The sequence below is a fragment of the Notolepis coatsorum genome (assembly GCF_963971535.1).
Source record: "Notolepis coatsorum genome assembly, chromosome: 1".
NCBI classification, from domain to species: domain Eukaryota; kingdom Metazoa; phylum Chordata; class Actinopteri; order Aulopiformes; family Paralepididae; genus Notolepis; species Notolepis coatsorum.
The window spans coordinates 195,578,668-195,650,756 of record NC_140165.1 but is presented as its reverse complement, the minus strand read 5'-3'; the positions used below and the strand labels follow the sequence as shown (position 1 = coordinate 195,650,756).

The following is a 72,089-nucleotide window of genomic DNA, read 5'->3' as shown; positions in this document are numbered from 1 at the left end:
TGAGAAAACAACTCTAGGTCAGACTCATAATTTCTGTAAAAATTCACTATTGTCTTTGCTTAAAGTATCCTAATTTGCTGTATTCAAATTCCTTTCTGCAGTGTGATTTCATCTTCCGCACAAGATACCGTTTTGTGTTCATCCGCACCATTGTTCTTGTATTCAGGTGAGACTCCAATTATCCTCTCTTCCCTCTGTTTCCGTAATGTAGGTTTCCCAAACATTGTATAGCGTGTGCCCTGTCATTTCATTCACATCTCTCGTCTTCCCATGACCTTCATGGCATGTTTCCTTATGAATGATTTAATGCACACACTTGTATGACTATATTATCATTTTAAACATCTGACCCTGTTTGTTATGACCACATGCAGATCTGTATACCGTTCTGGACTAAATTACACTGAAGTAGAGGTGGAGCTTGTGTTCAATAAGACAGTCTCAGCTAAGGAAATCCCTCCGGCTGATGGTGTGGTGGAAACTCTGCGAGATGCTGTGAACAACCCAAACTCTTCCTTCAACCTTACAGTTGATGCCAACTCCATCATTGTCACTCGTACGTGAAACTCAAATGGACTTACGTCAAGTATCTTCAAACCCTCACGAAAGCCATTGTGTTACTTTTATTTCAACTAATTACAGACATTGATACCATGTCGATTATGAATATTCTTAGTTGCTATGAGAGGAGAGTGCCATCCAGAGATACAGTACGAGTAAACTGATGTTTCATAAAATGATATGTTTTAAAATACAAATGTTGTCCTCACAGGAACCCCGGACGCAGCCACCACTGTTAGTTCAATAACTGCAACTCCCAGTCCGGTCGTGGCTTTGAAGGTTACATTACTACAACCGTTTATAACAGCTTACAGCATCCGTCAGAGTGCTGAATTTCAATCTCTGGAAAGAGATGTTGTCTCAGCTGTAAGTCCCGAATTTCATTTGGAGAACATTGTCATGTGAATTTTGGGTATGGTTGGTCATACATTTCTTGTCAATCCCTGTGAATGAGAAAACAACTCTAGGTCAGACTCATAATTTCTGTAAAAATTCACTATTGTCTTTGCTGAAAGTATCCTAATTTGCTGTATTCAAATTCCTTTCTGCAGTGTGATTTCATTTTCCGCACAAGATACCGTTTTGTGTTCATCCGCACCATTGTTCTTGTATTCAGGTGAGACTCCAATTATCCTCTCTTCCCTCTGTTTCCGTAATGTAGGTTTCCCAAACATTGTATAGCGTGTGCCCTTTAATTTCATTCACATCTCTCGTCTTCCCATGACCTTCATGGCATGTTTCCTTATGAATGATTTAATGAACACACTTGTATGACTATATTATCATTTTAAACATCTGACCCTGTTTCTTATGACCACATGCAGATCTGTATACCGTTCTGGATTAAATTACACTGAAGTAGAGGTGGAGCTTGTGTTCAATAAGACAGTCTCAGCTAAGGAAATCCCTCCGGCTGATGGTGTGGTGGAAACTCTGCGAGATGCTGTGAACAACCCAAACTCTTCCTTCAACCTTACAGTTGATGCCAACTCCATCATTGTCACTCGTACGTGAAACTCAAATGGACTTACGTCAAGTATCTTCAAACCCTCACGAAAGCCATTGTGTTACTTTTATTTCAACTAATTACAGACATTGATACCATGTCGATTATGAATATTCTTAGTTGCTATGAGAGGAGAGTGCCATCCAGAGATACAGTACGAGTAAACTGATGTTTCATAAAATGATATGTTTTAAAATACAAATGTTGTCCTCACAGGAACCCCGGACGCAGCCACCACTGTTAGTTCAATAACTGCAACTCCCAGTCCGGTCGTGGCTTTGAAGGTTACATTACTACAACCGTTTATAACAGCTTACAGCATCCGTCAGAGTGCTGAATTTCAATCTCTGGAAAGAGATGTTGTCTCAGCTGTAAGTCCCGAATTTCATTTGGAGAACATTGTCATGTGAATTTTGGGTATGGTTGGTCATACATTTCTTGTCAATCCCTGTGAATGAGAAAACAACTCTAGGTCAGACTCATAATTTCTGTAAAAATTCACTATTGTCTTTGCTGAAAGTATCCTAATTTGCTGTATTCAAATTCCTTTCTGCAGTGTGATTTCATTTTCCGCACAAGATACCGTTTTGTGTTCATCCGCACCATTGTTCTTGTATTCAGGTGAGACTCCAATTATCCTCTCTTCCCTCTGTTTCCGTAATGTAGGTTTCCCAAACATTGTATAGCGTGTGCCCTTTAATTTCATTCACATCTCTCGTCTTCCCATGACCTTCATGGCATGTTTCCTTATGAATGATTTAATGAACACACTTGTATGACTATATTATCATTTTAAACATCTGACCCTGTTTCTTATGACCACATGCAGATCTGTATACCGTTCTGGATTAAATTACACTGAAGTAGAGGTGGAGCTTGTGTTCAATAAGACAGTCTCAGCTAAGGAAATCCCTCCGGCTGATGGTGTGGTGGAAACTCTGCGAGATGCTGTGAACAACCCAAACTCTTCCTTCAACCTTACAGTTGATGCCAACTCCATCATTGTCACTCGTACGTGAAACTCAAATGGACTTACGTCAAGTATCTTCAAACCCTCACGAAAGCCATTGTGTTACTTTTATTTAAACTAATTACAGACATTGATACCATGTCGATTATGAATATTCTTAGTTGCTATGAGAGGAGAGTGCCATCCAGAGATACAGTACGAGTAAACTGATGTTTCATAAAATGATATGTTTTAAAATACAAATGTTGTCCTCACAGGAACCCCGGACGCAGCCACCACTGGTAGTTCAATAACTGCAACTCCCAGTCCGGTCGTGGCTTTGAAGGTTACATTACTACAACCGTTTATAACAGCTTACAGCATCCGTCAGAGTGCTGAATTTCAATCTCTGGAAAGAGATGTTGTCTCAGCTGTAAGTCCCGAATTTCATTTGGAGAACATTGTCATGTGAATTTTGGGTATGGTTGGTCATACATTTCTGGTCAATACCTGTGAATGAGAAAAAAACTCTAGGTCAGACTCATAATTTCTGTAAAAATTCACTATTGTCTTTGCTGAAAGTATCCTAATTTGCTGTATTCAAATTCCTTTCTGCAGTGTGATTTCATCTTCCGCACAAGATACCGTTTTGTGTTCATCCGCACCATTGTTCTTGTATTCAGGTGAGACTCCAATTATCCTCTCTTCCTTCTGTTTCCGTAATGTAGGTTTCCCAAACATTGTATAGCGTGTGCCCTGTAATTTCATTCACATCTCTCGTCTTCCCATGACCTTCATGGCATGTTTCCTTATGAATGATTTAATGCACACACTTGTATGACTATATTATCATTTTAAACATCTGACCCTGTTTGTTATGACCACATGCAGATCTGTATACCGTTCTGGACTAAATTACACTGAAGTAGAGGTGGAGCTTGTGTTCAATAAGACAGTCTCAGCTAAGGAAATCCCTCCGGCTGATGGTGTGGTGGAAACTCTGCGAGATGCTGTGAACAACCCAAACTCTTCCTTCAACCTTACAGTTGATGCCAACTCCATCATTGTCACTCGTACGTGAAACTCAAATGGACTTACGTCAAGTATCTTCAAACCCTCACGAAAGCCATTGTGTTACTTTTATTTAAACTAATTACAGACATTGATACCATGTTGATTATGAAAATTCTTAGTTGCTATGAGAGGAGAGTGCCACCCAGAGATACAGTACGAGTAAACTGATGTTTCATAAAATGATATGTTTTAAAATACAAATGTTGTCCTCACAGGAACCCCGGACGCAGCCACCACTGTTAGTTCAATAACTGCAACTCCCAGTCCGGTCGTGGCTTTGAAGGTTACACTACTACAACCGTTTATAACAGCTTACAGCATCCGTCAGAGTGCCGAATTTCAATCTCTGGAAAGAGATGTTGTCTCAGCGGTAAGTCCCGAATTTCATTTGGAGAACATTGTCATGTGAATTTTGGGTATGGTTGGTCATACATTTCTTGTCAATCCCTGTGAATGAGAAAACAACTCTAGGTCAGACTCATAATTTCTGTAAAAATTCACAATTGTCTTTGCTTAAAGTATCCTAATTTGCTGTATTCAAATTCCTTTCTGCAGTGTGATTTCATCTTCCGCACAAGATACCGTTTTGTGTTCATCCGCACCATTGTTCTTGTATTCAGGTGAGACTCCAATTATCCTCTCTTCCCTCTGTTTCCATAATGTAGGTTTCCCAAACATTGTATAGCGTGTGCCCTGTCATTTCATTCACATCTCTCGTCTTCCCATGACCTTCATGGCATGTTTCCTTATGAATGATTTAATGCACACACTTGTATGACTATATTATCATTTTAAACATCTGACCCTGTTTGTTATGACCACATGCAGATCTGTATACCGTTCTGGACTAAATTACACTGAAGTAGAGGTGGAGCTTGTGTTCAATAAGACAGTCTCAGCTAAGGAAATCCCTCCGGCTGATGGTGTGGTGGAAACTCTGCGAGATGCTGTGAACAACCCAAACTCTTCCTTCAACCTTACAGTTGATGCCAACTCCATCATTGTCACTCGTACGTGAAACTCAAATGGACTTACGTCAAGTATCTTCAAACCCTCACGAAAGCCATTGTGTTACTTTTATTTAAACTAATTACAGACATTGATACCATGTTGATTATGAAAATTCTTAGTTGCTATGAGAGGAGAGTGCCACCCAGAGATACAGTACGAGTAAACTGATGTTTCATAAAATGATATGTTTTAAAATACAAATGTTGTCCTCACAGGAACCCCGGACGCAGCCACCACTGTTAGTTCAATAACTGCAACTCCCAGTCCGGTCGTGGCTTTGAAGGTTACACTACTACAACCGTTTATAACAGCTTACAGCATCCGTCAGAGTGCCGAATTTCAATCTCTGGAAAGAGATGTTGTCTCAGCGGTAAGTCCCGAATTTCATTTGGAGAACATTGTCATGTGAATTTTGGGTATGGTTGGTCATACATTTCTTGTCAATCCCTGTGAATGAGAAAACAACTCTAGGTCAGACTCATAATTTCTGTAAAAATTCACAATTGTCTTTGCTTAAAGTATCCTAATTTGCTGTATTCAAATTCCTTTCTGCAGTGTGATTTCATCTTCCGCACAAGATACCGTTTTGTGTTCATCCGCACCATTGTTCTTGTATTCAGGTGAGACTCCAATTATCCTCTCTTCCCTCTGTTTCCGTAATGTAGGTTTCCCAAACATTGTATAGCGTGTGCCCTGTCATTTCATTCACATCTCTCGTCTTCCCATGACCTTCATGGCATGTTTCCTTATGAATGATTTAATGCACACACTTGTATGACTATATTATCATTTTAAACATCTGACCCTGTTTGTTATGACCACATGCAGATCTGTACACCGTTCTGGACTAAATTACACTGAAGTAGAGGTGGAGCTTGTGTTCAATAAGACAGTCTCAGCTAAGGAAATCCCTCCGGCTGATGGTGTGGTGGAAACTCTGCGAGATGCTGTGAACAACCCAAACTCTTCCTTCAACCTTACAGTTGATGCCAACTCCATCATTGTCACTCGTACGTGAAACTCAAATGGACTTACGTCAAGTATCTTCAAACCCTCACGAAAGCCATTGTGTTACTTTTATTTAAACTAATTACAGACATTGATACCATGTTGATTATGAAAATTCTTAGTTGCTATGAGAGGAGAGTGCCACCCAGAGATACAGTACGAGTAAACTGATGTTTCATAAAATGATATGTTTTAAAATACAAATGTTGTCCTCACAGGAACCCCGGACGCAGCCACCACTGTTAGTTCAATAACTGCAACTCCCAGTCCGGTCGTGGCTTTGAAGGTTACACTACTACAACCGTTTATAACAGCTTACAGCATCCGTCAGAGTGCCGAATTTCAATCTCTGGAAAGAGATGTTGTCTCAGCGGTAAGTCCCGAATTTCATTTGGAGAACATTGTCATGTGAATTTTGGGTATGGTTGGTCATACATTTCTTGTCAATCCCTGTGAATGAGAAAACAACTCTAGGTCAGACTCATAATTTCTGTAAAAATTCACAATTGTCTTTGCTTAAAGTATCCTAATTTGCTGTATTCAAATTCCTTTCTGCAGTGTGATTTCATCTTCCGCACAAGATACCGTTTTGTGTTCATCCGCACCATTGTTCTTGTATTCAGGTGAGACTCCAATTATCCTCTCTTCCCTCTGTTTCCGTAATGTAGGTTTCCCAAACATTGTATAGCGTGTGCCCTGTCATTTCATTCACATCTCTCGTCTTCCCATGACCTTCATGGCATGTTTCCTTATGAATGATTTAATGCACACACTTGTATGACTATATTATCATTTTAAACATCTGACCCTGTTTGTTATGACCACATGCAGATCTGTATACCGTTCTGGACTAAATTACACTGAAGTAGAGGTGGAGCTTGTGTTCAATAAGACAGTCTCAGCTAAGGAAATCCCTCCGGCTGATGGTGTGGTGGAAACTCTGCGATATGCTGTGAACAACCCAAACTCTTCCTTCAACCTTACAGTTGATGCCAACTCCATCATTGTCACTCGTACGTGAAACTCAAATGGACTTACGTCAAGTATCTTCAAACCCTCACGAAAGCCATTGTGTTACTTTTATTTCAACTAATTACAGACATTGATACCATGTCGATTATGAAAATTCTTAGTTGCTATGAGAGGAGAGTGCTACCCAGAGATACAGTACGAGTAAACTGATGTTTCATAAAATGATATGTTTTAAAATACAAATGTTGTCCTCACAGGAACCCCGGACGCAGCCACCACTGTTAGTTCAATAACTGCAACTCCCAGTCCGGTCGTGGCTTTGAAGGTTACACTACTACAACCGTTTATAACAGCTTACAGCATCCGTCAGAGTGCCGAATTTCAATCTCTGGAAAGAGATGTTGTCTCAGCGGTAAGTCCCGAATTTCATTTGGAGAACATTGTCATGTGAATTTTGGGTATGGTTGGTCATACATTTCTTGTCAATCCCTGTGAATGAGAAAACAACTCTAGGTCAGACTCATAATTTCTGTAAAAATTCACAATTGTCTTTGCTTAAAGTATCCTAATTTGCTGTATTCAAATTCCTTTCTGCAGTGTGATTTCATCTTCCGCACAAGATACCGTTTTGTGTTCATCCGCACCATTGTTCTTGTATTCAGGTGAGACTCCAATTATCCTCTCTTCCCTCTGTTTCCGTAATGTAGGTTTCCCAAACATTGTATAGCGTGTGCCCTGTCATTTCATTCACATCTCTCGTCTTCCCATGACCTTCATGGCATGTTTCCTTATGAATGATTTAATGCACACACTTGTATGACTATATTATCATTTTAAACATCTGACCCTGTTTGTTATGACCACATGCAGATCTGTATACCGTTCTGGACTAAATTACACTGAAGTAGAGGTGGAGCTTGTGTTCAATAAGACAGTCTCAGCTAAGGAAATCCCTCCGGCTGATGGTGTGGTGGAAACTCTGCGAGATGCTGTGAACAACCCAAACTCTTCCTTCAACCTTACAGTTGATGCCAACTCCATCATTGTCACTCGTACGTGAAACTCAAATGGACTTACGTCAAGTATCTTCAAACCCTCACGAAAGCCATTGTGTTACTTTTATTTCAACTAATTACAGACATTGATGCCATGTCGATTATGAAAATTCTTAGTTGCTATGAGAGGAGAGTGCCACCCAGAGATACAGTACAAGTAAACTCATGTTTCATACAATGATGTTTTAAAAGACAAATGTCCTCACAGGAACCCCGGACGCAGCCACCACTGTTAGTTCAATAACTGCAACTCCCAGTCCGGTCGTGGCTTTGAAGGTTACACTACTACAACCGTTTATAACAGCTTACAGCATCCGTCAGAGTGCCGAATTTCAATCTCTGGAAAGAGATGTTGTCTCAGCGGTAAGTCCCGAATTTCATTTGGAGAACATTGTCATGTGAATTTTGGGTATGGTTGGTCATACATTTCTTGTCAATCCCTGTGAATGAGAAAACAACTCTAGGTCAGACTCATAATTTCTGTAAAAATTCACAATTGTCTTTGCTTAAAGTATCCTAATTTGCTGTATTCAAATTCCTTTCTGCAGTGTGATTTCATCTTCCGCACAAGATACCGTTTTGTGTTCATCCGCACCATTGTTCTTGTATTCAGGTGAGACTCCAATTATCCTCTCTTCCCTCTGTTTCCGTAATGTAGGTTTCCCAAACATTGTATAGCGTGTGCCCTGTCATTTCATTCACATCTCTCGTCTTCCCATGACCTTCATGGCATGTTTCCTTATGAATGATTTAATGCACACACTTGTATGACTATATTATCATTTTAAACATCTGACCCTGTTTGTTATGACCACATGCAGATCTGTATACCGTTCTGGACTAAATTACACTGAAGTAGAGGTGGAGCTTGTGTTCAATAAGACAGTCTCAGCTAAGGAAATCCCTCCGGCTGATGGTGTGGTGGAAACTCTGCGATATGCTGTGAACAACCCAAACTCTTCCTTCAACCTTACAGTTGATGCCAACTCCATCATTGTCACTCGTACGTGAAACTCAAATGGACTTACGTCAAGTATCTTCAAACCCTCACGAAAGCCATTGTGTTACTTTTATTTCAACTAATTACAGACATTGATACCATGTCGATTATGAAAATTCTTAGTTGCTATGAGAGGAGAGTGCTACCCAGAGATACAGTACGAGTAAACTGATGTTTCATAAAATGATATGTTTTAAAATACAAATGTTGTCCTCACAGGAACCCCGGACGCAGCCACCACTGTTAGTTCAATAACTGCAACTCCCAGTCCGGTCGTGGCTTTGAAGGTTACACTACTACAACCGTTTATAACAGCTTACAGCATCCGTCAGAGTGCCGAATTTCAATCTCTGGAAAGAGATGTTGTCTCAGCGGTAAGTCCCGAATTTCATTTGGAGAACATTGTCATGTGAATTTTGGGTATGGTTGGTCATACATTTCTTGTCAATCCCTGTGAATGAGAAAACAACTCTAGGTCAGACTCATAATTTCTGTAAAAATTCACAATTGTCTTTGCTTAAAGTATCCTAATTTGCTGTATTCAAATTCCTTTCTGCAGTGTGATTTCATCTTCCGCACAAGATACCGTTTTGTGTTCATCCGCACCATTGTTCTTGTATTCAGGTGAGACTCCAATTATCCTCTCTTCCCTCTGTTTCCGTAATGTAGGTTTCCCAAACATTGTATAGCGTGTGCTCTGTCATTTCATTCACATCTCTCGTCTTCCCATGACCTTCATGGCATGTTTCCTTATGAATGATTTAATGCACACACTTGTATGACTATATTATCATTTTAAACATCTGACCCTGTTTGTTATGACCACATGCAGATCTGTATACCGTTCTGGACTAAATTACACTGAAGTAGAGGTGGAGCTTGTGTTCAATAAGACAGTCTCAGCTAAGGAAATCCCTCCGGCTGATGGTGTGGTGGAAACTCTGCGAGATGCTGTGAACAACCCAAACTCTTCCTTCAACCTTACAGTTGATGCCAACTCCATCATTGTCACTCGTACGTGAAACTCAAATGGACTTACGTCAAGTATCTTCAAACCCTCACGAAAGCCATTGTGTTACTTTTATTTCAACTAATTACAGACATTGATGCCATGTCGATTATGAAAATTCTTAGTTGCTATGAGAGGAGAGTGCCACCCAGAGATACAGTACAAGTAAACTCATGTTTCATACAATGATGTTTTAAAAGACAAATGTTGTCCTCACAGGAACCCCGGACGCAGCCACCACTGTTAGTTCAATAACTGCAACTCCCAGTCCGGTCGTGGCTTTGAAGGTTACACTACTACAACCGTTTATAACAGCTTACAGCATCCGTCAGAGTGCCGAATTTCAATCTCTGGAAAGAGATGTTGTATCAGCGGTAAGTCCCGAATTCATTTGGAGAACATTGTCATGTGAATTTTGGGTATGGTTGGTCATACATTTTTTGTCAATCCCTGTGAATAAGAAAACAACTCTAGGTCAGACTCATAATTTCTGTAAAAATTCACAATTGTCTTTGCTTAAAGTATCCTAATTTGCTGTATTCAAATTCCTTTCTGCAGTGTGATTTCATCTTCCGCACAAGATACCGTTTTGTGTTCATCCGCACCATTGTTCTTGTATTCAGGTGAGACTCCAATTATCCTCTCTTCCCTCTGTTTCCATAATGTAGGTTTCCCAAACATTGTATAGCGTGTGCCCTGTCATTTCATTCACATCTCTCGTCTTCCCATGACCTTCATGGCATGTTTCCTTATGAATGATTTAATGCACACACTTGTATGACTATATTATCATTTTAAACATCTGACCCTGTTTGTTATGACCACATGCAGATCTGTATACCGTTCTGGACTAAATTACACTGAAGTAGAGGTGGAGCTTGTGTTCAATAAGACAGTCTCAGCTAAGGAAATCCCTCCGGCTGATGGTGTGGTGGAAACTCTGCGAGATGCTGTGAACAACCCAAACTCTTCCTTCAACCTTACAGTTGATGCCAACTCCATCATTGTCACTCGTACGTGAAACTCAAATGGACTTACGTCAAGTATCTTCAAACCCTCACGAAAGCCATTGTGTTACTTTTATTTCAACTAATTACAGACATTGATGCCATGTCGATTATGAAAATTCTTAGTTGCTATGAGAGGAGAGTGCCACCCAGAGATACAGTACAAGTAAACTCATGTTTCATACAATGATGTTTTAAAAGACAAATGTTGTCCTCACAGGAACCCCGGACGCAGCCACCACTGTTAGTTCAATAACTGCAACTCCCAGTCCGGTCGTGGCTTTGAAGGTTACACTACTACAACCGTTTATAACAGCTTACAGCATCCGTCAGAGTGCCGAATTTCAATCTCTGGAAAGAGATGTTGTCTCAGCGGTAAGTCCCGAATTTCATTTGGAGAACATTGTCATGTGAATTTTGGGTATGGTTGGTCATACATTTTTTATCAATCCCTGTGAATGAGAAAACAACTCTAGGTCAGACTCATAATTTCTGTAAAAATTCACAATTGTCTTTGCTTAAAGTATCCTAATTTGCTGTATTCAAATTCCTTTCTGCAGTGTGATTTCATCTTCCGCACAAGATACCGTTTTGTGTTCATCCGCACCATTGTTCTTGTATTCAGGTGAGACTCCAATTATCCTCTCTTCCCTCTGTTTCCGTAATGTAGGTTTCCCAAACATTGTATAGCGTGTGCCCTGTCATTTCATTCACATCTCTCGTCTTCCCATGACCTTCATGGCATGTTTCCTTATGAATGATTTAATGCACACACTTGTATGACTATATTATCATTTTAAACATCTGACCCTGTTTGTTATGACCACATGCAGATCTGTATACCGTTCTGGACTAAATTACACTGAAGTAGAGGTGGAGCTTGTGTTCAATAAGACAGTCTCAGCTAAGGAAATCCCTCCGGCTGATGGTGTGGTGGAAACTCTGCGAGATGCTGTGAACAACCCAAACTCTTCCTTCAACCTTACAGTTGATGCCAACTCCATCATTGTCACTCGTACGTGAAACTCAAATGGACTTACGTCAAGTATCTTCAAACCCTCACGAAAGCCATTGTGTTACTTTTATTTCAACTAATTACAGACATTGATGCCATGTCGATTATGAAAATTCTTAGTTGCTATGAGAGGAGAGTGCCACCCAGAGATACAGTACAAGTAAACTCATGTGTCATACAATGATGTTTTAAAAGACAAATGTTGTCCTCACAGGAACCCCGGACGCAGCCACCACTGTTAGTTCAATAACTGCAACTCCCAGTCCGGTCGTGGCTTTGAAGGTTACACTACTACAACCGTTTATAACAGCTTACAGCATCCGTCAGAGTGCCGAATTTCAATCTCTGGAAAGAGATGTTGTCTCAGCGGTAAGTCCCGAATTTCATTTGGAGAACATTGTCATGTGAATTTTGGGTATGGTTGGTCATACATTTTTTGTCAATCCCTGTGAATGAGAAAACAACTCTAGGTCAGACTCATAATTTCTGTAAAAATTCACAATTGTCTTTGCTTAAAGTATCCTAATTTGCTGTATTCAAATTCCTTTCTGCAGTGTGATTTCATCTTCCGCACAAGATACCGTTTTGTGTTCATCCGCACCATTGTTCTTGTATTCAGGTGAGACTCCAATTATCCTCTCTTCCCTCTGTTTCCATAATGTAGGTTTCCCAAACATTGTATAGCGTGTGCCCTGTCATTTCATTCACATCTCTCGTCTTCCCATGACCTTCATGGCATGTTTCCTTATGAATGATTTAATGCACACACTTGTATGACTATATTATCATTTTAAACATCTGACCCTGTTTGTTATGACCACATGCAGATCTGTATACCGTTCTGGACTAAATTACACTGAAGTAGAGGTGGAGCTTGTGTTCAATAAGACAGTCTCAGCTAAGGAAATCCCTCCGGCTGATGGTGTGGTGGAAACTCTGCGAGATGCTGTGAACAACCCAAACTCTTCCTTCAACCTTACAGTTGATGCCAACTCCATCATTGTCACTCGTACGTGAAACTCAAATGGACTTACGTCAAGTATCTTCAAACCCTCACGAAAGCCATTGTGTTACTTTTATTTAAACTAATTACAGACATTGATACTGTAACTGAGGGGTACAATTCCCTGACTGTATTGATAAGTATGGTATCATTAAACCACTACCGCTTTATGTACTTTAATTACTGGCCATACAGTACACGATATATGAATATGATGAACACTTCCCACAATGAAATCGGTTCCAAACAAAGGTATAATCAAGTATTTAATGGAGCAAAAGGTACATAGGATACTTTACATTATTCTTTGAATGCACTTGTAAGGCAAAGGAATGTGCGTAGGCAAATCAACAATGAATGTCCATTCTCTGGTTACGCAGGAGGTAATTATACAACCTGAATCTTAGGGAATTATATCTATGGTACACTAGTAATATAGCGGGAGATACTGGAAGGGGTTCCCCCTGGTTGTAAGCCAGCAGGGGTAGAAGATCTGTCGGTAGTAGAACGTCTGGTCAACGATGACTAAGGAGACTCCAGGTACAGGAGCCGGTGCAGTAGCCTCTTGATCCACAGACGAATACAGCTTGGTTCTCCGTAGACTGTAGCTCCACAGTGAAGAAAGCTAGTCGGCCTCAGGCTCTCTGAGGCGCCGACTCGACTTGACTCCTCGCGGGGTAAATCCAACACGTGCAGGCGTCGGCGATTATCCGCTCCATAAATCACAGGACCAAAGCAAATATATTCCAGCCGCAAAGGGCTATGTAGTCGTCGGGTAGATTAATCCAGTGTACATGTCCATACGGTTCTCGTCTAGGTCTCCTCGGGTGAAAGCGCCATGTGGTCAGCCCAGCCTGGATAAGAACTCTAGCTAATACGAGGAAGCGTTGGGGATGCTGGTCACTGTAGAACTTTAACCGCACAATACACTATACACAAATAGACTATTATTGACTTAATAGAAATATGTCGCACTCGACGGTATAGCGCCAAACTCTGACAATTCAGTTATTAATTCGCACGCGGTCTCAATGCTCTATTCTGGGGCCAAACAGGCCATACTTCACCGCACGTTGTATCGTGGGTGAGGCTTCAACTTATTGGGTAACATACTAAGGCTAAGAAGGGGCTTCTATATTCACCTGCGCCGTATTTATACGCACGGTGAACAAACTAGTACCAATCTCATTTCTGTCGCGTATCCCTGGGCAAGGCCGGGCATGTCCAGACATGTATTGACGGTGACTTTGAACCTGACTCCGGAGGCCGGTCCCTGGCGCCGGTGGACCGCTGTCCAATAGGAGAATGAACTATTATGGTCTGGGCTAAAGGGATATTCCGTGTATATGTACAAGGAATATACAAGGGATATCAAACGATATACAAATACTATGCAATATATATCAATAAATAAATATATATATTCGGTTTAATCTGATCCTTTGTAACAGCCGCCCCCTAATTAGTCCCACCTAATTAGCTAAACAGAGACAGATTAACTGCACTGTCCACTACTCAATGTCTGTTGTGAGGGGTCGGTCAGTTCACAAAGTCATGGGGTCATGGTCGTCATCGATGGTATCGGGGAGCCTTGGCAGTTCTATTAGCCTCGCCACGGGTCGGGTGTAGATCCGCCCTTGGACGAGCACTTCGGCTGCTCGGACCTTTCCGTCGGCACCGGTGATCACTTTGCTTACGCGGCCAGCCGGCCACATAGCTCGGGGTAGTGACTGGTCGATAATCATGACGACTGTTCCTTCTGTCAAATTGTCTCTCTCTTTCACCCATTTCTGGCGGGTCTGTAGAGACGGTAGATAGTGGAGTAGGAAGCTGTTCCAAAACTTGTCAGCCAATACTTGACTGTACCTCCACATTCTTCGGCCGTTCGCTTCTTCAGGCCTGTACATTGTCTGTGGTAGCGCGGGGTCCAGCCGCCCCATCAAGAGTGTGTTGGGGGTGACTGGGTCGACATCTGCTACATCACTTGAGACGTAACCGAGGGGCTTTGAGTTCAATACTCCCTCGATCTCCGTGAGGACTGTCATTAGGACTTCTTCCGCCACGGTCTGGGCCCCAAGCACGGCGTACAGGGCTGTCTTTATTGAACGTACTTCTCGTTCCCAAGTTCCACCGAAGTGAGGTGCGTTCGGGGGATTAAACTGGAAGTCAATCTGGTATGGAGCGAGGTGGGTCTTAAGTTCTGGGCCCATAGCTTGGAAGCTCTCTCTCAGCTCTCTTTCTCCGCCTTTGAAGTTTGTCCCGTGATCAGACAACAATATAGACGGTTTGCCTTTCCGCGATGTGAATCTTCGGAAGGCCATAAGGAATGAGTCTGTGCTCATGGTTGGAAGGAGTTCTATATGCATCGCTCGGGTGGTCATGCATTTGAATACAATACCCCACCGCTTCTCGGTTCCTCTTCCTTTCTTTATATACAGCGGGCCGAAACAGTCCATACCGGTGGAGTGAAAAGGCTTGTCGCCGAGTCGGAGGCGACAGGGAGGTAGGTCAGCCATCCGGGGTATACTGGGCTGCGCTCGCCACTTACGACAGTCTAGACAGGTTCGCTGGAAGCGCCGCACTGCTTCTCTCCCTTGCAGTATCCAATAACGACGTCTGATCTCCGCGAAGACTCTCTCTGCCCCGGCGTGATGCACATCCTCGTCGTATTTCTTTATGATCAGCTCTGTGACCTTGTGTCGGCTGTTTAAGACTATCGGGTACTTGATGTCATCCGGTAAGTCTGGAGCTCTCCGCAGACGACCACCCACTCTGATGAGACCATGGGCGTCGCTCTCGGGGGCTAGGTGGAGCAGTCTGCTGTCTGATGGGACGGGCTTTGCTCCCTGTAGACAGTCTAGCTCATCGGGGAACGAGTCTCTCTGGGCTCGTTGTAGTAGAAGAAGTTCTGCTTCTTCGTAGTCAGCTGCAGTAATGTCAGTAGTGAGCTGAACCTCTGGGTGGTGCCACAGGAATGTCTTTAGCTGCGCACTCTCTAGGGTGAGGCAATCGTCTATGTCGGGGTCTGTGGAGACGAGTGTGTTCAATCCACAGAACATAGATTTCTTGTTTTCTGCCTCCTCTTTACTCGCTTCCCGTGGGGTGGGTGTAGGCCACTCTTCTTCCGGGAGCTTGAGGAACTCTGGCCCGTCACTGTATAGGTTGTGACGGGTGAGGTCATCCAGGGACATTCCCCGGGTGATGACGTCAGCTGGGTTGTGTTTTGTGTCCACATACCTCCAGCTTGCTACTTCTGTTAAATCTTGAATCTCTGTGACTCTGACTCCCACGAAGACCTTGTATCTGCACGAATCAGACCGGATCCATGTGAGTACTGTCGTGGAGTCTGACCACAAGATTGTTCTTTGCACCGGAATGGTGAGTTCACGTTGGATTAACGTGGCGAGTTGCGCTCCTGCTAGGGCTGCGCAGAGCTCTAGACGCGGGATAGATTGTTGCTTTCGTGGGGCTATTCTTGAGCGGGCCAGGATGAAAGCAGTATGTATTTCTCCTCCCTCCTCTCGGGCACGCAAGTAGGCCACCGAACCGTAGGCTACTTCGGAGGCGTCGCTGAAGACGTGCAGGTCCATCTGGCACGTCTCCAGCCTCACTGTGGGTGGGAAGTAGCTGCGGCGTATGTTGACACCTGGGAGTGAGCTGAGTTCCGTCTCCCACTCTCTCCATGTGGATGCAAGGTGTTCGGGTATGGGGTCGTCCCAGCCCTGGTCCTTGTCCCATAACGCTCTTACAATCATCTTTGCCCTGGTGGTGTAAGGTAGAATACATCCCAACGGGTCATATTGTCTGGCGAGTGTTCTGTATACACTCCGTCTGGTGGTCGGTAGTGCAGTCGACCTTCCCTGCTCCTTGGTCAGGGGTGTGTGTTTATAATGGAGCGAGTCTGTTTTGAAGCGCCAGACTAGTCCTAATGTCATTTCTTGGGCTTCTCCTGGGATTGTCGCCATCCAGGTCTCGCTGCTTGCTGCCTTGTCCTCGGGGGAGAGGCTGCGCAATACTTGCGGGTCGCTGCTGGCCCACTGCCTGAGATCAAAGCCGCCTTTGATCAGGGAGGTGCGGAGCTTGAGTAGAAGGGCCTCGGCTTCTTCTGGCGTCGAGACGCTTTGCAGACAGTTGTCCACGTAGAAACTATTTTCTACACTTTTTCGGACCTCTTCATCAGCTGCTGGGTCCTCTGCGACGTGTTTTTGCAGTGCAAACGTAGCACAGCATGGGCTGCATGTGGTTCCGAAAGGGAGGACTTCCCATTGATAGATGGCTGGTTGCTCATCCCCGATCCTCTCTCTCCATAGGAACCGCAGCAGGGGCTTGTCCTCTGGGGAGAGGCTGCGCAATACTGGGGGGTCGCTGCTGGCCCGCTGCCGGAGATCAAAGCCGTCTTTAATCAGGGAGGCGCGGAGCAGCGCACGACGTCGCCAGTAAATTTTCTTTATGTGTCCCGCTGTGATTCGCTTGTTGATCTCAGCGCGGTACACAGTCTCTTGAGCGGGGTCTCTGGCTAGGCGCCGCTCTGTGTTCAATAGATACCGCTCCGTCGCTTCTTTTGGGGCGTGGAAGGTAGGCATACCCTCTCGCCTCAGGAGTGGAGTTGCGTATCTCATCACTCCGTTGACTTTGACTCTCTTTGTCCCTTGCTCGAGGAGGGCTATAGCGTAAATGTCTTCCTTGGAACGAATGTCTTTCTTTTCGTTCTTAAAGGGCATTGTCTCTAGTGTCCATAGCCTCTTGACATGCTGTAGGAGGGTGGTGTCTTCTTCTGTCACTCTGGAGTGGAGGCAGCTAGTGGCTGCTGTTCGGTTAAGAGACTTAGCGAGGGGGCCTTGTAATGTCCATCCTAGGCGGGTCTCGACTGCTGCAGGACAGCCTCTGGGCCCTGTGTGGACCCGGTCTATCGGGACTATGAGGTCTGCATGGTCGGAGCCTATCAGCAGGGTCGGGGTGGCACCGTCTATGAGCGGGATAGGTAGTTGACGCAAGTGCACATATTTATCCATCAGCTTGGCGATGGGGTAGGTGTACTGCGACAGGCCTATTTCTTGGCTGGTGAAAGCATTAGTAATCCTATACCGTCTCTCTGGCTGCCCGCTTGCTGCGATAGTGAAGGAGACATTCTCGCCCTTTATCGTCTTTAGATCTCTTCTTATTGTCCGAATCGTCATCTGGTTTTCGCTCCCCCGCAGCCCCAGCTGGGCCGCAGCGGACGCGAGGAGAAGGGTCTTTTCTGACCCGTCGTCAAGGACGGCGTAAGTGTCCATGACCTTGTCTTGGTAACTCAGTGTTACGCGGACCACCTTTAAGAGCACTCGGGCGCCCCCGCGCGTGTAGCTTTATGCCAAGCAAGCAGTGCAAAAATTTACCGTAGTGGCATGCAGTAATGCGCCTTTCATTTTCGCGGAAATAGGCTGTCTATTGCCATTCTCTTTGACAAACTCTAACCTTAACCAGCTCCTTAACAACGCCTAAACTTAACCGTTCTAACCTTAACCAACTCCGAAACAATGCCTAACCTTAACCTTAACCATAGAAATTATATTGCCATTCTCTTTGACAAACTCTAACCTTAACCAGCTCCTTAACAGCGCCTAAACTTAACCGTTCTAACCTTAACCAACTCCGAAACAATGCCTAACCTTAATCGGCGAAAGAATACACGTTAAAAAAAAATCACGTTAAAAAATATTTTCGATGGGATTCGAACTCGCCAGCAAACAAGCCATAGGATCCACAGCCATGTGTCCTTGCCAATTGAGCTATTTGTTGGATACTGAATAAGGGGCGGTGACTTATATATATTGAGCTCCGCTCGTGTCGCATGCGCGGGCACCTCGCGCGAGCACGCCGGCGCACGCACGCACCTGAGCGAGCACGCCGCCGCCGGTGCACGCACGGTAGCATTTGTCTGAAAAGAAGGGCGCTTTACCGCACTAGCGTGCGGTGACGAATGCGGAAGCATTTTTGCACTGCTTGCTTGGCATTAACGTACAGGCCGCCCCCGCTGCTGGCGGGGTCAATGTACATAACACTTGCCTTTGTGCTGCTTGAGGGTGCAGGCTTTCTTCTGTTACTGTCGTGTAGGACATCTAGGTGGGCTCCGCCACACCGACTACACCTCTTCTTTAAGCAGCAGTCGGCTGCCATGTGACTGCGCGCACATCGGTAACAGCGTCGGTTGGACTTTATCCATTGACTCGCCTCGTCGGCGGTCATCTTCTTGAACGTGTCACATTGTGACAACCAGTGTTCTTTTTCGCAGTACGGGCACACCATCTTCCACTTCTCTTTCATCGAGGGGGTACTGTGGTTCTTGCTGCTCGGTACTGATTCTGATTGGTGCATGACGGTCACCAATCTTCGGCCATCGTTTGTTCTCCTAGGTCCCTCTCTGGAGCTTGGGGTGCTCCGCATGAACGTATCCAACCGTAGGCTGTTGACTTCTCTTGCCAGGAAGTCGGCTAGGTCTAGGAGGGATGGCTCGGGACCGTTAGGATCACGGTGGTCTCTTTGCCGCCTGAAGCGCTCTTGTCGGGCGGGCGGAAGCTTCTCTAAAATCCTCTCGACATTAGAGTTCGCGTACAGTTCGTGCATACCCTTTTCTCTTTGCGCCCCCAGCATCCCTACCAGGGATTGTACCTTGATAGACAGGTCATCTAGTGAGCGATTGTCTGTGGCTGGGGGTAGGCGGTCAATATGCCTTATCTCTTGTATTACGTAGTCCCATATGCGTCCATATCTTTGGTCGAGTGCTGCTAGAGCCGCTGTGTATGGGGTAGTAGAGGTGGCATAGGCCAGCGCTATATTGTGCGCTCGGGGCACCTTGAGGTGCTTCAGTAGGATAGCATACTTGTACGGTTCGTCAGCTACATCGGACATCATTGTCTCTAAGCACATTCGTAGCTCCGTGTACTGTGCTCTGTTCTCGTGGGTGAAGTCTGGAAACGTCGGTGTGCCAATGTATGATGCCATGGATGGCTGGCACATCGGTGAGCGTTGGAAGAGAGGCCTCCTAGGCGAGTCTCCTCTTACGCCTCTTGGTGGGCTGGTACCTGCTGGGTACCATGGCCCGCGTATCCAGGTGCTATTCCTCGGGGCTGGTCGTGCGTCAAGCTCACCCGTGAATTGAGTCGGGGGTCTGTAGCGCAGAGCCGCGGGGGTAGAGCCTGGGCTGTACTGGACCTCCTGGTCCTGTGGAGTTCTGTGCTGCTGTCGGGCTTGACTCTCCTCCTCTCCCTCTTCTTCTTGCTCTGGCAGGTCCTCTAGATCCTGTAGTCGTCTATTTAGCCTCTCCGCGGTGTAGACCGTTTCTTCCTTGTAGCTGGTCCTCGCGTGGACCGGTCGGGGAAGGAGTTCGGAGGGGGGTATAGGCTCTCTCTGGTGGTCGGGCTCAGGGTCGCTTGATCGGGTAGGGGAGGGTGCCCTTGACCCGTGTCTTGACGAGGCCCTGGAACCCCGTGCGGAGGGAGGGGGTGTTGCCCTGGCGATCAGCTGCTCCATTATCTGCGCTTGTAATCGGTCGCGCTCGGCTTCGCGCTTGGTGAGAGCGAGGTCGCGCTCCGCTTCGCGCTTGGTGAGAGCGAGGTCGCGCTCCGCTTCTCTTTGGGCACCGGCAGCGGCGCGCTGGGCTTCGGCGGCGGCGCGCTCTGCTTCTGCCCGGTCTCTTACCATATTCTCTTCCGCCTGAAGGCGTCTAATCTCTAGACGTATACGATCTTCGTCGCTCCGTTGCTGCGCTTGAAGGCGTTCTCTTTCCATGGAAGAATGTTCGCGCTCACTAAGCGTCTGTGCTTGGAGTCGATCGCGCTCTGTTGAGGCTGCTAGGCTGGCGAGGAATGCCTGTGCCAGCATCTTGTCCGCCTCGCTGGGGGAAGACGCTGGTTGAGGTGATCCGCTCCTGGCAGTACTCGTTGGAGATCTGTTCTCCTGTGGCGAGTCCTGGAGATCCATCTCCGGGGTGCTCTCCTCTTCTTGTAGCGGGTAGAGTTCCATCCCTGGAGAGCTGTCTTTATCCTGGAGCTCTCCGGGGACTACTTCTTCGGTCTTGGCGGGGGGTAAAGTCGTGTCAGGTCCCTCCTGGTCCCTACCGTGAGCTTGGTCAGTTACGTTAGAACCCACTAGGGCCTCTATTGGCGGGGTAGCCTGGGCGATAGGGTCGGACATAATTTTACTATCTACTTTTTCCGCGTTTACCGTCTGTAGAAGGCTAGGTAGTATATTGGCAACGTAATCCTCTAAGTACTGAGGTGTCTGCCGTCTACGCTGCGGGCAATCTACTTTAGGAGAACCGTTTTGTGGAGTGTTCATCATAGGCCATGTCAATATTAATACCGCTATATTAATATTACACTAGTTACCCTCCGGCTCGAAGGACCAATTGTAACTGAGGGGTACAATTCCCTGACTGTATTGATAAGTATGGTATCATTAAACCACTACCGCTTTATGTACTTTAATTACTGGCCATACAGTACACGATATATGAATATGATGAACACTTCCCACAATGAAATCGGTTCCAAACAAAGGTATAATCAAGTATTTAATGGAGCAAAAGGTACATAGGATACTTTACATTATTCTTTGAATGCACTTGTAAGGCAAAGGAATGTGCGTAGGCAAATCAACAATGAATGTCCATTCTCTGGTTACGCAGGAGGTAATTATACAACCTGAATCTTAGGGAATTATATCTATGGTACACTAGTAATATAGCGGGAGATACTGGAAGGGGTTCCCCCTGGTTGTAAGCCAGCAGGGGTAGAAGATCTGTCGGTAGTAGAACGTCTGGTCAACGATGACTAAGGAGACTCCAGGTACAGGAGCCGGTGCAGTAGCCTCTTGATCCACAGACGAATACAGCTTGGTTCTCCGTAGACTGTAGCTCCACAGTGAAGAAAGCTAGTCGGCCTCAGGCTCTCTGAGGCGCCGACTCGACTTGACTCCTCGCGGGGTAAATCCAACACGTGCAGGCGTCGGCGATTATCCGCTCCATAAATCACAGGACCAAAGCAAATATATTCCAGCCGCAAAGGGCTATGTAGTCGTCGGGTAGATTAATCCAGTGTACATGTCCATACGGTTCTCGTCTAGGTCTCCTCGGGTGAAAGCGCCATGTGGTCAGCCCAGCCTGGATAAGAACTCTAGCTAATACGAGGAAGCGTTGGGGATGCTGGTCACTGTAGAACTTTAACCGCACGATACACTATACACAAATAGACTATTATTGACTTAATAGAAATATGTCGCACTCGACGGTATAGCGCCAAACTCTGACAATTCAGTTATTAATTCGCACGCGGTCTCAATGCTCTATTCTGGGGCCAAACAGGCCATACTTCACCGCACGTTGTATCGTGGGTGAGGCTTCAACTTATTGGGTAACATACTAAGGCTAAGAAGGGGCTTCTATATTCACCTGCGCCGTATTTATACGCACGGTGAACAAACTAGTACCAATCTCATTTCTGTCGCGTATCCCTGGGCAAGGCCGGGCATGTCCAGACACGTCTTGACGGTGACTTTGAACCTGACTCCGGAGGCCGGTCCCTGGCGCCGGTGGACCGCTGTCCAATAGGAGAATGAACTATTATGGTCTGGGCTAAAGGGATATTCCGTGTATATGTACAAGGAATATACAAGGGATATCAAACGATATACAAATACTATGCAATATATATCAATAAATAAATATATATATTCGGTTTAATCTGATCCTTTGTAACAGATACCATGTTGATTATGAAAATTCTTAGTTGCTATGAGAGGAGAGTGCCACCCAGAGATACAGTACGAGTAAACTGATGTTTCATAAAATGATATGTTTTAAAATACAAATGTTGTCCTCACAGGAACCCCGGACGCAGCCACCACTGTTAGTTCAATAACTGCAACTCCCAGTCCGGTCGTGGCTTTGAAGGTTACACTACTACAACCGTTTATAACAGCTTACAGCATCCGTCAGAGTGCCGAATTTCAATCTCTGGAAAGAGATGTTGTCTCAGCGGTAAGTCCCGAATTTCATTTGGAGAACATTGTCATGTGAATATTGGGTATGGTTGGTCATACATTTCTTGTCAATCCCTGTGAATGAGAAAACAACTCTAGGTCAGACTCATAATTTCTGTAAAAATTCACAATTGTCTTTGCTTAAAGTATCCTAATTTGCTGTATTCAAATTCCTTTCTGCAGTGTGATTTCATCTTCCGCACAAGATACCGTTTTGTGTTCATCCGCACCATTGTTCTTGTATTCAGGTGAGACTCCAATTATCCTCTCTTCCCTCTGTTTCCGTAATGTAGGTTTCCCAAACATTGTATAGCGTGTGCCCTGTCATTTCATTCACATCTCTCGTCTTCCCATGACCTTCATGGCATGTTTCCTTATGAATGATTTAATGCACACACTTGTATGACTATATTATAATTTTAAACATCTGACCCTGTTTGTTATGACCACATGCAGATCTGTATACCGTTCTGGACTAAATTACACTGAAGTAGAGGTGGAGCTTGTGTTCAATAAGACAGTCTCAGCTAAGGAAATCCCTCCGGCTGATGGTGTGGTGGAAACTCTGCGAGATGCTGTGAACAACCCAAACTCTTCCTTCAACCTTACAGTTGATGCCAACTCCATCATTGTCACTCGTACGTGAAACTCAAATGGACTTACGTCAAGTATCTTCAAACCCTCACGAAAGCCATTGTGTTACTTTTATTTCAACTAATTACAGACATTGATGCCATGTCGATTATGAAAATTCTAGGTTGCTATGAGAGGAGAGTGCCACCCAGAGATATAGTACAAGTAAACTCATATTTCATACAATGATATGTTTTAAAAGACAAATGTTGTCCTCACAGGAACCCCGGACGCAGCCACCACTGTTAGTTCAATAACTGCAACTCCCAGTCCGGTCGTGGCTTTGAAGGTTACACTACTACAACCGTTTATAACAGCTTACAGCATCCGTCAGAGTGCTGAATTTCAATCTCTGGAAAGAGATGTTGTCTCAGCGGTAAGTCCCGAATTTCATTTGGAGAACATTGTCATGTGAATTTTGGGTATGGTTGGTCATACATTTCTTGTCAATCCCTGTGAATGAGAAAACAACTCTAGGTCAGACTCATAATTTCTGTAAAAATTCACAATTGTCTTTGCTTAAAGTATCCTAATTTGCTGTATTCAAATTCCTTTCTGCAGTGTGATTTCATCTTCCGCACAAGATACCGTTTTGTGTTCATCCGCACCATTGTTCTTGTATTCAGGTGAGACTCCAATTATCCTCTCTTCCCTCTGTTTCCGTAATGTAGGTTTCCCAAACATTGTATAGCATGTGCCCTGTCATTTCATTCACATCTCTCGTCTTCCCATGACCTTCATGGCATGTTTCCTTATGAATGATTTAATGCACACACTTGTATGACTATATTATCATTTTAAACATCTGACCCTGTTTGTTATGACCACATGCAGATCTGTATACCGTTCTGGACTAAATTACACTGAAGTAGAGTTGGAGCTTGTGTTCAATAAGACAGTCTCAGCTAAGGAAATCCCTCCGGCTGATGGTGTGGTGGAAACTCTGCAAGATGCTGTGAACAACCCAAACTCTTCCTTCAACCTTACAGTTGATGCCAACTCCATCATTGTCACTCGTACGTGAAACTCAAATGGACTTACATCAAGTATCTTCAAACCCTCACGAAAGCCATTGTGTTACTTTTATTTCAACTAATTACAGACATTGATACCATGTCGATTATGAAAATTCTTAGTTGCTATGAGAGGAGAGTGCCACCCAGAGATACAGTACGAGTAAACTGATGTTTCATAAAATGATATGTTTTAAAATACAAATGTTGTCCTCACAGGAACCCCGGACGCAGCCACCACTGTTAGTTCAATAACTGCAACTCCCAGTCCGGTCGTGGCTTTGAAGGTTACACTACTACAACCGTTTATAACAGCTTACAGCATCCGTCAGAGTGCCGAATTTCAATCTCTGGAAAGAGATGTTGTCTCAGCGGTAAGTCCCGAATTTCATTTGGAGAACGTTGTCATGTGAATTTTGGGTATGGTTGGTCATACATTTCTTGTCAATCCGTGAATGAGAAAACAACTCTAGGTCAGACTCATAATTTCTGTAAAAATTCACTATTGTCTTTGCTGAAAGTATCCTAATTTGCTGTATTCAAATTCCTTTCTGCAGTGTGATTTCATCTTCCGCACAAGATACCGTTTTGTGTTCATCCGCACCATTGTTCTTGTATTCAGGTGAGACTCCAATTATCCTCTCTTCCCTCTGTTTCCGTAATGTAGGTTTCCCAAACATTGTATAGCGTGTGCCCTGTCATTTCATTCACATCTCTTGTCTTCCCATGACCTTCATGGCATGTTTCCTTATGAATGATTTAATGCACACACTTGTATGACTATATTATCATTTTAAACATCTGACCCTGTTTGTTATGACCACATGCAGATCTGTATACCGTTCTGGACAAAATTACACTGAAGTAGAGGTGGAGCTTGTGTTCAATAAGACAGTCTCAGCTAAGGAAATCCCTCCGGCCGATGGTGTGGTGGAAACTCTGCGAGATGCTGTGAACAACCCAAACTCTTCCTTCAACCTTACAGTTGATGCCAACTCCATCATTGTCACTCGTACGTGAAACTCAAATGGACTTACATCAAGTATCTTCAAACCCTCACGAAAGCCATTGTGTTACTTTTATTTCAACTAATTACAGACATTGATACCATGTCGAGAGGAGAGTGCCACCCAGAGATACAGTACGAGTAAACTGATGTTTCATACAATGAGATGTTTTAAAAGACAAATGTTGTCCTCACAGGAATCCCGGATGCAGCCACCAACCAGCCAACCAAAGCTGTCGCAACCTCAAGATCAGCTGCAACCACCACAACAGCCAAAACCATGTTGGCACTCACCAACAAGCAGGTTGTTTTCAGATCTGCAGGAGAAACATTCACGAGTGAACTGTTGAATGCATCATCTACAGCATTTAAAACAAGAGCTGCACTTATAGAATCAGAGGTAGGTTTCTCTAGAGTAAGACCATTGTATTAAGGCTTTATCCTATTCATCCTAACCTATTTTGATGTCTTCTATCCGCTGTCATTAACTGGATGAAAACCGGATAGCCGTTATTTCTCTCTCTTTGAATTAACGTAATCTGCCCCTCTCTCTCTCTCTCTCTCTCTCTCTCTCTCTCTCTCTCTCTCTCTCTCTCTCTCTCTCTCTCTCTCTCTCTCTCTCTCTCTCTCTCTCTCTCTCTCTCTCTCTCTCTCTCTCTCTCTCTCCTCTCTCTCTCTCTCTCTTCTCTCTCTCTCTCTCTCTCTCTCTCTCTCTCTCTCTCTCTCTCTCTCTCTCTCTCTCTCTCTCTCTCTCTCTCTCTCTCTCTCTCTCTCTCTCTCTCTCTTCCTCTCTATCTTTTTTCTCTCTCTCAATAATTTCACCACAGCACGAACACTATGCTCATTGTAAATCATCCTTATTGATCATCAATACTACTCAGAGAATGGCAATACAAATTCACCCTATAAAATGAATACAAAACTAATATATAAAAAATGCAAATTAACCATTTAACCGTTAAGATAATCTGGTAAATTTAAAATGACTGGTTAACTGGATATCCTTGCACATCCCTAAGTAATACCATTCTGTTAAGGCTTTATCCTAAATTGTTAATAAGTCATTAGTCAACAGGTAGCCTAAAGAGACATAAGTGCTCACAAAATATTTGTTTATGATAGCAGATGACATGATGATGATAGGATCCTTAACATATATTAAATATATGTATTAAGTGGTCAAGGGGAATGCCACCCATTAAATCCATCATGGTTCAGCATCAATGTAGATGACTTGGGTTGAGGGCTAATTGACATCTCTCATTTTCAATTTACAGTTTTGGCTCTTTTTTCTTGATGTGGACTGCCTTCCTTTTTGTTAGTTGCTTGGGGTGGCCTCTGTGCAAGAAATCTGTCCATTCTGGCATCACAAAATAGAAGGAGTCATTCATAAGATTTAGCTATACGCTGGTGCGAATCGTGATATTTAATGTGTAGCTAAATAATTATTTGCCCTCCTGTTACCAAACATTGTAACTTGGGTTGGGTTATAGACCCAGGGAGTTCCACTGTGATTTTACTATTTTCGTTTTTAACGTTGTCCTCTCAGCCACGCAGTGATTACTCGAGAGTAGGCTTGTAGTGTAAGATGGAAATTGTAGTACTTGCGCATTTGGCACCAAAAGGTACACAGTCTTGTACCCATGAGGTACTTTTTCCCTCCGATAAAAATGTTATCTAATTTAGTTAAGTTTACCTCAGCTCCTGACACATTTCAGACCAATTTAATATGTGAAACCATATAAACCCAGTTACATTGAGAAACTCCTAGTAGTAGAGACCAGAGGCAAAACCCGTCCAGGATCAGGCTGGTCTTAGAACTATCACGTGACTCCCCAGGTCTATACCCTATATATGTATATGTAAGTATCTTTTATTTTAAATTTTTCAATTCAAATGATGATTAAAAAAAACATACGGTTATCCTATAACCATAGTTATATGAGTATAGCGAGCGCTCTGCGCTCTTAGTGGAACTATCCCTTTATCCAATCTAGCACTGAATAATTTTTCTCCACATGTACACACCCATCCGCCTGGCCACACCCACATCCGCTACTCTACATAAGCAGGGTCGTGGCCATACTAACAGCTCCTTCCCAAGTCTTTCACCACCGAAGGCGAAGACCACAGGGTCCTCAGTGAGTCAGCGCAGAGCGCTCGCTATACTCATATAACTATGGTTATAGGATAACCGTATGTTATATATCGTATAGCTTACGCTCTGCGCTCTTAGTAGAACACAGGAGCTGAGCAGAGCGGAAGCTCGACAAATGTACCCGCTGAGGCCCCGCACAACCATCAGAACCGGGGAGGACCCGAGCCCCCGGACCCCCCTAGAGGGGGACGGGAGGGAATTGGATCCGACTGTGCGAAGAGGGTTTAGTAACTTAACGCACAGGGTGAGCAGATCGTGGGACTTACCTTCACACAGAAGGACCCACGACTACGCAGGCGCGCATCCCACATGCCACTAGGGAACGAACAGGAAGAAAAAATAAACGTTACAGCCCCTAACATCACAGGGTCAAAGGTCAAGAACCCAACCCCATGGCAAGGCCGTAGCAGCGGAGCACGAAGGAGGACCCAGCCCCAGGAACAGCCTGAGGGCCAGGACCCCCCAGAAAAGGGGGCCTGGTGAGGCCAACGATGCCACAGCATCGAGACCCCACCAGACAGCCACTAGTGACACCACCCCCCACATCGCCAGCGTATCGGACAGGGCCCAATCCTAGAGCAGGCCCTTCCCCCCTACAGCACGCCGCCCTGAAGCACTCCACAGAGGCTACACCCCCACAACACTGTGGGGCCAGTCGGCGCACCGGGGAGACAACCCCCAAATAGGTTGATCCCTCAATCCTGGCAACAGGTCAAAAGCGTAACTCGACCTGTGCCCGGAGCACTGCGGACTAGACAGGCGCCTAAGGGGTCTACTGAGAACAGCACCCCAGTGGAAGGGGCGTTCAGTATGCTGTGCACCATGTCGCAGCCTCCACAAAAACCCGACCCCCTAGAGCAGGGGTCTCAAACTCAATTTACCTGGGGGCCGCTGGAGGTAGAGTCTGGGTGAGGCTGGGCCGCATCAAATATTCCACAAAAAAGGGTTTCAAGTATTCAAAAAAAAAGTACAACTGATCCAATCTTCTCAATCTTTAGCAATAACATTTCAGAACATGAACAGTTCTTCAGAACATGAACGGTTCTTCAGGCTTCTCAGTGGTGTCAGTGGACTCATCCACAGCTATAGAAATTGTTATGGTTTGTAACCGACCCCAATCGCACAACACAAGACAGGTATGATGGTTTGCCAAGAAACAGATATTTATTGAACAACAGGGAAATACAGGGAAAAGGGCACTGTCCCTTTAAGGGAGAATCACAAATACAGGAATATAATATGAGGGGAAGGAAAGGTGCCTTTAAGAGGCGGGCAGGAAAAAGGGAACACTAAGGGAAAGTAAGGGAACGCCTAAGGGAAGGTTAAGGGAACGCCTTGGGACAGAGGAACTAGAGACTAGGTAAACCAGGGACAAGGAGAACTAGGGAGAGAGGACTAGGGACTAGGAGAGCTAGGGAACAGGAGAAACGGGGACTAGGGGAACTAGGGACAAGGAACTAGGTGGAACTAGAAGGGGAGAACTTGGGACCAGGAACTAGGTGGAACTAGAAGGGGAGAACTTGGGACCAGGAACTAGGTGGAACTAGAAAAGGGGAGAACTAGGGCACAGAGGGGACTGAGGCCCGCGGAGGCGGGCTGGGAAACAGGGAGGAACTGGGAGGACTGGTGGAAATCATCTGGGCCGCTCTGCAGGACAGAGGAGATAGTTAATGCACAAAAGGGGAAAAAACAGAGCAGGTGCAGAACAGTCCAAATAACAAAGTGAACAAAGTAATAATATCTTCGTGTGACAAACACACAGGGGGAGATGTAAAGTCCAAAAATACTATTCTAAGTGAGAACCAAAAACAGAGGCATTACGCTGGGAGATGAAATGTCCAAACTAACTAACAGAGGCAATACGCTGGGAGATGAAATGTCCAAACTAACTAACAGAGGCAATACGCTGGGAGAGTGACATCACAATCAAAACTCACCCAGGCGTATGCGTAAAGGTACAGGAACAGCAGCGGGAAACGGGGGCAAGGACACTACGCTGAGTGAGTGACATCACAATCAAAACTCACCCAGGCGTATGCGTAAAGGTACAGGGACAGCAGCGGGAACGGGGGCAAGGGGCATTACGCTGAGTGAGTGACATCACAATCAAAACTCACCCAGGCGTATGCGTAAAGGTACAGGGACAGCAACGGGGCGAGGGCATCGCCACCGGGTGGCTGGCTGTCCGAGCCGAGGAACAGAGTGCTGGAACAGCGGCGGTGACGAGGATGTCGTCCACCGGGTAGCCGCTGTCGGAGCCGAGGAACAGGGTGCTGGAACAGCGGCGGTGACGAGGATGTCGTCCACCGGGTAGCCGCTGTCGGAGCCGAGGAACAGAGTGCGCGCCACACCTTGGTGTGCGCGTCGGAACAGTGGCGGTGGCGAGGGCATCGTCCACCGGGTAGCCGCTGTTGGAGCCGAGGAACAGAGTGCGCGCCACACCTTGGTGTGCGCGTCGGAACAGTGGCGGTGGCGAGGGCATCGTCCACCGGGTAGCCGCTGTTGGAGCCGAGGAACAGAGTGCGCGCCACACCTTGGTGTGCGCGTCGGAACAGTGGCGGTGGCGAGGGCATCGTCCACCGGGTAGCCGCTGTTGGAGCCGAGGAACAGAGTGCGCGCCACACCTTGGTGTGCGCGTCGGAACAGTGGCGGTGGCGAGGGCATCGTCCACCGGGTAGCCGCTGTTGGAGCCGAGGAACAGAGTGCGCGCCACACCTTGGTGTGCGCGTCGGAACAGTGGCGGTGGCGAGGGCATCGTCCACCGGGTAGCCGCTGTTGGAGCCGAGGAACAGAGTGCGCGCCACACCTTGGTGTGCGCGTCGGAACAGAGAGACGCCTCGGGGTGCGTCTGCGAGGAGGAGTGTGCCAAACTCGAAGGTCTGGAAGATGCGCGTCTGTGCGCTGGTACGGAGGAGCGTGCCAAGCTCGAAGGTCTGGAAGATGCGCGTCAGTGCGCTGGTACGGAGGAGCGTGCCAAGCTCGAAGGTCTGGAAGATGCGCGTCAGTGCGCTGGTACGGAGGAGCGTGCCAAGCTCGAAGGTTCTTGGAAGATGCGCGTTGCGCGCTGGTCTGGAGAGCGTGCCAAGCTCGAGCGTCCTTGGAAAATGCGCGTTGCGCGCTGAGGACTGGAGAGCGTCTGCGCTGGTCTGGATGTGCGTCAGGACGAACAGCTGCGCGGGGGTCTGTAGTGGAACGCTGGGGTGCCTCCCGTGGAAGTACAGGGAGCGCAGACCAGTCTCCCCCACAGGCAACGGCGACAGCTGGCGAAGGCTGGAGCAAACATCTCGACGCCGGAGAATGGAACAGAATAGGCAGACAGAGGATCTCCCGAAAGAGTCTAGATGTTTAGAGAATATGACTCGGCAAGTATACAACACGACCCCACGCCAAAACGAGGGGAAGCGCCCTGGTATTTAAAGCCCACAGGGGGACTAATTAGCCTGCCACCACAGGTGCGAGAGATAATAGAATATCAAACAGGTGTGGCCACTAAGGGTAAGGAACGAGAGGGTGGGGGCTAGAGAGAGTGAGTAGGGAATTCCTAACAGTAGGCTTAAAGAAGACAGAGAATAGGGAATTCCTAACAGTAGGCTTAAAGAAGACAGAGAAAAGGTAGTGAGCAGCGGGCAAAACCTCACAGTATCCCCCCCTCCAACGGGAGCCACCCGGCGACCCAAAACAAATACAGACAGAGTGGCAGGGGGCAAAACAAGAGGTACTGGCCAAGCCAGCAGGGGAAGCCACCACAAGAGTGGGGCTAGCAAAAGAAACAGGGTCGCCGAGGGGTAACTGGGGGAACTGGTCTAGAGGAACTGGTCTAGAGGAACTGGGTCTAGAGAACTAGTCTAGAGGAACTGGTCTAGAGAACTGGTCTAGAGAACTGGTCTAGAGAACTGGGCTAGAGAACTGGTCTAGAGAACTGGTTTAGAGAACTGGTCTAGAGAACTGGTCTAGAGGAACTGGTCTAGAGGAACTGGGTCTAGAGAACTGGTCTAGAGCAACTGGTCTAGAGGAACTGAGGGGCAAGCAGGGTAGCAAAGGGGTAACCATGGTAGCACCGGGAAAGGGCTAGCAGAGGGAAGGTTGCTGCCAGGGCACTGATAGCTACAGGGCCTATGCTAGCTGTACTGCTACATCAACATAGAGGCTGCGCAAGCTGCCGGAGCCAGGCTAGCAGAGGGAAAGGGTAGCTGCCAGGGCACTGATAGCTACAGGGCCTATGCTAGCTGTACTGCTACATCAACATAGAGGCTGCGCTAGCTGCCGAGCTAGGCTAGCAGAGGGAAAGGGTAGCTGCCAAGGCACTGATAGCTACAGGGCCTATGCTAGCTGTACTGCTACATCTACATAGAGGCTGCGCTAGCTGCCGGAGCTAGGCTGGCAGACAGGGCTGAACCAGCATGAGAGAACAAGCTAGCTGGAAGGACAGTCCTAGCTGTGGGAATACTGACCTTGCCAGCTGAAGGGCAGTCCTAGCAGTGGGAGAAACTACACAAAAAAGTGGAGGCCATGCAGAGGGACCGGGTTAGCTGCTTGGGCCTGGCTAGCTACAGGGCCTATGCCAGCTGCAAGGCTGCATTAACATAGAGGCTGTGCTAACAGCCGGGGCCAAGCTAGCAGACCGGGGCCATGCAGAGGGAAACTGGGTTAGCTGCCAGGGCATGGCTAGCTACAGGGCCCATGCCAGCAGCAAGGGCTGCATAAACATAGAGGCTGTGCTAGCAGCCGGGGCAAGACTAGCAGACAGGGGCTCTGCTGAGGGACTGGGTTAGCCGCCAGGGCATGGCTAGCTACAGGGGGGTCAAACAGGGCAAAACGGGAAGCAAACAGGGGAGCTAACCGGGGAGACTAACAAGCTAAACAGGGAAGCTAAACTGGGCTAAACAGGGGAGTAACAGGCTAACAAGGGAGCTAAACAGGACTAACAAGGAAGCTAAACAGGACTAACAAGGAAGCTAAACTGGGCTAACAGGGAAGCTAACAGGGCTAACAGGGGAGCTAGAGGGGACAAGAAAAAAAAAGGCAAACTCAACATACACAGTCTGTGCTGGCTGGGGTCGTAGACTTGGTGGGGTCGTACTGTTATGGTTTGTAACCGACCCCAATCGCACAACACAAGACAGGTATGATGGTTTGCCAAGAAACAGATATTTATTGAACAACAGGGAAATACAGGGAAAAGGGCACTGTCCCTTTAAGGGAGAATCACAAATACAGGAATATAATATGAGGGGAAGGAAAGGTGCCTTTAAGAGGCGGGCAGGAAAAAGGGAACACTAAGGGAAAGTAAGGGAACGCCTAAGGGAAGGTTAAGGGAACGCCTTGGGACAGAGGAACTAGAGACTAGGTAAACCAGGGACAAGGAGAACTAGGGAGAGAGGACTAGGGACTAGGAGAGCTAGGGAACAGGAGAAACGGGGACTAGGGGAACTAGGGACAAGGAACTAGGTGGAACTAGAAGGGGAGAACTTGGGACCAGGAACTAGGTGGAACTAGAAAAGGGGAGAACTAGGGCACAGAGGGGACTGAGGCCCGCGGAGGCGGGCTGGGAAACAGGGAGGAACTGGGAGGACTGGTGGAAATCATCTGGGCCGCTCTGCAGGACAGAGGAGATAGTTAATGCACAAAAGGGGAAAAAACAGAGCAGGTGCAGAACAGTCCAAATAACAAAGTGAACAAAGTAATAATATCTTCGTGTGACAAACACACAGGGGGAGATGTAAAGTCCAAAAATACTATTCTAAGTGAGAACCAAAAACAGAGGCATTACGCTGGGAGATGAAATGTCCAAACTAACTAACAGAGGCAATACGCTGGGAGATGAAATGTCCAAACTAACTAACAGAGGCAATACGCTGGGAGAGTGACATCACAATCAAAACTCACCCAGGCGTATGCGTAAAGGTACAGGAACAGCAGCGGGAAACGGGGGCAAGGACACTACGCTGAGTGAGTGACATCACAATCAAAACTCACCCAGGCGTATGCGTAAAGGTACAGGGACAGCAGCGGGAACGGGGGCAAGGGGCATTACGCTGAGTGAGTGACATCACAATCAAAACTCACCCAGGCGTATGCGTAAAGGTACAGGGACAGCAACGGGGCGAGGGCATCGCCACCGGGTGGCTGGCTGTCCGAGCCGAGGAACAGAGTGCTGGAACAGCGGCGGTGACGAGGATGTCGTCCACCGGGTAGCCGCTGTCGGAGCCGAGGAACAGGGTGCTGGAACAGCGGCGGTGACGAGGATGTCGTCCACCGGGTAGCCGCTGTCGGAGCCGAGGAACAGAGTGCGCGCCACACCTTGGTGTGCGCGTCGGAACAGTGGCGGTGGCGAGGGCATCGTCCACCGGGTAGCCGCTGTTGGAGCCGAGGAACAGAGTGCGCGCCACACCTTGGTGTGCGCGTCGGAACAGTGGCGGTGGCGAGGGCATCGTCCACCGGGTAGCCGCTGTTGGAGCCGAGGAACAGAGTGCGCGCCACACCTTGGTGTGCGCGTCGGAACAGTGGCGGTGGCGAGGGCATCGTCCACCGGGTAGCCGCTGTTGGAGCCGAGGAACAGAGTGCGCGCCACACCTTGGTGTGCGCGTCGGAACAGTGGCGGTGGCGAGGGCATCGTCCACCGGGTAGCCGCTGTTGGAGCCGAGGAACAGAGTGCGCGCCACACCTTGGTGTGCGCGTCGGAACAGTGGCGGTGGCGAGGGCATCGTCCACCGGGTAGCCGCTGTTGGAGCCGAGGAACAGAGTGCGCGCCACACCTTGGTGTGCGCGTCGGAACAGAGAGACGCCTCGGGGTGCGTCTGCGAGGAGGAGTGTGCCAAACTCGAAGGTCTGGAAGATGCGCGTCTGTGCGCTGGTACGGAGGAGCGTGCCAAGCTCGAAGGTCTGGAAGATGCGCGTCAGTGCGCTGGTACGGAGGAGCGTGCCAAGCTCGAAGGTCTGGAAGATGCGCGTCAGTGCGCTGGTACGGAGGAGCGTGCCAAGCTCGAAGGTTCTTGGAAGATGCGCGTTGCGCGCTGGTCTGGAGAGCGTGCCAAGCTCGAGCGTCCTTGGAAAATGCGCGTTGCGCGCTGAGGACTGGAGAGCGTCTGCGCTGGTCTGGATGTGCGTCAGGACGAACAGCTGCGCGGGGGTCTGTAGTGGAACGCTGGGGTGCCTCCCGTGGAAGTACAGGGAGCGCAGACCAGTCTCCCCCACAGGCAACGGCGACAGCTGGCGAAGGCTGGAGCAAACATCTCGACGCCGGAGAATGGAACAGAATAGGCAGACAGAGGATCTCCCGAAAGAGTCTAGATGTTTAGAGAATATGACTCGGCAAGTATACAACACGACCCCACGCCAAAACGAGGGGAAGCGCCCTGGTATTTAAAGCCCACAGGGGGACTAATTAGCCTGCCACCACAGGTGCGAGAGATAATAGAATATCAAACAGGTGTGGCCACTAAGGGTAAGGAACGAGAGGGTGGGGGCTAGAGAGAGTGAGTAGGGAATTCCTAACAGTAGGCTTAAAGAAGACAGAGAATAGGGAATTCCTAACAGTAGGCTTAAAGAAGACAGAGAAAAGGTAGTGAGCAGCGGGCAAAACCTCACAGAAATGCACTGTGCATTTTTTTTATTCTATCACAAAGCTGTTTATAAAAAAAAATAGGTAAAAACCATATTATGTGTTTTCATCAATAAATAAATGCCCCAAATTATTTATAGATTGGGGGCCCCACATTTTTTAATAGATTGGGGGCCCACAAATTGATTCTTTCATGGGGCCCAGAATCTCCAGCTACGCCCCTGGCTGGGACTTTTTCCGTCCATTCACCTTTGAATTGCAGTCGACTTTTCTTTTACTGACCATCTTTGAAAATGCCATATTTTTCTGCTGGCTGCCTGCTGGCGAAAATAGGCTAATAGCTACATTTATCTCACAGAGATAAAACTGGGAGTGAGTTTACTGTAGATGCGCTGTCAACTCTGCTCCGACTTGAACTGAAAGAGAGAGACGACATGCAGTCCGTGAAGACCCGCCCTACTCCCCTACTCTGCCTCTGATTCGCAGACTGTGGGTGAGGGGGAAAAACGCTGACGGGACGCGTATGTGATTGGACCAGACTCGTACACAGACAGACGGTGGCATTGCAGGCGGACAGCGCGCAGCACTGCTCGCAGAGGAGAGAGATAGCGAGGATGCATTTGCTTCCACTTTACTTGATATCATATCACTCCGGAATCACGTTTCAACCAAGTCACTAACATAACGTTGCTGTCATGAGCCTGCGCTATGGTAGCCTACAAGTGATCAAATAAATAAAACTTCCAACTCTCGCGCAACGACTCGGCAAACAGTAGTGCACGGGCCGCATTAACACTACACTTTGATGTCCAGTAGGGGGCCGCAAAATATCATCCCGCGGGCCGCGAGTTTGAGACCCCTGCCCTAGAGAGTCCGAGGCAGAGAAGGCTGACATGATTGGCAGACGTCATGAAAAGTGCGGGGGCACAAGCCCGGCCTAATCCGAGAGTCGACTCCGCTATCAACACACCGGGGAACCAACCACCCCCCTATGTTTAGTTTAACAGGAGGCGGTTGTTCCCTTAACCCACCAAGAAAAACCTAGAAACAGAGTGTTTCAGTTTTCAAAAGGGTTAACCCAGGCCAACAGGTCGACGGGATTGAGTCCAGACCTGGGCCTGGCGGACCGAGACCTACACAGGGATGCCTAGAGGGGTTGACAGGAACCACCTCGACAGCCCCCTCCCATACCTGCCCAGCAGGGGGAGGGAGGAGTGACACAATGGAGAAGGACCAGGCCCCCTAACACAGCGCAAGGTACAACACAGTATGGACCAAACACGTCACTGTTATGGGCAAGCCGTAGTGGCATACACATGACACACTGATCCACGACATCAATCCCTGCGAAGCCCGGACCGACCCGGCATTTTCCCCCCGGAAAAGCACAAAGTCCTTCGGGGTATCAGAACAGCAGATCTGCGCCCCGGCGGACAACAGGTTAACTGACTTGGTCCGGCGTGACCAGAACCAGTCCCGCGTCCTAGTTACTCTGCCATCCCCAGTCCTAAGAGGGGCGTAGGTACGCATGTTGATCTAAAACATCACAGAGGGCGCCACCAAGATGGACAGAACGTGAATGCGCTGCTCCTGGTGGCCCACCTCATGGGCGTGAGACCCCTCCGCCAATGTAATGATCTACTCCGTCATCTCCCCCCAGAGATGCACGCGAGTCATCGAGTCTTGCACCGGCGCTCGGTAGAGATAAAAAATGTCCTTCCTAGACGCCTGCATAAAAAACTTTGTTTCTATGAATTGGGCAACAAAGGCGTGCCGGCCCAAAACAGTGCTTCCACATAGGAAGCACCCAGGGCCAGCGCTATATGCACGTCAAGAACCCGAAACACATCAATGGTGAATTCTAACAAGAAAACACCAGACGACGTCCCCTCCATGCTGTCTGGGACGAGCAGCAGGAAGCCGGTCAATAAGACACAGCCACGGGCCTTATATGACGCGACTGAGGGCAACCCCGTCAATTCCGCTCCTCACATAAGAGGGGAAGACAGAAGTTCCCCCAGAGAGACCTCCACGTGAGATACATGCAAAAAAGATACATGCAATAATAATAGGGCCAAGTGACCAACAGCCCAATACACACTGTAATAGAGAGCAGAGCAGAGAAGTTTTCGAATGCAACGCATCATCCAACTTTGACAAAGACAGCGGTCTGCAGCACACGGACGTCTCCTGGCCAATAGGAAACGCATCCTGACGGGCAGACCCCAGGTGGTGAGAGCAGGCAACTGCACCTCCTCATCCATCACCCTCAACATAGGGGCCCCCCAGGGCTGTGTTCTGAGTCCCCTCCTCTACTCCCTGTACACACACGACTGTGTGGCTCAGCGGAGTAGCAACACAATCATCAAATTTGCTGACGACACAGTGGTGGTGGGCCTGAGCTCTGCAAACGACGAGAGGGCCTACCTGGATGAGGTCAAGGTCCTGGCGGGATGGTGCCAGGAAAACAGCCTCTCCCTGAACGTCAGCAAAACAAAGACGATGATTGTGGACTTCAGGAGGTCGGGGGTCAAGGACTACAGCCCCCTCAGCATCGACGGGGCACCGGTTGAGAGAGTGAACAGCTTTAAGTACCTTGGAGCCTACACATCCGAGGACTTGACATGGACCACACACATTGACAGTGTTGTGAAGAAGGCACGACAACGCCTCTACTTCCTCAGGCGCCTAAGGAAGTTCCAAGTCAGTCAGAAGATCCTTAAGAACTTCTACTCATGTACAATAGAGAGCATCCTGACTGGCAACATCACCTCCTGGTTTGGGAATAGCACTGCACAAGACCGAAGCAGACTACAAAGAGTGACGCGTTCAGCCGAACGCACAATTGGAGGGGGGCTCCCCACCCTCCAGAACATTTACAACAAGCGGTGCAGGGGCAAGGCTAAGAGAATCATTAAGGACTCCAGTCACCCGAACAACTGCCTCATTGAACTGCTGCGGTCAGGCAAGCGATACCGGAGTCTCAAGGCGAGCACAGAAAGACTCAGAAGAAGCTTCTATCCCCAGGCCATCAGGCTGCTCAACGAACAATGAACACTACACAACAACCATCAAACGCACATAGCACACACATCCACACGCACACACTCACTTTAAACAAACACACTGTAGCACCCACTCCCCACACTTTATAGCACACACTCACTTTAAACAAACACACTGTAGCACCCACTCCCCACACTTTATATTTATTGATAAAGGATTGCACTACAACTCGTACACCTTACTGTAAATTGTACCTAAATTGTACCTCATCCCATTTCTGCTTTGCACTATATAGTATTGTATATTAGTACACTGCATAGTATTGTATATTATATGGTAACTCAGTTACGTCTATTCTGCATCGAACATTGTACATATGTCTATACTGAACACTGTGACCTCATTTTCTACTTCTAATTTACATGCTATACTATGTTATTTGATACTTATCTTGTCTAGCACAGTCTCTGGAGCGTAACAGTAAGAAGCATTTTGTATAAAAGTATTCTGTACTTCTGTATGACAACTATTAAAGAAACTTGAAACTTGAACTTGAAACTTGAAACAGTGACGTATCCCATGGCCGGGGGGGAAATCCCGTGACCCACCCATCCTAACAGGGAGTGGAACCAGGGAACCCCCCTTCCCTGTGACGCGCTGCCCCTCAGCCGACAGGGAAAACTGCCAGGCAGGAGGTCCCACATCCCGGCCAATCAGTAAAAGGGGGGGAAGGATTTGATCAGCCCACCCCTCATGACCCCTCACCCGATACGATGCAATGACAAAGCAGAGCCATGACACCAGTCATAGCGTGCTACATGAAGCGCATTTATACCTGTTAAGGTAACAGCTTCACATTCTGCACGCCAGCCACAGACGATAACCTCGCCTGTGCAAAAACTGGTTTTATACCTGGCTTCAGGCTCATGTGCGAACCTGCCACCTGAATTTTTACACCTTTACCCTAAAGGAAGAAAAAAAACACAGACCAAGAGAGGGGCCAAGGGCCCTGGTACAAGAGCTTACACATGTAACTTCTGTAGGCCAACACCTAACCCAGTTGTGGATCCTAATCGTGAATACGATACACACAACCCTCCATCACAACAAAAAAAGGGCAAAAGTACACTCTCACTACTGTAAGAGGAACGCCGTTGTTATGATGAGAGAAGACATAAGTCCTCGATTAAGTACTGGTCACAGGCCTTGCTAAGTCTACATGACAGCGACCAAACAATTTTCAGAGAAATTGTCTCTCTAAGCAAGAGCACAACCCCAGCAGAAGCTGAGGGATTTACACCATATCCCCAAAAATATAGTGAATCAACACACATTTTGTAAACAAAATCATATTTGAGGGGGGGGGGGGGGGGGCCCAGGGGCAAACCGGGGAATAATTTCACCCACCCCTCACCACCTTACCCCTGATACGACGCAAAATGTGTAGAGTAAGCTTTACATCATGCACCTTGTTTGAACAGGCACAGCTCTGCTTATGTGTGAAAAAAACTTGCCACTTGTTATTGTCATCATTACCCTCAAGTAAGAATAACAAGCTAAGAAAGGGACTCAGCCCTCGATCGCCACTATGCACAGCATTGTAGGGTAACCCAGCCAGTTGTGGGCTCAGCCACGTTGTCTAAACGTTACATGAAGACACACAACTTCTCATCATCCAACAAAAAAAAACAGTTCATTTTTACTCACGTAAAAAACAACGCTGTTCCTAGGTAGAGATGGCCAACGCTAACCCAAGCTATACAAAGCGACCAAGACAATTCACACACAGCACACGTTGTATCTCCAAATGTAGTGAAGTAACATATGTTTTGTAGACAAAGACATCGTTATTAATAAAAACATTCAGGAGGGGAAGGAAGGAGTCGGGTAATGTCCAATGGACATCTTACCTGCACCAAGGAACGCAGGGTGAAAGGCCGCAACACAGGTTGGTCTCCACGTTGACGAAGGCCTCTCGCTGGCAAGGCCAAAAGAAGCTATGGCCGGAGCCGGTCATGGCGCAGGCCCGACTACATCTTCTGTCAAAGATGATGTCGTAGTCAGAGTGCCAGGGCCTGCTATTCTCACGGCTACGCCAATGGTTGTAGCACAAGCTAAACAGCTAACTCTAGGCTAACTGATAGCATCAAGCTAATGTTCCCAGCCGAGCGCAGCCAGCAGGTAACGTCGCAGCTAACAGCTAACTGGCTAACAGTTAGCTCAACCCGGCTGTCGCTAGCCACTAGCTCACGCAGAGCAAGCTAAGCGGCTACTACTGAAAACGGCACAACGTGAGAAAAGCAATACAGGCCACTTCAGACAGCCGCTGTCTTTTCCTCTTCTCATCCGAAGAAAAAAAGGGAAAAAAGGCAACACACGTCCCTCTTCAGAGCGGTGTTTACCAGACACAGCGGTGTCGGCAACAAGTCCCCCGCGGACTATAGCCCACTTGAGCATGGAGATATTCTCATAACGAACACCAAGCTCACCTCCCTCGCACCGGGTGCTTTTCATCTTGAAAATCGGGGCCAGCACGGCGACAGTGGGTATCCGTTTGTCCAAAGACCCGGGGAATTGAACCGCAGATTCGGAATCACGGTCCCAGGAAAACAAAGCTCTTACTTGAGGAGGAACTAATGTTAACGTGGGGCATCAAACTAGAACCCCCTCCACGTCGCTAAGTGCCAGCGAAAAGGATCCCAGCCTGGAGCCGACCTCGTAAGCTGTGTAGTCGTTCCCCCCACAACCGACACAGCTGGTGCCCGCGTCGCAAAAACAGCACCGGCCCAGAGAGGCCGTCAGCCCCCACACGGCGATCGCCTCCCAAGCAAAGTGTCCAGCTGCAGAGCCGGAGGCAATGCCGGCGGGGATTGCTCAGCGACGCAAGCCCCTAATACGAAGCGCCGGTGGAAGTCAGAATGATCATCATTTTCTAGACACTCCGGTGGCGAAGACATTATCGCTGTATTTCCTCGAAAAATAGTGAGAGAGAAAACAAAGATATAATGTCAACGCAGCTCCTTTTCTCCAACGCAGCTCCTTTCCAACAACTATTTTGGCACTAAACTCAAGTGGTGTATACAGACACTTGTCGCTGGTGAAAATAAGGAAGGAGCTGTTAGTATGGCCACGACCCCGCTTATGTAGAGGAGCGCATGTGGGTGTGGCCAGGCGGATGGGTGTGTACATGTGGAGAAAAATTATTCAGTGCTAGATTGGATAAAGGGATAGTTCCACTAAGAGCGCAGAGCGTAAGCTATATGATATATAACTGCTTATTACACCCCATTATAATAGGGTGTAATACACCTTTTTTCCTTATTATGTTTGATACAATGATACTAGAGGAATATAGGAGGTGTTTGACATGTTTAAATACAATGTATGTTATAATGCCTATGCATGCTATTGTCATGTTTTCACAGTTACATGCAAATGCATTTAAAACCATTGCCCAGGTAAACCAAATTCACTAACCAATTAACACATGATTTTGTTTTCATTCCTGTAGCTTGAATCTCTTTACCAAGCAGAATTCATATCTTTCAACAGTTTGACAGTGGTAGCATTCAGGTATGTACTGTTATATAAATACATTATACATTGAATTACAGAATTATAATTAAATGGTGTGGCTGGGTGGCGCAGCGGAGATTGTGCTCGTCACCAATGCAAGAGACTCCGGTATCGAATCCGGGTGTCAGCCTTGCCTCCGGCTTGGGCCGGCCATCATACTGGCTCAATTGGCAGAGCCAGTGGGTGGAAGTTGATGGGTGGTAGTTTGGACGTTGTGGACAGCGACTCCTACAGGTCGGTTGGGGGACGCCTGCACAGCAGAGACAGGAAGTGGCGGGGGTAATGTGAGCCTCCCATGCGTTACACCTCGCCAACGAGAGTCCGCACTGGCAGGAGAAAAGATGTGACAGGCTGCCTCCTCATGTACCGGAGGGGACACATGATGCAAGGCTTCTATCCTCCCTACAACCGACCAGTGGGGGGCATAGTCGAGCAACGTTCAAGACAGGGGAGGGGAGAATTTGAAACACGAAATTGGGATGGGAGAAAAATAGAAAATAAGGAGAAAAAGTGGACCAAAAAAATAATTATAATTAAATGTATGTGTATTAATATAATATTAATCTTTCCAGCAATGGCTCAATCATCAATACCATGGATGTTGCATTTGCATCAACATTGGTGAATGACACTCAGGTGGCAAACGTTTTGATCAATGCAGCAAATAGTATCACAACTTTCAGCATTGAAACAGACTCTATCTCCGTGGATGCCATACGTAAGCAATACAAAGTACATCAATGTAACAATCATTCTAATGTGTGTTATTTTATTTATTTTCTGCCAATTCACCACTGAAATGTTCCTTAATCACCACAGAAAACCATGAAAGTCAACACATCTAAGGTTTATTTTTCACCCCTCAAAAGTTTCTCTATTGGGCCTTAAAAAGGCAATTCACCTAAACACAATGGTGATTTATTTTGCACATAATCTCACACTGATGAAAAATAAAAGGTTTCTGCACACATTAATTTAGATTGACAGTTAATGAGAGTAGATTAGGTTGAATATGGCTTCCATTTATGTAATCGGGGACATTGAATCCTTGTGTTATGTTAATTACAACTCCATGAAATTATAAGGTAGCAGTCCCTATAATACAAGGTATTGCTGTTTTTTCATCTACATCATATTATGCTGCTGTTATTAACCCACAGTTACCGACATTGATATCATGGCAATTATGAAAGTTCTTAGTTGATATGAGAGGAGAGTGCCACCCAGATATACAGTATGAGAAAAGTGATGTTTCATAGGATGAGATGTTTTAAAAGACAAATGTTGTCCTCACAGGAACCCTACACGCAGCCACCACTGTTACTTCAACAGCTATTATCACACCCGCTGCAAGAACCATGACTTTATCAATTACCGCTACTACTATACCAACTATTGCATCACGTACCACGACTGCTACAACTACTTATTCACCAATTACCACTATTACTACTACTATTACCACTATTACTACTACTAGTACTACTATTACTACAATACAAACTGCCACTACAACAACTACTGCAGTTACTGAACCAACTACCAAAACTACTGCACCATCTACCACTATTACTGTAGGAACTACCACAACTATTCTACCAACTACTACAACTACTGTACCATCTACCACAAATGCTGTACCAACTACTACTACTACTACTACTACTACTACTACTACTACTACTACTGTACCAACTACCACTACTACTGCACAAACTAACACAGCTACTGTACCAACTACCACAACTAAAGCACCAATTACCACAACTACTGTGCCAACTATTGCATCAAGTAACAGTACTTCTACAACTACTTCTGCACCAATTACAATTACTATTACATATGCCACTACTAGTGCACCAAATGCCATAAGTAATGCACCAAATGCCACTGCTACTGCAACAAATGCCACTATGACTGCACCAAATGCCACTATTACTACACCAGATGCCACTACTACTGCACCAAAGGCTACTATTACTGCACCAAATGCCACAACTAGTGCATTCGATGCCACTACTACTGCACCAAATGCCACTATTGCGGCACCAAATGCCACTACTAGTGCACCAAATGTCACTATGAATACAGAAAATGCCACCACTAGTGCACCAAATGTAATTATGAATACAGGAAATGCCACCACTAGTGCACCAAATGCCACTAATACTACACCAATTACCACAACTACTGTACAAACTATTGCATCAAGCAACAGTACTTCTACAACTACTTCTGCACCAATTACTATTACTACTACTACTACTACTACTGCATACGCAACAACTAGTGCACCAAATGCAACAAGTAGCGCATTAAATGCCACTACCAGTGCACCAAATGCAACTATTACTGCACCAAATTACACTACTTGTACACCAAATATCACTTTTACTACACCAAATGCCACCACTAGAGCACCAAATGCCACCACTAGAGCACCAAATGCCACCACTAGAGCACCAAATGCAACTATTATTGCACCAAAAGCCACTACTAATGCACCAAATATCACTATTACTACACCAAATGCCACAGCTATTGCACCAAAAGCCAAAGCTAGTGCACCAAATGCCACAACTAGTTCACCAAAGGCCACCACTAGTACACCAAATGCAACAACTAGTTCACCAAATGCCACAACTAGTGCATCAAACGCTACATATACTACAGCAAATACCATAACTAGTTCACCAAAGGCCACCACTACGGCATTAAATGCCACAACTAGCGCACCAAATGCCACAACTAGTGTACTAACAACCACTACTACTGTACCAAGTACCATAACTACTGCATCACCTATCACTACTACCATACCAACTACCACTTATACTGTACCAACTACCACTACTACTCTACTACCTACCAGACCAAGTGCACCAACTACCACAACTACTGTACCAATTATTGCATCAAGTACCACTACTGCTACAACTACTTCTGCACATATTACAACTGTACCAACCACTAAAACTACCACAATTACTGCACCATCTACCACACTTACTGTACCAAGTACCACTACTATTGTACCAACTACCACAACTACTCTACAAACTCCCACAACCACTGTACAGATTACTGCTACTGTACCAAATACCACAACTACTGTACTAACTACCACAACTAGAGTACCAACCACCACTACTACTGTACCTACCACTGATACTACTGTACCAAATGCCACTACTACTGCACAAACTACCACAATTACTGCACCAACTACCACAATTACTCCACCAAGTACCATTACTAGTGCACCAAATGTCACTATGAATACAGAAAATGCCACCACTAGTGCACCAAATGTAATTATGAATACAGGAAATGCCACCACTAGTGCACCAAATGTAATTATGAATACAGGAAATGCCACCACTAGTGCACCAAATGCCACTAATACTACACCAATTACCACAACTACTGTACAAACTATTGCATCAAGCAATAGTACTTCTACAACTACTTCTGCACCAATTACTATTACTACTACTACTACTACTGCATACGCAACAACTAGTGCACCAAATGCAACAAGTAGCGCATTAAATGCCACTACCAGTGCACCAAATGCAACTATTACTGCACCAAATGACACTACTAGTACACCAAATATCACTTTTACTACACCAAATGCCACAACTAGTGCACCAAATGCCACAACTAGTGCATCAAACGCCACATATACTACACCAAATACCACAACGAGTTCCCCAATTGCCACAACTAGTGCATTAAATGCCACAACTAGTACACCAAATACCACAACAACTAGTGCACCAAATGCCACAACTAGTGCACCAAATATCACTATTACTACACCAAATGCCACCACTAGAGCACCAAATGCCACCACTAGAGCACCAAATGCAACTATTATTGCACCAAAAGCCACTACTAATGCACCAAATATCACTATTACTACACCAAATGCCACAGCTATTGCACCAACTACCTCTACTATTGTACCAACCACCACTAATACTGCACCAACTACCACTACAACTGCACCAACTACCACTATTACTGCACCAACTACCTCTACTATTCTACCAACCACCACTAATACTGCACCAACTACCACTACAACTGCACCAACTACCACTACTACTGCACACACTACCACAATTACTGCACCAACTACCACAATTACTGCACCAAGTACCATTACTATTGTACCAAATACTCTTCAAACTACCACAACCACTGTACAGATTACTACTATTGTACCGACTACCACAACTACTCTACGAACTCGCACGACCAATGTACAGATTACTGCTACTGTACCAACTACCACAACTACTGTACTAACTACCACAACTAGAGTACCAACCACCCCAACTACTGTACTAACCACCACAACTAGAGTACCAACCACCCCAACGACTGTACCAAATGCCACAACTAGTGCACCAAATGCCACTACTACTGCACAAACTAACACAACTACTGCACCAACTACCGCTACTACTGCACCAACTACCTCTACTATTGCACCAACTACCACTACTACTGCACACACTACCACAATAACTGCACCAACTACCACAGTTACTGCACCAACTACCACAATTACTGGACCAAGTACCACTACTATTGTACCAACTACTCTTCAAACTACCACAACCACTGTACTGATTACTACTACTGTACCGACTACCACAACTAATATACCAACTATTACAACTAGAGTACCAACCACTACAACGACTGTACTAACAACCACTACTACTGCACCAACTACCACTACTACTGTACCAACTACCACACCAAGTGCACCAACTACCACTACTACTGTATCAACTACCATAACTACTGCACCACCTATGACTACTACCCTAACAACTACCACTGATACTACTGTACCAACTACCACTACTACTCTACTAACTACCACAGCAAGTGCACCAACTACCATAACTACTGCACCACCTATCACAACTACCATACCAACTACCACTTCTACTGTACCAACTACCACTACTACTCTACTAACTACCACACCAAGTGCACCAACTACCACCACTACTGCACCAACTACATCTACTACTCGTATGTGAAACTTAAATGGACTTAAGTCAAGTATATTCAAACAATCTTGAAAGCTACTGTTTTATTTTCATTTGAACTAACTACAGACATTGATATAATGTAAATTATAAAAGTGCTTAGTTGAGGGGCGGCTAAGTGGCGCAGTGGGCAAGGCGCTCGCCAGTAATGCAGGAGATGCTGGGTTCGAGCCCAGCTCTCGGCATTGCTACCAGCTTGGCTGGTCTTTCATACTAACGCAATTGGCAGTGTTAGGGGTGGGAAGCTGGTGGGTGGGGTTCGGACGTTGTGGACAGCGACTCCTACAGGTCAGTTGGTGCGCGCAGGTGAAAAGATGCAACGGCTGCCTCCTCGTGTACCGGAGGGGACACGTGATGCAAGGCTTTGTCCACATTGCAGCCGGCCTGTGGGAGGCATGGCCTAACAGCGTTCGAGACAGGGGAGGGTAGAATTGGACAATACGAAATTGGGATGGGAGAAAAATAGAAAAATGGGAGAAAAAGTAGATAAAAAAAAATAAAATGCTTAGTTGATATGAAGAGAGTGCCACACAGAGATACAGTACGAGAAAACTGATGTTTCATACAATGAGATGTTTTAAAAGAAAAATTTTCTTCACAGGAACCCCACAAGCAGTCACCACTGCACCAACTACCACAACTACTGTACCAACTACCACTACTACTGCACCAACTAACACACGTACTGCACCAACTACCACAGTTATTGCACCAACTACCACAATTACTGCACCAAGTACCACTACTATTGTACCAACTACTCATCAAACTACCACACCTACTGTACAGATTACTACTACTTTACATACTAACACAACTACTGTACCAACTACCACTACTACTGTACCAACTACCACTACTACTGTACCAACTACCACTACTACTGTACCAACCACAACTACTACTGCACCAACTACCACTACTACTGCACACACTACCCCAATTACTGCACCAACTACCACAGTTACTGCACCAACTACCACAATTACTGCACCAAGTACCACTACTATTGTACCAACTACTCTTCAAACTACCACAACCACTGTACTGATTACTACTACTGTACCGACTACCACAACTAATATACCAACTATTACAACTAGAGTACCAACCACTACAACTACTGTACAAACCATCACTACTACTGCACCAACTAACACAAATAGTGTACTAACAACCACTACTACTGCACCAACTACCATAACTACTGCACCACCTATGACTACTACCCTACAAACTACCACTTCTACTGTACCAACTACCACTTCTACTGTACTAACTACCACACTAAGTGCACCAACTACCACAACTACTGTACCACTTATTGCATCAAGTACCACTACTGCTACAAATACTTTTGCACATATTACAACTGTACCAACCACTACATCTACTATACCAACTACCACAATTACTGCACCATCTACCACACTCACTGTACCAAGTACCACTACTATTGTACCAACTACCACAACTACTCTACCAACTCCCACAACCACTGTACAGATTACTGCTACTGTACCAATCACCCCAACTACTGTACTAACCACTACAACTAGAGTACCAACCACCCCAATTACTGTACCAACCACCACTACTACTGCCCAAACTAACACAACTAGTGCACCAACTACTGCTACTACTGCACCAACTACCTCTACTACTGCACCAACTACCTCTACTACTGCACCAACTACCACTACTACTGCACCAACTACCACTACTACTGCACCAACTACCACAATTACTGCACCAACTACCACAATTACTGCACCAAGTACCATTACTATTGTACCAACTACTCTTCAAACTACCACAACCACTGTACTGATTACTACTACTGTACCGACTACCACAACTAAAATACCAACTATTACAACTAGAGTACCAACCACTACAACTACTGTACAAACCATCACTACTACTGCACCAACTAACACAATTAGTGTACTAACAACCACTACTACTGCACCAACTACCACTACTACTGTACCAACTACCACACCAAGTGCACCAACTACCACTACTACTGTACCAACTACCATAACTACTGCACCACCTATCACTACTACCTTACCAACTACCACTGATACTACTGTACCAACTACCACTACTACTCTACTAACTACCACAGCAAGTGCACCAACTACCACCACTACTGCACCAACTACATCTACTACTCGTATGTGAAACTTAAATGGACTTAAGTCAAGTATATTCAAACAATCTTGAAAGCTACTGTTTTATTTTCATTTTAACTAACTACAGACATTGATAATGTAAATTATAAAAATGCTTAGTTGAGGGGCGGCTAAGTGGCGCAGTGGGCAAGGCGCTCGCCACTAATGCAGGAGATGCTGGGTTCGAGCCCAGCTCTCGGCATTGCTACCAGCTTGGCTGGTCTTTCATACTAACACAATTGGCAGTGTTAGGGGTGGGAAGCTGGTGGGTGGGGATCGGACGTTGTGGACAGCGACTCCTACAGGTCGGTTGGTGCGCCTGCGCAGCAGAACCAGGAAGCAACAGGGGCGGCGTGACCCTCCCATGCAGACCCTCGCCACTGAGAGATCGCGCTGTGCAGGTGAAAAGATGCGACGGCTGCCTCCTCGTGTACCGGAGGGGACACGTGATGCAAGGCTTTGTCCACATTGCAGCCGGCCTGTGGGAGGCATGGCCTAACAGCGTTCGAGACAGGGGAGGGTAGAATTGGACAATACGAAATTGGGATGGGAAAAAAATAGAAAAATGGGAGAAAAAGTAGATAAAAAAAATCCTTAGTTGATATGAAGAGAGTGCCACCCAGAGATACAGTACGAGAAAACTGATGTTTCATACGATGAGATGTTTTAAAATAAAAATGTTTTCTTCACAGGAACCCCACAAGCAGTCACCACTGCACCAACTACCACAACTACTGTACCAACTACCACTACTACTGCACCAACTAACACACTTACTGCACCAACTACCACAGTTATTGCACCAACTACCACAATTACTGCACCAAGTACCACTACTATTGTACCAACTACTCTTCAAACTACCACAACTACTGTACAGATTACTACTACTTTACAGACTAACACAACTACTATACCAACTACCACTACTACTGTACCAACTACCACTACTACTGTACCAACTACCACTACTACTGTACCAACCACTACTACTACTGCACCAACTACCACTACTACTGTACCAACTACCACTACTACTGTACCAACTACCACTACTACTGTACCAACCACTACTACTACTGCACCAACTACCACTACTACTGTACCAACCACTACTACTACTGCACCAACTACCACTACTACTGCACCAACTACCACTACTACTGCACACACTACCACAATTACTGCACCAACTACCACAGTTACTGCACCAAATACCACAATTACTGCACCAAGTACCATTACTATTGTACCAACTACTCTTCAAACTACCACAACCACTGTACTGATTACTACTACTGTACCGACTACCACAACTAAAATACCAACTATTACAACTAGAGTACCAACCACTGCAACTACTGTACAAACCATCACTACTACTACACCAACTAACACAAATAGTGTACTAACAACCACAACTAGTGCACCAGCTAACACAACTAGTGTACTAACAACCACTACTACTGCACCAACTACCATAACTACTGCACCACCTATGACTACTACCCTACCAACTACCACACCAAGTGCATCAACTACCACAACTACTGTACCACTTATTGCATCAAGTACCACTACTGCTACAACTACTTTTGCACATATTACAACTGTACCAACCACTACATCTACTATACCAACTACCACAATTACTGCACCATCTACCACACTCACTGTACCAAGTACCACTACTATTGTACCAACTACCACAACTACTCTACCAACTCCCACAACCACTGTACAGATTACTGCTACTGTACCAACTACCACAGCTACTGTACTAATTACCACAACTAGAGTACCAACCACCCCAACTACTGTACCAACCACCCCAACTACTGTACCAACCACCACTACTACTGCCCAAACTAACACAACTAGTGCACCAACTACTGCTACTACTGCACCAACTACCTCTACTACTGCACCAACTACCACTACTACTGCACCAACTACCACTACTACTGCACCAACTACCACTACTACTGCACCAACTACCACAGTTACTGCACTAACTACCACAGTTACTGCACCAACTACCACAATTACTGCACCAAGTACCATTACTATTGTACCAACTACTCTTCAAACTACCACAAACACTGTACTGATTACTACTACTGTACCGACTACCACAACTAAAATACCAACTATTACAACTAGATTACCAACCACTACAACTACTGTACAAACCATCACTACTACTGCACCAACTAACACAACTAGTGTACTAACAACCACTACTACTGCACCAACTACCATAACTACTGCACCACCTATGACTACTACCATACCAACTACCACTTCTACTGTACCAACTATCACTTCTACTGTACTAACTACCACTTATACTGCACCAACTACCACTTCTACTGTACCGTCTACCACTACTACTCTACTAACTACCACACCAAGTGCACCAACTACCACAACTACTGTACCACTTATTGCATCAAGTACCACTACTGCTACAACTACTTTTGCACATATTACAACTGTACCAACTACTACATCTACTATACCAACTACCACAATTACTGCACCATCTACCACACTCACTGTACCAAGTACCACTACTATTGTACCAACTACCACAACTACTCTACCAACTCCCACAACCACTGTACAGATTACTGCTACTGTACCAACTACCACAACTACTGTACTAACCACCACAACTAGAGTACCAACCACCACTACTACTGCACACACTACCACTACTACTGTACCAACCACCACTACTACTGCACACACTACCACTACTACTGCCCAAACTAACACAACTACTGCACCAACTACTGCTACTACTGCACCAACTACCTCTACTACTGCACCAACTACCACTACTACTGCACTAACTACCACAGTTACTGCACCAACTACCACTACTACTGCACCAAGTACCATTACTATTGTACCAACTACTCTTCAAACTACCACAACCACTGTACATATTACTACTACTATACCGACTACCACAACTAAAATACCAACTATTACAACTAGAGTGCCAACCACTACAACTACTGTACAAACCATCACTACTACTACACCAACTGCATCTATTACTGCACAAATTACATCTACTACTGCACCAACTACCTCTACTACTGCACCAACTACCTCTACTACTGCACCAACTACCTCTACTACTGTACCAACTACCACTACTACTGTACCAACTACCACTACTACTGCACCAACTACCACTACTACTGCACCAACTAACACACTTACTGCACCAACTACCACAGTTACTGCACCAACTACCACAATTACTGCACCAAGTACCACTACTATTGTACCAACTACTATTCCAACTACCACAACCACTGTACAGATTACTACTACTGTACCAACTACCACAACTACTGTACCAACTATTACAACTAGAGTGCCAACCACTACAACTACTGTACAAACCACCACTACTACTGCACCAACTGCATCTACTACTCGTATGTGAAACTTAAATGGACTTAAGTCAAGTATATTCAAACAATCTTGAAAGCCATTGTTTTATTTTCATTTGAACTAACTACATACATTGATATAATGGAAATTATGAAAGTTCTTAGTTGATATGAAGAGAGTGCCACCCAGAGAGACAGTATGAGAAAACTGATGTTTCATACGATGAGATGTTTTAAAAGAAAAATGTTTTCTTCACAGGAATCCCACAAGCACTCACCACTGCACCAACTACCACGACTACTGTACCAACTACCACTACTACTGCACCAACTAACACACTTACTGCACCAACTACCACAGATACTGCACCAATTACCACAATTACTGCACCAAGTACCATTACTATTGTACCAACTACTCTTCAAACTACCACAACCACTGTACAGATTACTACTACTGTACCAACTACCACAACTACTGTACCAACTACCACTACTACTGCACAAACCATCACTACTACTGTACCAACTACCACTACTACTGCACCAACTACCACTATGATTGTACCAACTACCACAACTACAGCACCAACTACCACAACTACTGTGCCAACTACAACCACAATAAACACCATGACTGCAGCACCTACTACAACTACAACAGCAGCTCCTTCTCAAGTTGTGGCCTTAAAAATTCACATACTGCAAGTATTTATACCAGCTTACGAGGACAGTCAGAGTTCAGAATATCAAGAACTGGAACACAGTATTGTCACAGTGGTAAGTCTCGAACCTCATATTGAGAATGTAGCTTTTCACATCTTTAATGGTATAGTCTAAATTGTCCGACTGCTTTGATGGGATTTGAGGGATACGCTTGTTTGTCCCTGCCTTTCATCTCTAATAACTTTTTTGTTGAAAACAACTACGATTGTGATAAGCTGCAGCCAATTTGGATAGAAGGAAACGCCTGCCTTAATACTGTACGTGATCACTGTTGCCATTATATTTCTACAATTATCTAGTGGCAAAGACAACTGGCTATACTATAGATCTACCATGGCCTCTGTAAATACTCAATTCTGATTTGCTGTAGGTATATCGAATAGTTTCAGATCACTGCACAGCCGGAGCCTCATTACAGATCAAAATTATTGAGTTAATCAATATTTTAATCATATATGGCAACTGATATAAATGCAAAGTTCTGAAATAATTCCTCCTTGAAAGTAATGTTACAATGGCCACCATTGTATAAAACATCTCATGTATAATTATATTGATAGAAATCCACATCACTCAGTGTATTTAACCCTCTCACATCAGCTGGTCTAGTTACTGGCCTAAATAATATGACCACTAGCTAAAGAAAGCACATAGCTAATTTAGTTAAAGAGATAGTTCTTATATTTGGAACATTAGCCCTATTTCTTCCTTAAGATGATGTTGATCGGTTGAGTCCTTTCTCAGCATATAATCTATGCTGTTCCTCACACAAGCTCTGACTACTTAACCACAAACCAATGCAAAGTCAATGGGCTCAAGCTCCTGTCTTTACAAGCTGAGTGAAGCTCAGTAAAATCTACTTTGTGTGCACTGTGGAGTACATTTTAATGAGCCTCAGGGCTAAAAGAAAATGTAATAATGTGACAATAATAGTTTTATTAATGTCCACTTTTCAGTAGCAGTTTCTGACTTGCTGTACAGTACTATATTTGAACATGATATTTGAACAAAGCAGGTCTGATTGGCTGCCCCTATTACCTCCCAAACAATTACAAACATATTCTGCCCACTCACTCTTTGTTACACAAATCACACCCTTGATACGTTTAGTGTCATAGGGGTTGAATGTTCAAACCATTGTAGTAGTCACTTTTAATTGTCTTCATTTTTGTAACTTGTTTCTTGCAGTGTGACACGATCTACCGTACCAAATATGGTTTCCGTTTTGTCCGCACCATTGTTATTGCATTCAGGTAACATTATAAGTTAAATTGTACCTTTAGTCTTCTGCATTTGTCCCATCCTAACCTTTTAGGAGCAGTGGGGAGCCACACAGTGCAACTCCAGTTTTAATGCCAGTTTTCTTACTCTTGGATGTAGGGTAGCCAGTAGGGATGAACCCGAATCTGAATATGAATTAGCAAAAGTCCAGATAATGAGATGGACACAAATATTTGTATTATTATTATTAAAAAAAAGTTTTTAATGTAATGAGCTCCATTGACGCAACATGCTCCACCTATAGGCACACCATCTGGAATCAGGAATATGATTTACCGTACTTTTCGCACTATAAGCCGCACCTGACTATAAGCCGCAGCAGCTAAATTGAATGATGTGTACATATATAAGCCGCACTGGACTATAAGCCGCATGTGTTTTAATGTTTAATTACCATATGTAAGGAGTGGAGCCTGCGGCTTAATTTGACTCAACACGGGAAACCTCACCCGGCCCGGACACGGAAAGGATTGACAGATTGATTGCTCTTTCTCGATTCTGTGAGTGGTGGTGCATGGCCGTTCTTATATTGAGCTTTAAGTTCCCACCTCTACAGAGAATGACTCCCATTGGGACACAATACTGTCGGACAAATAACAAGAATTAACTCATTTACAAGTTGTATTAAGTAAATAAGGGAACAGATAAATAACATTTCAATGCAGTAAAAAAAGCAATATTTAGATTTTCGGGTTTTGTCCACATATAAGCCGCACCGTTATATAAGCCGCAGGGTCGAAAAATGGGGAAAAAAGCCGCGGCTTATAGTCCGAAAAGTACGGTATATATAATTTATCTGTTCAAAAGTTGTCATGAGTTGTCTTGCAGTCATGGCAAACTGAATAGAAACGTGCATCGCAATGCTTTTGTTATCCAGACACACACTGTTCCAAATATTATTACAAATATTTACACTACTCCTAATCAACAAAGAAAACGAATGACTATAAGTATCTTTTGAAGGTGGAGATGATGATTCATGTCAGTTTAAAGATCAGACACAGAAAACTATGTGATTGGAACTGGCAGTATCCACTTGTAAAATGGAAAATAGCCCACTAATTTCATATGTATGCTATTTATAAATCTTATGTATGAATAATTTGTTAGATGATAAGCTTTACAAACAAAATCTTGAACATGGGCAAATTTGGTGCGGCTGGGTGGCGCAGCGGTCTAAGCGCTCGTCACCAACGCGTGAGACACCGTATCGAATCCGGCTGTCAGCGTTGCCTCTGGCTTGGGCCGGCCGTCATACTGACTCAATTGGCAGAGTCAGCGGGAGGGGAGTCGATTGGTGCTAATCTGGTCATTGTAAACAGCGACTCCTACAGGTCGGTCAGGGCGCCTGCACAGCAAGGACAGGAGATGTCGAGGGTAGTGTGAGCCTCCCACACGTTACACCTCGCCAATGAGAGTCCGCGCTGGCAGGTGAAAAAAGAAGTGGCTGGCTGACTCTGCATGTATCGGAGGGGACATGCGATAGATTCTTCAACCCTCCCTACGACCGACCATGCGAGCAACGATCAAGACAGGGGAGGGGGGAATTGGCACGACTAAATTGGGATGGGAGAAAAACAAAAAGAAGGAGAAAAAGTGGATAAAAAAAAGAACATTTGTAGACTAGACGTGAGCATTAGTTTCTGACACTCATTAGTATCATGTTTAAACTTTTGCCCTATAAAGCTTTGTTTTCAGAACATCACACAAATATTAGATTAGATTGAACTTTATTGTCAGAGAACAACAAAATCGTATAGGCAGCCTATTAGTCTATAGGCTGCGTAAAAAGAACACACCTGTTTTCGCAGGGGAGGGAAGGTGGGGTGTGTGTAAAGGCCTGCTGTTATACACTCTTAATCCTCTACAGGCTGCATAAGAAATTATATAAAAAAAAGAGGCAAAAAAGTAAATACTAAGTATACTAATACTTTTTTTCAGTATATGATTGTTCAATGTCTCCCAGTCAGACAGTTCATAAAACTTAGTTTAGTTAAAAATAAGAATAAAGAGAGAGAGAGAGAGAGAGAGAGAGAGAGAGAGAGAGAGAGAGAGAGAGAGAGAGAGAGAGAGAGAGAGAGAGAGAGAGAGAGAGAGAGATCACAAGTACAGATGGCAAGTACAGTATGAGGAGGTATACCAATATGAAATGTATTTGATGCTTTGAAAGCACAACAATTTTAACACATTTAATGTGACTTGTACAAAAAAATTAGATTTTTTTTAAAGTCTGGTAAAAACCACGGGAATTTCCAAATCTGAATACAGATACAGATAATTGTGTTGGTTGAATAGATACAGATACAGATAATTATGTCTCCGCACACCCCTAGTAGTCAGGCGGTAAAGGAAATAATTGATTAAAAACGTTGTGTGTGCTACACACATCAAAAACAGCATGTTCAATACAAGGGAAGAAAGCTGAAAATAAATTATTACAATTTGATTTAGACTTATTACACACTTATTACAAAAATGTTTACATGTTCCACAGATTCAAGGAAGTGGTATAAAATTGTTCAAATATTCTCTCCTTTAACTTCTTAACAGTATTTTGGGACTTTGTTTTAGGCCAACAAATTTTTTTTAGGATACACATTACGGGTCCATCACCAGTTTGACATGTCTAGTAATGGATGTGGATGATGTAATATGGACTTCTGTATGGATGATGTTGTTCCCACATTTGCATTATCCCATTTTCTAATTTCTAAATCCCTTTTGACTTTACGCAGAAGTGTAACCATTACTCGTGCGGCTAATACTGAAGCAGAGTTGAAGCTTGTATTCAACGACACAGTCAAAGAAACCCCTCCGCCTGCTGAAATTCAGATGACGCTGAAAGAAGCTGTGACCAACCCCAACTCTACCTTCAACATCTCTATTAATCCAGAAAACATCATTGTAATACGTACGTAAAACACAATCAGATCCCAGAATGGGAAGAGAAGGTTTGGGATTATTGAATGTAGGAATTGTATGTATCTCTCTCACTGATCATGCTGATCGCCATAGAGAACAGTGGCATTCCCCGGTAGGTTGTGTTTTCACACGTTTGACATTCATACCAACCTGGTAGCATTCAATTATCAATTGAGGAGAAAAATAACAGTAAATTCTTCACAGAAACCCAAAATCCAACCGCCGCTTCTCCATCAACCACAAATAAGGCCCCTGTCACCACCACGACAGCTGTGACAACTAAGGCCCCTGGCACCACCAAAATCACGACAGCTGTGACAACCACAACTAAGGCCCCTGTTACCACCACAACAGCTGTGACAACCAAAGCTGTTGCAACCACGTTGGCACTCACCAACAAGAAGGTGGTTTTCAGATCTGCAGGAGAGACATTCACGAGTGAACTGTCAATTGCATCATCTACAGCATTTAAAACCAGATCTGCACTGATAGAATCACAGGTAAGCATCACTAGATAAAGACCATTGTGTTAAGGCTTTATCCTAAGTCATTACTCAACAAATTAACCTCTTAAGCCCGAGCCCTATTTTCTCTCAGGGAATGTATTCCCAGTGTCAGAAATATTGTGTCTGTTACTAGGCTTGAGTAAATTGTGATGAACCAAAGGAGAATATACATTTTCCTTTTTTTTCTTTTTTTTTTTCATCTTTGACAGTGAAAAATGACCAGACATGACAAATTGTCATGCTTATTCAGCACCTTCTTGAGATCACATGTACAAAAAATCAAAGCAAATGAATAAAGGGAAAAAGATTAAACAGGAGATTGTGTAGAGACAGTACTGAATTCTGCCATCCGGACACATGCTATTTGAAATATGATTATAGAATATAGAATATCAGGCCTATAAATTACCTTACTATGGCCAAGTCACACATCTATGGATCAGGCCAAATCTCCCCTTTCCAATGGCAGAGTTCAATCTGGATTTAGTATCACCAGGCGTGATTCAGAAACCGTGAATGAAATCTACTGTATGTTTTTTGCTAGACATTCACAGAAAGGTAGAGAAACTAACTGCGTTCTGTTTTATGGCAATAACGTTTTGTGGAAGATGATCCCGAAAAATAAGAGAAATAAAAAAGTCAATCTAGGAGTCAGATGATTGACAGGGGCTGGCCTTGTCATGGTGAGACATAGTGGAAATGGTGGTGGGACCCAAATGCAGACAGTCAGATGAGGAAGCAGGCAGAACAAGGCGGGTAGTGAAAATAGGATCTTTACTGAGCATGTGAACAAACTGAATAAACTGAAACATAGACTGGAACTAAACTACAAAATAATACCTCTCAGGCAACGCTGGAAGATTTGATTTTTGATTTTGATTTTATTATGGATCGCCATTAGCTGGTGCCATAGCAACCAGCTAGTCTGCCTGGGGTCCACACAAAAAAAACATACAAAAACAATTATTATTGCAAAACAAAATTATTAAAAGTCAGTACTCAACACACAATGCATAATTAAACTAACAATTAAGATGGCAAACATGACATGCAAGCACAGAAACAAGTTTACCAAAATCACTCCTTATCACTCATTTCTGAATGGATCTTTATGAAATTTGGATATGTACTACATAAGGCTTCAGGCTATGTCTCGGTCTGGATTTGTAAGCCATACCACCTTCTGGGGAAATACTACCTCTGGACTACTAACTACTACAGAAAAACTTGAGTAACAAGTTTTTTTACAACTCAAGTTCAGACCTATGTCACTCTATTACATTAGCACTCAAAGTGCATCAAATTCAAAACAGAGTGATGCACATAATAACTTAAAAGAAAATAATAATTTAAAACACAATGAATAAAGTGTGCATGAAATAATAGGGGAAAGAAAACGTTAGGAACTTGTTACATTCACCCACACAAGGGCTGATTAATCACCCCCCCCCCCTCTCTCTCTCTCACACACACACACACACACACACACACACACACACACACACACACACACACACACACACACACACACACACACACACACACACACACACACACACACACACACACACACACACACACACACACACACACACACACACACACACAGACACACTCTCCCAGCTCTCTTTCTCTCTTTGCCCATCCTCATCTCTCTCACCCCCCCCCTCTCTCTCTCTCTCACACACACACACACACACACACACACACACACACACACACACACACGCACGCACGCACGCACGCACGCACGCACACACACACACACACACACACACACACACACACACACACACACACACACACACACACACACACACACACACACACACACACACACACACACACACACACACACACACACACACACGCACACACTTTGAGTCAGAAACAAACATAGTATCAATGAGAGTATCAATAATACACCGGAGTGAAGTCTAGTAAAAAAAAATATATATACAAAAAAAATGTTTTCCTAAAAAGTTAATCGTGAGTTAAAAAAAAATAGTGGCGTTAATACCGCGTTAACTTTGACAGCCTTAGTTTAAATACAATGTATGGTATAATGCCTATGCATGTTTTCACAGTTACATGCAAATGCATTTAAAAACATTGCCCAGGTAAACCAAATTCACTATCTAATTTACACCTGGTTTTGTTTCCATTCCTGTAGCTTGAATCTCTTTACCAAGCAGCATTCACATCTTTCAACAGTTTGACAGTTGTAGCATTCAGGTATGTAGCCTACTGTTATATAAATACATTATATGTTGAATTTGTAATGGTTGTACTATAGCCAGAACCCAGATGCAGATACAAACAGGCAGAGACAATGTCGAATCAGAGAAGTATTTATTAAGAAAGAATACAGGAATATTAAGGGAGAATGCGGTAACCAGGTTCTCAGACAGTCCAGGGACAAGCAGGGGATCATAACCGTGGCTAGGTTCTCAGACAGTCCAGGGACAAGCAGGGGATCGTAACCGTGGCTAGGTTCTCAGCCAGTCCAGGGACAAGCAGGGGATCGTAACCGTGGCTAGGTTCTCAGCCAGTCCAGGGAGTAGGCGAGTAGCAGGGTAGTCAGACAAGCGGGGGGGGGGGGGGGGGGGGGGGGGGGGGGGGGGGGTCGTAGCCAGGATCAGGTTCTCAGACAGTCCAGGGAGTAGGTCATACACGGAGACTGTGAGCAAAGACAGGTTAGACAAAGCAAACGAACAAGGACTGGTGAGAACGAGCGATACTATAAGGTCTGACATGAGAAACTACGATCTGGCAGCATCATGACATCTGAGCCAGGTCTAAATAGGTAGAGCAATCAGCCGGTAGATGTCACACACCTGCACCCCATCCTGTACTTAGGAGAGAGAGCGAGAGAGTAGCTAGGCCGAGATATAGAGAGTAAACCCAAGGGTTACAGAAGATGGGAAGCCTGGAGGCTTGGAGGTGCATGACAGAATTACAGAATTAGAATAAAATGTTTGTGTATTAACATAATATTCATCTTTCCAGCAACGGATCAATCATCAATACCATGGATGTTGCATTTACATCCAAATCTGTTAATGCCACCCAGGTGGCAAACGTTTTGATCAATGCAGCAAATAGCATTACTACTTTCAACATTGACACCGACTCTATCTCTGTGGATGGCATACGTAAGTAATACAGTACATGTTAAAAAAAAAAAAAAAAAAAAAAAAAATCATTCTAATGTGTTAATTCCCATGTTATGATTGTTTAGTCTGTGGGTGGTCTGAACAAATAACCAAATATTCTGTGTTTTTCACCATTCTTTTGTGCTTTATTAAATGAGTCAGCATTGTTTACACAGGGACATGTTAGGAAAACACATCACACACTATGATATTTTCATAATTTGTTTTTGATGTTTCTTCCACAAAGCAGCTATGGAGTACAAAACAAGACAAGCTCAGTGTTGTCTAATGATAGACTCTCTCTTGTGGCTGAAAATGAGAATTACAGTCATAGCTCTTATTGGGCCATTTATCCTACATGATTCCACTCTGTTTAAATTATATCAATAACGTGGGTTCCAGGTCATTATTACCTTGATACATAAATCATGGTGCCCTTCTTTTTCAATTATCTTTTTTAATAATCGTTCACCTTTACTGAAAAAAGATTGTTTATTTATTTTCTGCCGATTCACCTGGACATTTCTGGAAATGTGCCTAAACACCACATAAAGCACGAAAGTCAACATATCTGACTAAACCATGAAAGTCAACTTATTTTCATTGAACTGTACTTGTACTGTATAATGACAGTACATTTGAATCTAATCTAAGCCATGTAAGTCAACACATCTGATTAAATGTGTCTTAAACACCAGATCAGGGGTCAGCAACCTTTACTATCAAAAGAGCCACTTTTCCCCCCTCCCACAAAATAAAATGCTCAGGGAGCCACACAACCTATTTACCCTTAAAATGAAGATAACACAGTGTATAACGTTTTATATATCCCCAAGCATACCCCACATTTAGCATAAAACCCCTGACAATTGCATACCCAAAGTAATTTGCGATTTATTATACTTTATACTTATAGCACACAGTTTGTTGCATTAATGGAATTATAAAGCAACAAAAAGAAAATGTTTTACTTTTTATTGCTGTTTTTACCTGTTATAACAAAGGAAAACCTCAAACTCTTATGAAGAGGAGAAAAAATACTGGCTGTGTAAACCTATTTTTAAATAAAACACAGAAGAGGAGACAAAACACTGGTGTCTGTAGACCGACTTTGAAATAAAACCCTGAATTATGCAGCTCTATTTGAGTCCTTCCCTTATTTGTGGAACATTTATCAAATAAAAAGTAGTCCACTTAGAAAAAAGACTACCATGTGTAGACCTACTTTGAAATAAAACACAGAAAAGGAGAAAAAACACTGGCATCTGTAGACCTACTTTGAAATAAAACCCTGAACTATGCAGCTCTATTTGAGTCCTTCCCTTATTTGTGGAAAATCTATAAAATAAAAATAAATTTTTTCTTTGTACGCAAATTTCGCACCAGATATCAGGCATACGGGTAAGCCTGCATCGTTAGTCGTGAAAGCAAATTAATCTGTCCACTGCCACGCTGAATTAAACCCTCTATTTTCCTCAGACTTTCCTTTTTTTATCCATGGTTAGCTTACTGGGGGGTCGGAAACTCAAGATTAGCCACTTGCAGACGGCAGGGAGAGGCGTGGGGTGTGACATACTGTATATTTTAGTTGATGAAATATTTTTGTTGACGAAATATTTTTGTTGATGAAATATGTTTTCATTTCAGTGTCACAGTATGACATCGATCTCCAAAATAAGAGAACAAAAAAGAAATTAAAAAAAAAAGTTAAAAAAAGATATATATATCTTTCTTTTTTTTTTGGCCAGGGAGCCGCAGCTGATTGGCTAAAGCGCCGCACGCGGCACCGGAGCCGCAGGTTGTCGACCCCTGCACCAGATAAACTTTTGAAAGTCAACACATCTGACTAAAATACGATGCTGACATCTGAGGTGGATTTGTTTTCCTGAAAATCTTTAGTTTTTTTTACCAGAAAACAAATGACACGTACTGTAAGATGTTAGCATGGCATTCTAGACACATGTGGTGACTTTCATGGGTTTATTACACGTTTTCAGATACACTGGAACTCTGGAAGCCAATGGCAGTGGTCAGCAGAGAATAAACCTTCAGTATCAGTAAAATATTGTGAAAAAAGAAGGGTGCCTTGAGTTTCGTATCAAGGCGAGAACCCACATGTCAAAAAGACTGTATAGTATGTATTGTATTGGCAGCCGGGTAGCGCAGCGGACTAAGCGTCTGTCTACCACCGCAGACACACTGGTATCGAATCCGGCTGTCAGCGGTACCTCCGGCTTGGTCGGTTGTCATACTAACACAATTGGCAGTGTTAGAGGGTGGGAAGCCGGTGGGTGGTATCCTGGTCGTTGTAAACAGCGACTCCTACAGGTCGGTCAGGGCGCCTGCACAGCAAGGGAAGGAACTGGTGAAGGTATAGTGTGATCCTCCCACGCGTTACACTTCACCAATGAGAGTCCGCGCTGTCAGGTGAAAAGAGGCTGCTGGCTGTCTCCTATGTATCGGAGAAAGCATCTGATAGCATCTGATAGACTTCAGGGCTCCCTAGACCGGCAAGTAGGGGGCAAATGCACGCAACGGCCAGGAAGGGGAGGGGGGAATTGGCATAACGACTAAATTGGGCTGGGAGAAAAATACAGAAAAATAGGAGGAGAAAAAGTAGATACATTTTTTTTAAAGACTGTATAGTAATTTAAATGTAAAATAATGTTAATAACCATAGTACAAAAGTCGATCTCCACATTGATCCCCGCAAAGCGATTATTCAGTTATTGGTCTTCCATGACCCATCCTTCAATAGCACCAGGAATATTGGAAGAATGGCAGTATTTGTGAAGTGGTAAATGTTTGAAACATGTAATATCTTAAGACATTTATTTAACCTGACTTAAATTGTTCCCTCTTCCTGTATACAGAGATATCAAGTGGAGCAAGTCACAAGATCAGTGTCTTTACTGCATCCTGTCTGCTAGTTTTGTCATGGCTACTGACAAACCAGTAATAGAGATGTGCAATGGAGATGCCGCTTGCTATAATACATATTAGTATTATTATGTATTAAAAACAAATACTTTGTTAACATATTTGAGAAGAATATAATGGTGGTAGATATTTATCATAACTGAGATGTATGAAATTCTGGGAAATAAGTAATATTATGATTAGATTACTTATTATATTAATACTAATTATAACTTATTTATGCTACATAATATTGTTTTGCATTTCATTACTTTGACATTATATATGCATTTGGTCAGGAGCACTGGATAAGAAGGATCCACCTCTATTTTAAAAGACTACTCTCAAAGGGAAAAACTCCAATAACCACCTGTGTTCATCACCGACAGATGTTGTAGAAAGTTAGAAAGGTCTCTCTCTAAATGGGAGCAACTGGTTTAATACCTTCTTATTAAAGATAGTGAACTTCATTTCTGTTATGAGACGTTGTGAAGATATTAATTTAATGTATGTTTGTATGCTAAATAGATATATATTATGTGTGTTATGTATATCACTTATTAAATATTAAATACATTTTATGCTAAATTATTTTATGCTAAATTATGTTAATAATCCAATCCTAATTTTGTATTCCAAGATCCAAAGTAGGAAAGTGGGTGCATGAACAATAGTTTGTTGTACTGTGAATTGGGATACACATCTCTCATGTTGCTGATTACATCTTATAACCAAAACGTTTCCACCTAGTCCCACGTCTGGTTTATTTTGGGGTAATAATAATAATAAAAAAGGATATATATCCTCCAGAGACCCAGGGAAACAAAAGTGTTGTTAAAAATTATGAAAATTCCTATGTAATTCACAGTCTTTTCAATGGCTGAAAGGGTGTGTGACAAAGAAGAAAAGAAAACGTCAAAAATGAATTGCAGGGTCTCAGGAGGATAGTGGGCCCTCAAATTGGTCAATATTGAGGAACAAATGTGCATGTAGACTATGGCAAAAATCCTACAATGTGTAATGTGTGCATCAAAACAATATCCTGTACATGCAAATGTATTTATTTATTCAACTCACTTATAATAATAACAATACAATAGCATTTGTATTTCATTATGTACTCCAATATAGAAATATAATGACAGTGATCAGGATGAAATGTGTGTGTGTGTGTGTGTGTGTGTGTGTGTGTGTGTGTGTGTGTGTGTGTGTGTGTGTGTGTGTGTGTGTGTGTGTGTGTGTGTGTGTGTGTGTGTGTGTGTGTGTGTGTGTGTGTGTGTGTGTGTGTGTGTGTGTGTGTGTGTGTGTGTGTGTGTGTGTGTGTGTGTGTGTGTGTGTGTGTGTGTGTGTGTGTGTGTCTGACTATGTGTTGTAATAAAAATGTGTGGTCTGTGCCTCCCAAATCTGATATTTTCATCGCAGGGCAGGCTAAATATAGAAGAGGGGAAAAATCCATCTGTAAGCCATAACATCATTTATGATTTAAAGATGTCTTGATTAAATCACTTAATTGATCAGGCGACAACGTCCTATTGACTATTAGTCAACTAAGATTGTCTTTAGTCAAGGACAATCTTAAACCATATACCATAGTAAAGTTGATGTTAAAGTTGCATAATATGTAATATAACCATTTTCTATATCAATAAAATAAATGTATTATATTAACCCTTGTGTGGTGTTCACATTTTGTTACTCACCCATGTCCGTGTGTCTGGTGGACCAAAAACATTAAAATAATAAGGCCATAGCAATTAATGTAAAAATACTTTTGTGATTAAATGTGATGTGGTGAAAAAATACATATACATATACAGTATATAATCAAGACATGAATGGAATAAATGATGTTTATCTTGAAAAATATACATCTTTAATTTTTACCATATTTACTTGTTTTCACCTAAAATGTTCACACTTTCGGGTCCTGAACATAACATAATATAATGAAAATGTTTGTACTCAATGAAAATGTGTTATTTTTTACGTTCTTCACATAAAATGAGCCAAGGCCAATGAGTCTCAGGTTGAAAAAAATAGTCCTTGTATCATTTATCTTTTAATAAACATTGAAAACACCACACAGGGGTTAATACCTCACTTGAAAACATAGTAGTATCAACCTCTGCCATGATAAAATCAAGGTACAGACACATCGATGGTTGAAGAATAGCTGCTGAATATTTTGAATGTGACAATGAGACGAAAGCATTTGCGGAACCATGGATAAAACAGGGCGTAGATGATCGGGTTCAAGGTGGAGTTGAAGTAACCCAACCAGACGAACACTTCAAAGAGTGCGGCAGGTGTGCTGAAGCCAGTGTAGGCATCGATTATGGAGTTCAGGAAGAAGGGCATCCAACAGAAGATGAATGCACCGACCACGATACCCAATGTCTTGGCTGCTTTCTGCTCAGACCGTTTGATCGGCACACCCTTTCCGCCGTCATTTGAATTCACCCACAGGTTGACATCTTTAATCTTTTTCATATGTTCTCTAGCCACCAGATATATCTTAGTGTACAGGCCGACCATCACCGTGCAGGGAAAGAAAAATGCTATGACAGTGTCGAGAGTTCCCCAGAGGCAATTAAAGAGCAGGTTGCAGCCACCGAGGCAATATATCGATGCCAAAAAGTCTTCTAACCCTACCACATTGGCCTTGGAGTATAACAGTCCATAGGAGTAGAGCGCGGCCACGGTCCAGCTGGTGAACACCATGAGCCAGGCCACTGGCATGGTGATGTTTCTGTTGTAGTGAAGTGGGTTGCAGATGGCTTCGTGTCGGTCCACGGCGATGCAGATCAGGTGGAAGATGGAGACAGAGGTGAGGAACAGGTCGAAGCTGGAGTGGAGCAGGCAGAACATGTCTCCATAGAACCAGCAGCCCTCTGCGGCCCGTACGGCGCTGAAGGGCATGACGGTGACGCCGAGGAGCAGGTCTGCCAGGGCTAGAGATAAAACAAGCACATTGGTAGGACTGTGTAACTGCTTGAAGTGAGCGATAGACACTATGACAGCAGAGTTCCCCACGATAGTAACAAGCATGCCTATTACAAATACTACATACAGGGCAACTTGGGCCCCCATGCTGAACTGTACCCTGACACAAGAAGCGTTGAAGCCTGGATAGCAGAGCTGCTCCTGAAGAGGGCTATCAGTCATGATTAACACAAATGCAATCAGCCCACGAGAGACGGAGAGTCAGGGGACAGGGGTAGAGAGATGCTGGTGAGAAATCCGGAGATCTCTGTTCCTTCACAGATCAGGGGTGTTTAAATACCTCCTATGTATCTCCTTTGACAATAGGCCCTCCAATCATTGACCTTGCAAACTGCACATACATGTAGAGGAGGCTCTTATCCATAGAGACAAAATTGTATTTCTTTGTTGCGTACCAAATCTCTATATGAAGTCGTCATTTTGAGAGGATGTACGCATACACATACATACATGGAGTATAGTGGTTATAGAGGTGATCCTTCTGAACATTTAAAACAACGATTTGTAAACGACGAAGGCAAATGACTAACTCACGGCAAGAAAGTAGACGCTTGGATACGGGTTGAAATTCAATGGTTTTCAGGTTCTCCAGTTGATTTATTTCAGCAGAGCAGCAGCGGTAGAATTACATCAGGTTCACAAGATATCAAAATCTCTCAGTGACACAGCGCGGTTCTGTCGTGTGTGTGTGTGTGAGAAAGTGTGTGGCTAATTAATCTAGTTTTGTGTGTGTGTGTGTGTGTGTGTGTGTGTGTGTGTGTGTGTGTGTGTGTGTGTGTGTGTGTGTGTGTGTGTGTGTGTGTGTGTGTGTGTGTGTGTGTGTGTGTGTGTGTGTGTGTGTGTGTGTGTGTGTGTGTGTGTGTGTGTGTGTGTGTGTGTGTGTGTGTGTGTGTGTGTGTAAAATTGAATGAGACAATAAAGATGTTGTAGACTAAAGCACTACACTGTAAAAACTGAGCATCATCTGGTCATTTTTAAACTATTAGCTAATTTTATTCAACCAAAACTGTGTAAAATGCAATTCATAAATGGTTCAAAGACATTTAATACAGCTCAATTCGATTTCAAACGGCACATAGTCTTTTTTATTATGTATAGGTTACTAATAATTATTTTATAAATATGAATTAACCCCAATCCCAGTTTTTACAGTGTAAGCTTCCTTGGTTAAAATGTTGTAGACTAAAGAAATATGTGTTGTTGGTTAAAGCGCCACAAGACGCTTATTTGAGCCTCTTGCACCACCCACAATATATCAAGTTCAAGTTTTTATTAGTTTTATTAAATATCACAATAAAATACATGCTTGGTAAGTAAATGCTTGGTCTGTATGAGCCCCTGAGAGTGTGCTTCATACAGTAAAAAAAAGTAAGTAAGAAAGTAAGTAAAAAGTAAGTAAAAAAAAAAGTAAGTAAAGAGGAATATACAATATACATATATACAATATACAGTACAATATACAATCTAAAATAGTAAACATTTGTAAACAGTGAGGTACAATGCAGAAAATTAGGTACAACACTTTGAGGTAAGGTGCAATTGCAAATGAGGTATGAAATGAATGTAGTGCAAATCTCATTCATAATAGATACACATAATGTAGTGTTAAAGTGTCTAAAGTGAGTGTTAAGGTGCGTGTTTGTTTTAAAAGTGAGTGCGTGCATGTGGATGTGTGTGCAATGAGTGTAGATGATGGGTTGTTACAGCATTATTGATAGGGATGTCCCGATAAAAAAATGTTGCTCCCGATCCGATCCCGATCATGTGATTTTGAGTATCTACCGATACCGATCTTTCCCGATCTGATCTTTCACATTAGTAACAGATTAAAAAAAAAAATATATATATTTAATAAAAAAAATTATAAAAAAAAATCTATTTTTCTCCCATCCCAATTTCGCCTCGCCAATTCTTCCTTCAATTCTCCCCTCCCCTGTCTCGAACGTTGCTAGACTATGCCTCCCACTGGTCGGCTGCAGTGAGGACCAAGCCTTGCATCATGTGTCCCCTCCGGTACACGAGGAGGCAGCTGTCGCATCTTTTCACCTGAACAGCGCAATCTCTCAGTGGCAAGGAGTAACGCGTGGGAGGCTCACGCTGCGCCCGATACTGATTCTGCTGTACAGGCGCACCAACCGACCTGTATTCAAGCGAGGCATTGCAACCGGAGTAATCTAAAAACTCCGCCTCCAACCTGCTGCTTCATGAAAGCAATGGCGCCATCGTCTGTAAAAATCATGTGACTGCAAGTTCTGCAACTACAGTAGTGGATGTCCTTCATCCTTGACATAAATCATTTGATGTATAATTAAATCAAAGGAAATGCGTTTGTTTTGGCAAAATTCTTCTGCTCTGTGTGACAATAAATAAATTAATGATGATATGCAATTTAAAACCAAAACTAAGGCCTCAGTATGAGTTTAAGACGTGAACATGGTCATGTTTGTTGGATAAAAAAAATAAGACAAAAAAAACCAAAACATTTCTTTATTTTAATTTTTTTTATCCCGATCTTCTGAAAATCACGTGATCGGATCGGGACATCCCTAATTATTGAGCATCCTGATGGCCTGGGGATAGAAGCTCCTTCTGAGTCTCTCTGTACTGGCCAAGAGGTGACTAGAGTCTTTGGTTTTTCTCTTAGCCTTGGCCCTGCAACGCTTGTTGTAAATGTCCTGGAGAGTGGGAAGCCCACCTCCAATTGTGCGTTCGGCTGAATGTACCAATCTCTGTAGTCTGCTGCGGTTGTGTGCGGTGCTATTCCCAGACCAGGAGGTGATGTTACCAATCAGGATGCTCTCTATTGTGCATGAGTAGAAGTTCTTAAGGATCTTCTGACTCACTTTGAACTTCCTTAGGCGCTAGAAGTATAGGCGTTACCGTGCCTTCTTTTTTTTATCCACTTTTTCTCCCCATTTTCTATTTTTCTCCCATCCCAATTTCGTATTATCCAATTCTTCCCTCCCCTGTCTTGAACGTTGCTAGACTATGCCTCCCACTGGTCGGTTGTAGTGAGGACAGAAGCCTTGCATCACATGTCCCCTCCGGTACACGAGGAGGCAGCCTGTCGCATCTTTCCACCGCAGCAGCTCGAACTCTCAGTGGCGAGGAGTAACGTGTGGGAGGCTCACGCTGCCCCCGCTACTTCCTGCTTCCGCCGCACCAGCGTCACCAAACCGACCTGTAGGAGTCGCTGTCACAACGTCCAATCCTCACCCACCGGCTTTTCCCACCCTCTAATACATGCCAATTGTGTTAGTATGAACGACCGGCCAGCCGGTAGCAATGCCGAGAGCTGGGCTCGAACCCAGCGCCTTGCCCACTGTGCCAATCAGCCGCCCTCGTTACCGTGCCTTCTTCACTACACTGTAAATGTGTGTGGTCCATGTCACATCCTCGGATATGTGGACTCTGAGGTACTTAAAACTGTTCACTCTCTCGACTCGTGCCCCGCCGATGCTGATTTCATGATGGCGTCATTTCCTCGCGTCTAAATCATCCGGTTTCTGATGCAATGCACAGAGATTTTGATAAACTCACACTTCAAATCATTGGTAAACAAACGCAGTGCTGAAAATATACACTTTGACTGCTGTCTTGATAGGGTTAGGGTCTTTACTCTCGGCTACATTCGAAACAGAAACGCAACATTAATTAATACGGACTGTATTGATATATTTATGACATGAAATAAATCTCAATGGCTTGCACGTGACCCGCGACTATGATGGTCTAGCAGCTGAATGTGAGCTCCGCGAAAATCCTCTAAATATGGTCAAATAGACAGGTTAAACTCACTAAAAACCGAACAAAATGCAGCATAAAGTTGAGTTAATATGTCTAAGAGTGGAAGTAGGAGAGACTCGCCGCTGAAAGAACAGAAATCTAAACGCAAACATTCAGACACGGACAAATTACTATCATTAACAGATTATGAATTGATCATCGGTGGGGATATGAATGCTGTGTTTAGTTGCACTCGTTTAGACAGATCTAATACATCTGCCCGGCCAAATAGCAGCATTAAATACTTTAAATACTATGTTAGGGGACCTTAATCTACTAGATATATGGTGCATGTGTAGCACCCTGAATATGTGCCTATTATTCAGAAGTGCTGACTTGCCTTTTATCTCCCCTTTGTGCACAAAGACATGTTGACTAGTTTCCATTGATATTCTCTTCGAACAATGACGCAAGTTTCTCCTTCTCTCCCCGGCTGGAATATGGAGTATAAACAGTAAGCTGAATCATATTCAATCCATCCAGTTCTCTTCCTGTGGGGCTGGGTGGCGGTTCCAGCAGGGGGCGGCAGGTGGCAGGCGGAGCGCACGAGAGAGAGAAGCAAGCAACGAGGAAGAGGGATCACCTGGAGGCGAGGGGAACAGGAAGTTCTCTTCGACGTTGGACTTCGACCTGGGTGGTCGTGTTTTGACAGAGCCCCCGTTGTGGACCACACGGGCGAACGTATTGAACTTGAGTATATGACGGGTTATTCTAGAAGTATCCGTGATAGTGTGTGAGTAAGAGAAACCGAACCCAAGGACTAACGTCCATAGATAGCGTGTTATAGTAGCAGTGTGTGCGGTATATTTAGCATGCTGCTAACGGCTATATGGACTCCAGTATACACCGGGCGCGAGGCGCTGAAGAGACCGGTGGTGTAGCCAGCCACGTTGCGTAACAGTATAACCGAATAGCAGGAGGGCTGTCTGGGACCCACAGAGTATCGTCGCGCGTCGACCCAGTGCCGGCTGTCAACAACCAGTCTTCGCCGGCGTTCGACAGCTGATCTGCACCGGCTGTCTTCAGCCAACACAGGAGTTCGTCCCGACCAGCAGAGGTCGCCATCACCCAGCACGCGCTCTCAGCCCGCTACTGCTCCCTCTGCTCCAGCCCCGCTGGCTGGCGCCCGTGACGAGAGCGTTCGACGCCATCTTGCTATCCGGACGGTGGTGGCGCGGCGAGGCCGCCATCTTGGTTGAGTACATTAGGGCTTCGGTGCCCAGGATCTTATTGCACAGTACACAGTGTGTCGCGGCCTACAGGCGAAGCTAATGGTTGCTAACCCCAGTTCATAGGGGTACCCCATAAACATTACATGCCGGCATTAGTTAGGACTTTTGTTAGGTACAGTGGGCCCACCTTTTCATTTCCTTTGAGTGTGATAACATGTATGGCTTGATTGATTGTCATGCCTCTTAATTTCTCATCTCGTTACAGCTGTTTCTTCCTGGGGTACATTAATGCTGCCGTGATATGTAAAGCC

The 72,089-nt window shown here is 44.7% G+C and overlaps 2 protein-coding genes across 2 annotated transcripts; one reads left to right on the top strand and one right to left on the bottom strand.

The window, feature by feature from the left end:
• Positions 1–25,190: 25,190 nt before the first annotated feature.
• LOC311246031 (uncharacterized protein) lies at positions 25,191–65,441 on the top strand. Its single transcript, XM_084336097.1, has 11 exons — positions 25,191–25,345; positions 25,537–25,739; positions 41,576–41,637; positions 42,213–42,358; positions 52,568–53,088; positions 54,223–54,287; positions 57,051–57,226; positions 57,442–57,737; positions 59,917–59,978; positions 60,753–60,898; positions 63,772–65,441. The coding sequence occupies exons 2-11, from the start codon at positions 25,620–25,622 to the stop codon at positions 63,855–63,857; spliced, it is 1,680 nt and encodes a 559-aa protein (XP_084192223.1). The 5' UTR covers positions 25,191–25,345; positions 25,537–25,619; the 3' UTR covers positions 63,858–65,441.
• A 515-nt stretch (positions 65,442–65,956) lies between these two features.
• LOC311223852 (trace amine-associated receptor 13c-like) lies at positions 65,957–66,982 on the bottom strand (the record flags this gene model as incomplete). The annotated part of the gene is made up of 1 exon (XM_084308616.1): positions 65,957–66,982. One exon carries the CDS (start codon positions 66,980–66,982, stop codon positions 65,957–65,959), a length of 1,026 nt encoding a protein of 341 aa, XP_084164742.1.
• Positions 66,983–72,089: the final 5,107 nt, after the last annotated feature.

Excerpts from the sequence above, each read along its gene's own strand:
- LOC311246031 (XM_084336097.1), top strand. The coding sequence starts at position 25,620 with ATGTTGGCACTCACCAACAAGCAGGTTGTTTTCAGATCTGCAGGAGAA. Across the intron at positions 42,359-52,567 it reads TATCTCCGTGGATGCCATAC|GAATCCCACAAGCACTCACC; the intron begins GTAAGCAATACA and ends TTTTCTTCACAG. Across the intron at positions 60,899-63,771 it reads TATCTCTGTGGATGGCATAC|AGATATCAAGTGGAGCAAGT; the intron begins GTAAGTAATACA and ends TCCTGTATACAG.